General features: G+C 40.0%; 1 long non-coding RNA gene and 1 pseudogene across 1 annotated transcript; one reads left to right on the top strand and one right to left on the bottom strand.

Annotated features, from left to right (window-relative positions):
• Nucleotides 1–6,706: 6,706 nt before the first annotated feature.
• Nucleotides 6,707–50,952, top strand: LOC123602387. Its single transcript, XR_006714470.1, has 3 exons — nucleotides 6,707–6,825; nucleotides 45,417–45,524; nucleotides 49,708–50,952. It is a non-coding gene; the product is annotated as an uncharacterized LOC123602387 (long non-coding RNA).
• On the bottom strand, nucleotides 18,117–18,172 carry LOC123602869 (annotated as a pseudogene).
• Nucleotides 50,953–57,377: the final 6,425 nt, after the last annotated feature.

Raw genomic sequence — 57,377 nt, 5'->3', positions numbered from 1 at the left:
GCTCACAGTACATCGGAGCGGAACAAAAGGACCAAGAGTTTCCAGGGCTTAGTAGGATTTACAAGCAATTACTGGAGTTCTGAAGGCAGCTTCTTACCCAAGAACACCCAGTGGCAGAGGGAACTCCCAGGGCCTTGTTCTTCTCCACCATTGCGGGAGGAAGGGGAAAGGGCAGCGCTTCCCACAAATCACCCTTCCCCGCAGGCTCCTCAGCCTGCACCGCCGGCACCTGCAAGTTGAATGTTCGCTGTGTAATTTTCCCACACTTCAAGTTCCACCTGAAGGCTCCTAGAAATTCTGGAAACGGAAGTGTTTGAAAGTCGGTCCCTTTCCCACAATCCACATTCAGGTGTTGTTGTGTGGTCTTTTTTGTTTGTTTGCCTGTTTGTTGTTGGCTGCCCGGTAAGTGGGACCCAGCGGCTTCAGCCAGGGAGACGGCGATACTAAAAGTTAAACGCACAAGCTCCGCAGGCAGACGGACCTAAAGCCTACTATTTTCTCAGTCTGTTTGCTAATTAGGGGACGTTAGGTGAATAAACGTGTTCCAGAGCCGTAATTTCCCCATCTGCAAAATGGGAAGAGTGACTTACTCTGAACTTCTGTGAGGATTAAGTGAGGTAATGTTACGTACATACATAACGTACTGGCTCACATAACCCGTCAGCCTATTTGAACACAAAATTTGGAAGATTTACCCACATGCTGGACATCTATGAGACTCCTTATCTTTGGGACTGCCCCTGTAAAACTTTAACATACAGGAAATTACAGAATGTGAGTTCTCTGAGCCGAAACAAAAGATACGAAAAGAGAAAAACAAAGGAAGAACTGAGTGTTCAAGTTCACCCCTCTCTCAAGTTACCCCTTTCTGGTTTTTTTTTTAATTTTTAAAAATGTTTATTTATTTTTGAGAGAAAGAGAGAGACAGAGCATGAGAGGGGGAGGGAAAGAGAGAGAGGGAGACACAGAATCCAACGCAGGCTCCAGGCTCTGAACTGTCAGCACAGAACCTGACGCAGGGCTCAAACTCGTGAACCCTGAGATCAAGAGCTGAGCTGAAGTGGGACGCCCAACTGACTGAGCCACCTAGGTGCCCCTCAAGTTATTCCTTTCAAGAGGTAAGTGTGTGAGGGAGCAGAGAAAGACCCGAAGTATCCTTAACGGATGTATCTCTCATTCCATGTAAGGAAGAGAACATTGTGAGTAAGGAATAAGTCCCCTTCGCAAACAATATTGTACAGAAGTTGTTAGATGATTATCACTGAAATCAAACATATTTTTCTACATCATTGTGTCTTTTGTAAATGTTATTTCTAATGGAAACATTCCAACATGTTTCCAGTGATTTATGTAGCTATTGCCCTATTATTGGACATTTCATTTTTTCCACTGTTTTGCTATGATAAATAACATTTTTCTAACTAACTTACATATAAATCCTTGTCTGAATTTCTGATCATTTCCTCAGGATAAATTTATATGAGTGAAATTACTAGATCAAAAATGATTTTAGGATTCTCATTACATTTGGGCAAAAACGAAAATACAAGTTATATTCCTAATAACAGTAAATGAAATTCCTAGTCTCAGGAGCTCCTGGCCAGAACTAAATATTATTTTCTTTAAAAAAACACTATTATTTTATTTGAAATAAGCAGGTATCTTATTGCCATTTAAATCTGTACTTGATTCAGTAATTTTTTCCATAAGTTGATTAGCCATGAGCAATTTATCTTTTATGAATATCTGTCCATGCCCTTTACCCAAATTTTTAAGTGCTGGAGTTTTAGTTTGTTTCTTAACACCTTGTAAGAGTTTTGAATGCATGAACCAGAATTTTGACAAGTGGAGAAATGAGGATGAGGCAGTGATATCAAGTTTGCTATAATTGCAAATTCTAGGTGATGGAAATTTTATGAGCAGACATATACTTACAGGAGATCTCAAGTAATGTACGACTGTAGCAGATAGTTTATTCAGATAAGTATGTGTATGAAAATGTACCAAGAATTAAGATTTTTTAAACTTTGCAACTATAGTGTGGACCTTTTTAAATGCCAGAATAAGAAAGTGGGGCTTCATTCAGTGATCGATGGGAAAACACGAGTGCTTCTCCTATGACCTGAGTCAGTGTTTTTTAACTCTGGCTGCATATTAAAACTAAAAATGCCAATGCTTGGGCCCCACCCTGGACCAGTTAAATCAGAGTCTCTCGACTTGCGTTGGTAAACAAAGTCTGAGAACAAATCCTTTGAGATATCGTACGGAAAAGAAACTCATCTGATGGCGGTAGTAGGGAGGAAAAAGGAAGAGAAGGGAATGAAGAGGGAAGAGGGAATGAAGAGGGAAGAGGGAAGGTGGGGGGGGAGGGAGAGAAAAAATAGAAAGAACTGGAATGGGCTAGAACAGAAAAGAACAGAACGGAACACAGGGAGGCTGAAGGAAGGAGAAGTTGTTAGATTATCACAGAGGCTTAGGAAGGGATCAATAAGGGATTGACATAAGATAGGGTGATGGCAGAGGGACGGAATGGAGGAAACAGGGCAAGAAATAATGCACGTGACACACTGATTTAGTCAGAAGCCAAGAGAGATGAAAAGTATGAGGAAAGTTTGATGTTTGAAGGAGACAAAATGTGAAATTGAGTGATCACAAGGGCTTCCATGGAGCATTAACAAGAGAGTCATATATCAATTTCCAGGCAACAGTGAAAAACAAAATAAGGATGCAGGCAAAGGAGAAGGGAAAAAATCTAAGGCAACAAATAGGCATAGTACCGCACAATGTCTAGTACACAGAAAGTGCTTACTATATGTTTTTTCAAAGGACAAATATATAAAGGGGAGCAGAGGACAGAATATTTTCTAGGGTCTCCTTTCAAGGAACGGAAAAGGAAGACCCAGAACTGGAGATAAAAATGCAATGATCAGAGGACCCAAATACATAATTGTAAGTCAAAGAGACTGTAGGGGATAGAGTATCGATACGATGGAAGTTGAAGAGAGACTATTAGAAGTTACATATCGCTGGGACAGCAGCTCTACTAGGAAAGTAGGCTAAACCATTTTTAAATGGTTGCAGAAAGAAGTGAGAAAACCAAGGTAGGGGGGAAAGAGTGAGTGTCAACCATTCCTGATAAAGAATGGAAGAACTTAGGGTACAAAGATAACTTGTATTTGCTGGGACTCATTATTATTATTTTTTAAAGGATAGGGAGATATAACAATATCTGTGTCAAAGGAATAGGTGTTGCTAGATAGGGACAGGGAAAAGAACAGAGGGAGGAGAGTTGAATTGCTATAACAAAGCCCAGGAGAAGGCAGAAGGGAATAAAATAATGAGAAGTAGAAGCATGGTCGTCAGAGAGGAGGAGAGCTAAGGCGGGGGATGTTTAGAAGCACAGGGAGACACCAAAGTTAACGAGAAGAGACCTGGGAGAGTCAGGAATGCCTGAGGTTAAACTCCTCACTAAAAACACAGGATGGGTTATTGGCTGAGAATGCTGGTGTAGAGCAAGTTCGAAATGTGTGTAGAGTCGCAGAAAGAAACTCATGAAGAAGTCCAACTCTTTCCAGGCAGCAGTGAAGATAAAATGAAGGCTGATAGTAAGAGAGACATCGGGCATTCGGGCAGCAGGGTTTTGAAACACGTATGTGTAACACCCTGCATTTGAGATAAGAAAGACAAAATTTAAAAGGCTACCCTGGTCCATTAGTGGTCTTCTTGCTAATGATCCCAAAGCTTAGCAGTTTCAAATGTCACACTATTTTGGCCCGGCTCAACTAGACGTTCCACTCAAGTGTCTAAGAGGCTGCAATAGAGGTATTGACTGGGCTGTAGTCATCTCAAAGCTTGACTGGGGAAAGTTTTACTCCTAAACTTCTGTGGTTGTTTGCAGGATTTAGCTGCTCCCTGGCTGTTTTAATGCCCTCTGTTCTTCACTGGGTGCTGGCCAAAGACTGCCCTCATTTCCTTATCATGCTGGTCTCAAACGCTGTGAGTTTGTTTCATCAAAGCGTGCAGTCTAAGAAGACAATAGAAGAGATTTAGGCAGCAAGACAGAAGTCACAAGCTTTTGCTGTCTAGCCATGGAAGTGACATTCCATGAAATTTCTCTTACTCCATTGACTAAAACGAGTCACTAGGTCCAGCCCACACTCCAAGATAGGCACTAGACCAGGGTGTGGATACAGGAGGCAAGATCCACTTGGGGCCATCCTAGTGTCTGGTTATTAGGTTAGGATTATACTAAATATGACTTTGTAAGTATTTTTAAAACTATCCAAGTTGATTTCTTAAATAGCTTCTAATTCTGTTTTTTTTTTTTTTTTGTTTTGTTTTTTTTAATTATGCTTCTGCTAAGAATTTAAAGCAAATTAAGTCTCTGGGGATACACACACACACACACACACATATATATATATATATATATATATATATATATATATATCTTTGAAACTAGGCTGGCATAGGTGTAAATATCAGGAGGGAAGAAAGATGGATAAATAGGAAGGGAGAAAAAGCAAGGAAGCAAGGAAAAGAAACAATTAAAATTGAGCCACTATGTGAAGATGGGATTTAGAGTCTGATGCTGTTACCACTGTAAGACTCAGGTAGTCGCTATGTGAATGGAGACTCAGGAAGTCGTGAATGTTGGAGCTCTTGGATATCATCTGGGTGGTCAGGATGGATGCTAGTGTTGTTGACTATAATGATAACATGCATGGAAAGTCTACTTTTCCCAGGCACTGTAGTAAGTGTTTCATATAACAATTATGGTGATGATGAAGATGATGATAATGATCATGATGGTGATGGGGGAGGGGGGAGGGTGGTAGTGGTGATGCCATTCATCAATCAATTCATTTGTTCCAGGCTCTGCACTAAATACTTTACATACATGTCTTGATTCACCCTCATAATAACACTATGGTAATATTATGTCCACTTCACATACCAGAAATTAGGAATTCTAAAGTTTAAGTAACCTGCCCGAGGTCACAAAGCTAACAAGCAGCACAGAAATAATAGTAATCTGGAAAGGGGTAATATGGAACCTGTTTGTGGTTTTAACTGCTTTGCTACAAAGCTCAAATTGTTGGAAATTGGGTGGGAAGCCTGAAGTCAGTAAGGAAGCAAGCGTGTGAACCTAGAAGGGTATAATTTTTAAAAATGTTTAATGTTCATTTATTTTTGAGAGAGAGAAAGACAGAGTGTGAGTGGGGTAGGAGCAGAGAGAGAGGGAGACACAGCATCTGAAGCAGGCTCTAGGTTCTGAGCTGTCAGCACAGAGCCGGGCGCAGGACTCAAACTCATGAACCAAAAGATCATGACCTGAATTGAAGTTGGATGCTTAACTGACTGAGCCACCTAGGCACTCTAGAAGGGTATAATTTTAAAGAGATGATATGGGAAAGATGAGTACATTGTGGAAGATTAAGAGAGGCAAAGCTCTGATGGTCTGATAAATGATTGTATTAGTTTTTAAAAAGAAGAGGAAGAGAAAGATGATGGCGAATAAGAAACAAAGGAAAATGGTGACATTATTTTTTTTTTATTCATTTAATCCAATTTTAACAGCTTAGGAAGGATGGGAAAATACAAGATTTTATCAGGAGGGAGAGAAAAAATTTTGCAGGCCATTGTAAATTAGGGATGGAGGTTACAGTGTTACAATATTCCAGAAAATGCCTTTTGTGAGATTTTTCATGGTGATAATTTGATCATGAGCTCGCGAGGTCCCTAAGAGGACTCTTTGCCCAAGAACTTAACAGGTCTTGGTTAAATTTTTAGAAATAAGAACAACATAACAAAAAGACCATACCGGGTTTTGCTCTCATGATGCTTATCATCTGAAGTTTAGGGTGACCTTTCAAACCTGGGTATTTTAAATGACCTGTAATAATTTGCTGGGATAATCAGCATAGACTTACACTGTTGTGAACAAACTATAATTTTTGCTCATCCTCCTAATGAAGAAAATAGTCAATAAGCAGACAAAAATAAATAAGTATGTAATTACAAGTTTCTGAGTCCTTTAATAGAAACAAAATTTACTTGGGGTGCCTGGGTGGCGCAGTCGGTTAAGCGTCCGACTTCAGCCAGGTCACGATCTCACGGTCCGTGAGTTCGAGCCCCGCGTCAGGCTCTGGGCTGATGGCTCAGAGCCTGGAGCCTGTTTCCTATTCTGTGTCTCCCTTTCTTGCTGCCCCTCCCCCGTTCATGCTCTGTCTCTCTCTGTCCCAAAAATAAATAAACGTTGAAAAAAAAAATTAAAAAAAAAAAAAAAAAAAGAAACAAAATTTACTTGCATAGGGTGATCAGGGAAGGATTCTTTTTGGAGGTCACATTAAACTACTATCTAAAGGATAAAAGGGAAATATTCATGTGAAGAGGGAATAGCATCACGTTTTCATACGACCTGATCTGGGAAAGAACCCTGCCTGTCCAAGGAACTGAAAGGGTGCTATGTGTCTGACGGCCCCAATGAGGGAAAGGCATGAGAAAGGCTGGACATAAAGAGACAACCAGTAGGTCAAACAGGATTTTTATTTTAAGTGCAATAGGAAGTCATTGAGATGGTTAACTAATCTAATGAGATAATCCAATTTATGTTAACATGTGTGGGTGGGGGCTGGGAGCTGTCTTGTGAAAGTATTTAGCAGGGGGGCAAAAGTGGCAGCAAAGACTGAGACAAATGGACAGAATCTATGTACGACCTAGAGATAAAACAATCAGCTATGCTGATGGCCAAATGTAAGGAGTGTGGTGACCACTTCTGAGCTGGAGAAGACTTTCAGACAAAAAGCCATCAAAATATGAAAGGTAAGAGCAATTGATTCCAGTTTTTAAGACTTAACTCAGTCCCTCTCCTCTTTTCCTTGAAAACGTCCACATTATCAGAGTTCTTTAGTGGAAAGCAAGAGAAATGGATTCAGAATGGCTTGGGTAAAAGCGATAGATGGAAAAGCTAATGGGGATTCAGAGTCAAGGAGAAGTTGGGAGATCCAGGTTTGGAAATAAGCAGAAACCAAGGTACCTGACGAGGCAGGAAAGACAAGTGACTAATTCGGGCCACCATTTTCAGTGTTTCTGAACCTCTGTGCAAGAAATTGAATCCAGGAAGGGAGTATCTGACTGGCTCAGTTTGTGTCATCTGCCCCTTCTTTCACCAGACTATAACCAAATGGAAAAGTTAATTTCTTATATGAAGTGCAGAAAGCAGTCATTAGGCAGCCAGACCAACATCTGACATGTGCACAGGGAGCTATTGAGAGAAGACACTTAAAACTGGATATGGAGAGGGGCACCTGAGTGGCTCAGTTGGTTAAGCGTCTGACATCGGCTCAGGTCACCATCTCATGGTTGGTGAGTTCGAGCCCTGCATCAGAGCTCTGCACTGACAGTGTGGAGCCTGCTTGGGATTCTCTCTCTCCCTCTCTCTCTCTGCCTCTCTCTCTCAATAAATAAATAAATTAATAAACTTAAAAAAAAACTGGATATGGAAAAAGGGGAACCCTCATGCACTGTTGATGGGAATGCAAACAGGTGCAGTCACTGTGGAAAACAGGATGGAGGTTCTTCAAAAAGTTAAAAGTAGAATTACCATATGGTCCAGTAATTCCCCTACTGGGTGTTTATCCAAAGAAAATGAAAACACTAATTCAAAAAGATATATATGCACCCCTAAGTTTATTGCAGCATTATTTGCAATAGACAAGATATGGAAGCAATCCAAGTGTTCATCAATAGAATTATTGAACAAAATTGCACAGAATTGTTGAATCCCTACAGTGTATACCCAAAACTAACAGAACACTGTATTTTAACTATGCTGGAATTTTAGAAATAAATTAATTTTTTTTTTTTTAATTTTTTTTTTCAACGTTTATTTATTTTTGGGACAGAGAGAGACACAGCATGAATGGGGGAAGGGCAGAGAGAGAGGGAGACACAGAATTGGAAACAGGCTCCAGGCTCTGAGCCATCAGCCCAGAGCCCGACGCGGGGCTCGAACTCACGGACCGCGAGATCGTGACCTGGCTGAAGTCGGACGCTTAACCGACTGCGCCACCCAGGCGCCCCTGAAATAAATTAATTTTTAAAAACCTGAAATACCCCCCCCCCAAAAAAAACCTGAAATACCCAATGGTCCAGGAGTAATCAGGCATCCACTCAGCCACTTGGGAAAATCTGAGATGGAGGGAGGGGGTGGGTAGTAAAACGGTTCCTGAATTATACTCAGGAAGGTAACAAGTACAGGGCCAAACTCCTGCTTTCCTGGATGGAAAGGAAAAGAGTCATTTCTACAAACCACTTTCCCCCACCCTGATATAAAAATAGCATAATTGCTCGCATTTTTATCAGCCATATTTAATTTCCTTTTTGGTCTGCATTTGGTGATAATCCAGGGGAATTAGTGAACCTGGGTCCTCTTCACTACACTGGGCTGATTTAGCTAATGATCTGTTAATGAGTTGTTAATCACTTATTCAAATTGGGAGGGTTGGGTGACTGAGCAGGTGTTAAACCTGGAGGAAGAATCTGCAGCAGAAAACCCTTCAATTTTCATTTCACCGGGAGCAGGCTCTACCTTGCTCTCCCTTCACTTTTGTGGCGTGTGTGTGCGTGTGTGTGTGTGTGTGTGTGTGTGTGTGTGTGTGTGTTTCTCCCGCATTCTGGCAAGGTCTTGAACAAATTTGGCTCTTGATGTGCCCTGAAGGGCTGATAGCCAGGGTGTCCGGGTCTTGAATGTCCTATCTTGGTTGCTGATGCAGCTAGGAATGCTAGTTTAGTGGCATTTTGGCTACACCAATTGGAAAGCCACTGAGCTTCAGAAAACTAATAATTGATTCATCTCTCAGTAAGTGTTCTGGCAGCAACAAACTATAAAATTCTAAATAACCGTATGGAACTATACAGTATATGAAGATACTGTCACAGGCATGATGGCGTTTCATCATAAATAGCAGCCCTGTGACATGAGGTGAGGAAGCATTTCCCACACGATATGATGATGAGGAAGGTTAAGAACCTGTTTCCAAGGTCACCTAACTTGAAAGTAACAGAACTGGATTTTAATTCCAGGTGTGACTGACTCCAAATCTTATTTACTGAACCATGTTGCCTCTTCTAGAATCGAGTAAACAACTTAAAAGATATGGAATTGATATCATATGCTTCACGCATGAAACACGTATCCTGCTCCTACACTGGTGTTATTAAATGACCGACAGGAGAAAACGTCCTTCAGAACCACATGGAGAATTGGTTACCATTCTTAGTCTCCATTCCAGATCTTCCAGATTTGAGAGTAGGTCCCATGCATCTGTATTTTACACACTCCCCAAGCAGTGTTTGTGCACACTAACGTTTGGGAATTTTAGTCCCTCGCTGATCGCTTTACCCATTACCATAGCCAACACATTTAATAAGATTAATGACCTAGTCTCTCAGACTAGAGTATATTAGAAGCATACATTAGAAGATGGAATGGAAAGGAAAATGAAAGGCTTTTTGAGGTGAGCACACATATCAGGAGGGGTGATATTTGACAAACTCCTACTGAGAAATAAGAAAGAAACGCTAAAATGTAAGCACAGCCCTGTATTTGTGACAGTAAAGTACAATAATGGAAGTTAATTATGACCATCCTGTCTCAAAGGCAAAACAAAAAACAAAAAACAAAAAAAAAAGTTTAAATCATATTCAGTATCTTTTCTCTGTGAATACCAGGAAAGACACCATAAATGTTTAAAAATTTTTGTGCCAGAACTGTAAACAAAAACTTATTTTGATACTTGTAGAGTTGACATTTAACTTTAAGAGTTCCCTGAAGTAAGGGGGTGCCTGAGTGGCTCAGTTGGTTAAGCCTCCGACTTCAGATCATGATCTCATGGCTCTGTGAGTTCAAGCCCCGCATGGGGCTCTGTGCTGACAGGTCAGGGCCTGGAGCCTGTTTCAGATTCTGTGTCTCCCTCTCTTTCTGTCCTTCCCCTACTCATGCTCTGTCTCTCTCTCAAAAACAAACATTTTTAAAAAAAAGAGTTCCCTGAAGAAGAACATTTTACTCTAAGTTAAAATACCAGATTTCACTTCTTACCCTAACAACTAATTTTGTAACATGGGCAAGCGTTTTCACCTCTATTTTCTTAACTTCAGCTTTCTCACAACCGTGAAATGCCCTAAGTTTTGAGGATAAAATCAAACTGGCTGTGAAAGCCCTGTGTATATGGAAAAGCATTGTATAGATGTTAGGTATTATAAGCATCTGAAAAATCCCCATACCGTCTTTACTCCTGCATGGTTCCAGATTAATAAGGCATCATTGTATTCTACTAGTTAGCTAGAGCAGGGATGCAGGAAGGACTTATCTCTTAAATAAATATAAATATGAGTCCAGTGAAACAATTTATCAGAATATTTATGTTCCTAGTTTCTGTTCCTAGTTCAAACGAGTGACCATAGGCAAAGAATCCGTTCACTTAATATAAGCTTTCTTATCTTCAGAAGGGGATTGGAAGTCCTACTGATTGTATATCAAAAAGCATGTCATAAGAGTAGTGGAGAATCTCTTGGAAAATGGAATTTTCTGGACATTCTTAGTCTCTAAATGCAAACTAGGCGTATTATAAGGCATGGAACAGCATTTTCGTTGAAGTGTCTGATCGCCAGAGCTGGTAGGTAACCCAGAAACCACACATGATTACTTCTTTTATCATTGAACATAGAAATTCTAAAGCAATCATTCCATTGACAAGTTTTACGGAAAAATTTCAGAGTTGGGTTAATTTGGGGAGATTCAAATAAGAATGATTACTTGCTGCTGTTATTGGTTATTTGTCTGCTTTTCTCTTTGGTTTTGTGATGTGTGTGTGCATGTGCGTGTGCATGTGTGTGTGTGTGCATGTGTGTGTGTGTTGTGCTTTTCCTGAGTCAATATTTCCTCAAATCAATGGCCTGAAAGGAATCTAAATAAGGCAGAGTTTTTCAAAGATGAGCAATATATTTAAACCTATTTTTCTGCTGAGATCTATGTTTTCTCATTTTCTAGAGAAAAAGGAATGTTTGAGACCTACTGACCAGAAAGTTTTGTTTAAAAAAAAAAAAACAGAAATTTTTAAATCAAAGGAAATATGGGCAAAGCTGTCACTCCAACAAGATGTGCTAGTTTTTCTTTTTTTTTTTCTTAACTCCTTGTTGGCAGATAAAATCGAAGGGAACAAAAGATCCACATTTTCCAGAACATACTAGGAGTTTACAAATGCCTGCCTGATACTCACTTGCCAGGTAATTTACTTTAGGGTTTTAAGATACCAACTAGTTGTGTTTTGTTTTTTCCCCAGAACCAGGAGGGAAATTCTATTTTATTTTGTAATCATACCAGCCCATAATACTCACATGAAATCATCTTGAGAATTTCTTTAATATACTACTAGTTTGAGTATTTTATCCCGGTCAACGAAACAAAATTTGCTGTTTCATTTCTTTTCAGGATCGTTGATTCTTATTTAAGACGTAAGACCCAAAATCCAACATGATTCACCTAAACTCCCAAACCAAGACAGCTTAAAACATGTAAAGAGGCTTTGTTCAAGGTCATTTAGATTTCCTCTAAATTGGGGGAAATTCTGCCAATCCCCATCCTTTAAAGATAAATGCGTTCATTATACTACTTGGAGAAAGGGATGTGATAAAATAAATGGAAGTTATTAAAGAAAAAGGGATGGGCTGCAGTTGAGACAACTGTTTGTTTTGCCACAACCAAATTCATTTCCAGAAAGAAAAGTCCTTATCAATTTCTAGGGAATGGTTTGTTCTGTCACCGTGGATGCAGTGTTAGTGTTCTTTACGGCTCTCTCAGAGCCAGTGCAGTGACACCCATGTAAATAAAGGAGAAGAGAAGGCTTAATCATGCCTGTCACTGGCCAGTTATTAACATTTTCCAACAAGGGCATTAGAAGACAAATTCTGAGAGGTCAATTTGTATTTCAAGAGTGGAGCCAAGAGAAAGAACGCTTACTTGAGAACAGCGTGCTTATGGCAAGAGCAGGTGTGTGAAGTCCACTTCAATTTGGCAAGCCTTTATTAAGTAAGCATCTTTTAGGTCACAGATATCATCATTCAAGGAGTTTATTGTCTAGTAGAGAAAACTGTTAAGGAAACACATAAATGCAACAAACATTTGTCAAAGCAATTTTAATAGACATATATACAAGATACAAAGGAGAGATTGATTAACACTTTCTGAAAAATTAAATTCAGGGAAAGCCTTGAGTTGGAGGCATGGCTGTAAGGGAGACAAAAATGTCTGACACCAGAGGTGGAAGAAAAGCTCCAGGTAGGGATCATACATGAACAAAAGCTTGGACGTGTCCAATACCATGGCAAATTCTAGAAAACATGGTTCCATATGAATGGAGCCTAATGTTCCTGGGGGAAGAAGAGATTTGGGAGACAAGCAGAACTATATGAAACAACTTCACATTGGGAAGCCATTGAATGAGTATTTTGAATAACAATTAGATGATTAGGAAGCTTTTTAGAGATTGGGTTAAATGTGATCAAGATTGGAGACCTGGAGATGCTAAGAAAATTGGGAAGATCTAAGAGTGAGAGATGTGATGTTCTAAATCAAGGTGGTAGAGGTAAAATCAAATATAAAAATGGTGATGTAGGTCAGAGAAAGTTTATTCTAGAGTTTCTGGGTCTTGGTGTTGTTTTGATATAGGATACGTGACTTATTGGATGTAGGCATGATACCCAGCTATTTCAAAGTGACCACTAGTTCAAATCTATCATGCCCTTCTGTCTGTCCTCCACTGTATCGTCATAACAAGTTCTGTGTCATCCCCTACTCCTTTCTCAGTCTGCCATACCAGGCCATTTTTCTATGCCCTCTGGAACCGTCAATCCTGCTGTCTTTGTGGTATATGTGGATGTTCACTCGAAAATCCATTCTGAAGTATGGGTACCGTGGTTGAGTTCATTTTGTCATTATTTGTGCACTTTTTAAATACTTTCCTCAAATGGTAGATAATTATTTTCTCACATCTGTTTTAATTCTAGAAAAAGAAGAGCTCGTGCTGTCCTTCTGGTTCTCTGTGACTTCTTACTGCTCTTCCTGTTAAATTTAAACCATCTCCTTTGAGGTTTCTGCCCTCTGACTACACCATTCTCTAAATAGCATGATCTGTTGTTTTCCAATTTGTCCCTCTTCAGTCTTTAAATAGTCAGCCCCATGAATTTTCAGTCATTAAAAATTCTTCCCCACTCTCTTTGTAGCCAACCCAAACTCTCAAAACTCTCAAAATGGGAGCATCAACTCTCATTACTTCAAATTCTATAAGGATAATTCATTGAACAACCTTGGTTCACATCCTTAGGTTCTTCACCTCCAAACGACCCATTCTAACCCTTTCAAGTTTATTCCTTGAACTTGGTTATACATAGATTGCTTCACATTCCAAAATCTCTATCAGTCACCCTCTCTTCTAAACAAAACTTTTTTCTTCCGCCTTGTTTACCAAAATTTTCTTGCTTTAACCTTCCAGGTGCCTCCACTCACTCTTCCCTTCTAATCTTTAGAATCCAGAATCCATCTCTTAAATAACACTGTCGATAAAGCATAACATCATTTCCCCCTCAGTGTTGTGCCTCATCCTCCTTTCAAACCTCCAATATTGAATGAACCTGGACAAATATATCTTCCATGCCTGCACCTGAGTTGCTGAGCACAGATTGATTTATTGATTGATTTATTCATTCATTCATTCATTCATTCATTTATTTCTTTGAATTTTTTTTTTTTTTTGAGAGAGAGAGAGAGAAAGAGAGAGAACAAGCCTGGGAGTGGCAGAGAGAGAGGGAGAGACAAATCCCAAGTAGGCTACACTCTGTCAATGTAGAGCCCCACATGGGGCTCGAACTCACACACTGTGAGATCATGATCTGAGCTAAAACCAAGAGTCAGATGTTTAACCAACTGAGCCACCCAGGCCCCTCTGAGCACATATTTAAAAACAAAAGAAAACAAAGCACCCAAAAAGACAGGCTGGCTCTAGTATAACTCCATTGTCTTCAAACTAAGATGAGTATACTATATTGACTGGCAAGTCTACTGTTTCTCTAGTCCACTCCCTCTCTCCCTCTTGCTACCCCTGCTTTAAAGAGAAATAGAAGTAGGGCACCTGGGTGGCTCAGTCGGTTGGGTATCCTCCTCTTAATTTATGCTCAGGTCATGAGCTCATTATCATGAGATGGAGGTCCAGGTGGGGCTCTGTGCTGGGCATGGAGCCTGCTTACGATTCTCTCTCTCTCTCTCTCTCTCTCTCTCTCTCTAAAAAAACAAAACAAAACAAAAACCCACTCTTTAAAAAACAGAAAAATAGAAGTTATCATCTAGAAACTTTTTTCATATTCCCCTTCCCAGGCATAAAAATCTTCCATTGTTTATACTCTCCCTCTCTTCCTCTTCTGTTACAACAAAGGGCTTGTTCCTGCAAAATGTACTTTCCATTCCACTTATTATGACTTTTTGAGGAATTTAACACTGCTTTAACCCTTCTTTCTGTAATGGTTAAATGTCCCCTTCAATTAGATTCTTCCACAAACTTTTAATTAAGCTAATTTGATCTCAACAAAGAGAAACAAAGTAACATAAAACAAAACCCTCCCTTGACCCCCAACAATTACCTCCAGCTAAATTGTTATCTTTATCTTCCTCTTGACAAACCTATCAAAGAGATGTCTGTATCCTCAATTGTCAAGCCACTTCCATTTGACTCTAATGGTAACACCCAACCCTTCACTGAAACAGCTTTTGCGAGGAAAACCAGTGACCTTCAAATTGTTAATCTAAAGAGTAATTCTCAGTCATCTTAATTGACAGTGGCTTTCATATCTGAAACACCATCTTCTTGAACGCCTGTGAAACCAGTGCTGGATTTTCACTATAGCTGCTTATTTCTGTCTCCTGTGTATACTAAGCCTACTCTCCCAGGACAGAAAATGTTGCAGTTGCCAAGACTGTCATAGTCCTACTTCTTTTAAGCTGTTTTGTATCTCTAGCCAAGAAATCAGCAAGAAGTTAATATCAGCAGAAAGTTAATATTTCAGGATTTGTGGACCATATATTCTGTTGTAACTATTCAATTCTGTTTTTGTAAAGTGAAAGCAGACATAGACAATATGTAAATTAATAGGTGTGGCTGTGTTCTAATAAAACTGTATTTACAAAATCAGCCAGTAGAATGGATTTGTCCCATGGAATTTGCCAGTCTTCTGGTCTAGATAATCTCTTCCATATCCATGGTTTTAACTGCTAGTTAGAGATGAATCAAAAACTTGTATGTCCATGACCTCCCCTCAAAGTTCCAAATGACTTTTGACATTTGCACTGAACTTCTGACTCAACAAGCGTTCTTATGATTAAAACTAAAGTCCTTTCAATGGTCCACAAATACTAAAAATATGGACCCACACTCATTAATTTTAAATATGATGCCTATTATTCTCCCACTCCACTCCAGTCATATGGCTTCTTTGCTGTTCCTTGGATATGAGCATGCCCAGCAGGCTTCTGCTCCAGGGTCTTGGTCCTGGCTATTCCTTCTATTTGAATACTCCACTCCTGGATATCCACATGACTGGCTAATTCACCTCCTTCGCGTCTTTGCTGAAGTGTTACTTTCTCAATGAAGACTACAGCAAACGTGGTATTTAAAATAACATCTTCCACATTTTGACGGTTTCAATCTCCCTTTAGCTGCCCTACTTCTCTTTCCATAGCATTCACTTTCCGAAACACTGTATGCTTTACTTATTTATTGCATTAGTTTCATATAAGTTGCTTCCTCTTACAAGAATATAAACTACTGGAAGGTGGTGATGGTTTGTCTGTCTTATTCTGATTTATCCCAAGAGCATAGAGAAGTGCCTGAAACCTAGTCCAACTCAATAAATACAAGAAGAAAAAATAAATAAATGAAAATATCTAAAGCTGTACTCATAGTGCTTAAAATTAATCTTTAAATAAAACCAAAATCTTAGCTTCCATGTGCTATCTAACGCTCTATCCAGTCTTGTTACAATTGACCTTCTTTCAGTTTCTAAACTGCACCATGATCCCTCACTCCCTAGAGCCTTTGATGTTCCCTCTGCTTGGAATGCCATTTCACTTTGCCCAACTAACATCTACATCTCTTGTAGCCCCAACTCAATCAATACTCTCTTCAAACTTCCTTGACTTTCCTAAGTCAACTAACATTATATGTTTTCAAGGTGCACACTTATTTTGGGGACTTCTTTATTATTGTATATTTCCCCCACAGAGATTATAAACTCCACGAGGACAAAAATGTTATCTCTCTCTCTCTATCTCTGTCTCCATCTCTCTCTCTCTCTCTCTCACACACACACACACACACACACACAATCTAAGCAGTTACACAGTGGTTAGCACTTACAGTGTGAGGGGGAAAAGGAGAAAGCAAATGCTGGGTTTTACTCTTGAATGAGATGAGTGATGTTATCTACAACTAAGTTAAGGAGAATAGACAAGATAAAGCATTTGAGTTTTAATTTGTCAAGTTAGAGATGGTTATACACTGGATAATTTCTTTTTTGGCTATGTAGCATTGGAACTTGGGAGAGGCCAAGGCCATGAATAGAGACTTGAGAATCATCATCGTATTGGATTGGATGAGATTCCCTGATCACACTGGACTGAGTGAGAAAAAAGTCGGGGAATAGGACCCTGATGAGTTCCCTTCTGTAGGAACGGCAGACGCGGATGCCTCAACCAGAGGACTGAGAAGTAGAAGAAGAGGAGACAGAGCAGAGGATGTTAGCAAGGTAATGGTGAAAGGAAATGTACTAGGCGAAGGAAGGATATGTCAATATTGTGAAATGGTACAAATTATTTTAATAACGCCTCCCAAATGCAAGAGATAGTTCAGTAAAATAGTATAAAGGGGGGCGCCTGGGTGGCGCAGTTGGTTGGGCGTCCGACTTCAGCCAGGTCACGATCTCGCGGTCCGTGAGTTCGAGCCCCGCGTCGGGCTCTGGGCTGATGGCTCAGAGCCTGGAGCCTGTTTCCGATTCTGTGTCTCCCTCTCTCTCTGCCCCTCCCCCGTTCATGCTCTGTCTCTCTCTGTCCCAAAAATAAATAAACGTTGAAAAAAAATTAAAAAAAAAAATAGTATAAAGGATGGTAAGAACAACACTGACCATTTATTGAAAATGTCACCATGCATCTGGTACTCAGCTGGAAATATTGTCCTGAGCCTTGGGAGGGAAGTATTTTCTTCCTATGTTTTTCAGATGAGGACAAGAAGGGATTAAAAGTTTAGGTAGCTGTCTTTCACACACTAATCACACAGTAATAAATGGAGTGCTGAGAACTCAAACCCAGATCTCTATAACACCAGTAGCTATGTTTTTAACACTTAAAACAGGTTTTCCCAAATATCACGTATCTCTCTGTCTCCGTTACTATTTTTGCCTAAAACGTTCCACCATCTACCATGTTTATCATTATTTCTCTAATATTTTTCATCCAATTTTTTTTTTACTGTGGATTAGACTCATGTCCGAGGGTTTTATTTTGCATAAAGAAGAACACTTACCAATTATACTTTATTAAATGCTCAATTAATTACATGCATATCTAATAAACATTAAACAAGTTTATTCAGAAATGGATGGATATATATTGTTAATAAAGTTTTCTTAAACAAGTTAAGCCATATTTACAAATTTAGTATATCTAAGTCTTTTAAATATTTCAAACACCTTAAAGAGCAGTACAACACAAATAGAGTTACTATCTATAGTATCTGGAGAAAGTGCTATACTCAATCTGAAGCCCATTTTAAATTGTTGGTACCATGCATTTGGTTCATTTTGTCATTGTACACTTGTTTTTATACTTGCTTATAGTTATAGTCAGATGATACCATCCTAAGGCTATTCTCAAACTTACTCAGATATTTTCCGAAAGTCATAGTTATTTTCGACAAAAAGGATAAATGATAGCATCTCAGACCAGTCAAGGTTACAGGTTCTGGGTTATAAACTAATGGATTCTTGGCCAGGTGCAACATGTAGCTGTTTTTTCCTCTCCACAGAAATCTCTAGTAAAAGGCAACAGATTTATATGATCTGAAGAGAACCAGAGTTTGTAGTTGCTTTTTCTGAATGTAACCCAAACTTGAGCTACATAACATCAGATTCAGCTTCCTTTTTATGTCTTAACTTCACTAGGTATATTGATAAAGCTGTTGGGGCCCATGCCTTTTAGTTAGTTTTAAATATTTTGCCAACTGGGACCTTTACCTAGAATAATATTCTCTTAGAGTCATGTTTACCTGGCATTATGTGGCTGTCTTGTTACTGTATTATATTTAACTGCCATTATTCACCATCACAACACGTTTGCCAATTTTGCTATCATTGTTAAAAATAAAATAAGCCTTACAAGCATCTTTTTTAAATTAGCAGTGTCAGTTGGAGGTATATGTCCTAGGATAAACAGAATCAATTGCATACTTAGTCTGCTTTGAAGGAGCATAGGGGGTATTATCTTGAAACAAACTAAACTTTGGCAGTAAATGGTAATTTGGTTATTTACCACCAAACCCTTTTCAAACTGATAAGCTACCAGGATAAGTATGATCAGTTTTATGGATAAGTTTTTTTAATGAGTACAGTTCCCAATTTGTCTAGAACTCTCTGGATTACTTCAAGTATTCTGTATCTACCAAAATCTATTTACACAGAAAAAAGCAAACAAGTATCTATGCTTTGCAACTATGTATTTTGAAGAACATATAAAATGCCCGCATACAATAGCATTTGTTCAGTAATTAAACCGCTAAAATTAAAATTTCTCTGTTTTACCTTCTTTTGTGTGAAAACTTCCTAACTTTTCAAAACTTTTGTAATTAACCATAACTTTCATCCGCTTTAATATTCAAATGACTATAACCTTCCCAGTAGAGCTCCTTTGAGCCAACTTCTTTGTTCTTTATTACTGCCCTTGACAGTCTTAAAAATGTCCTTGCCTTCTGTCAATAATAGTCATTTCTAGCACTATGCTGATTTTTTTCTTGACTCAAATTATTTTCCTTGGAAGTCTTAGTTCTTTTTTAGTGGAGAATATTGGAGACCAAATCTGAAATGAACTAGAAATGCTAGACATGAACATGACTGTTGGTATGGGCAAAAGTGTTGTGGCTACTGTTTGTCCACGTCTTGACTCAGAGGTGAAAAAAAACTATATTTCCTTTTAGGAATCATTCATTACCTTTATTTATCTCTTATTTCCTCAATTTAACATGAAGTGTTGATGTTCCCTACTTCTGTAAAGGCTATGATTTTCATCACTACTAAGTCTTTCTACAGTCGAAACATATAGTTTCAATTAATTTACTTTTAAAAAGGAAACTTTAGGGTGCCTGGGTGGCTCAGTCAGTTGAGTGTGTGACTCTTGATTTCAGCTCAAGTCATGACCCCAAGGCTGTGGGATGGAGTCCAACAGCAGGCTCCACGCTGAGCAAAGCTTGCTTGAGGTTCTCTCTCTCCCTCTGCTCCTCTCCCCCACTCGTGCTCTCTGTCTCTCTCTCTCAATAAAAAAGAAAGAAAGAAAGAAAGACAGAAAGAGAGAGAGAAAGAAAGAAAGAAAGAAAGAAAAGAAAGAAAAAGGAAACTTTATGTCAGTACTTTAAATCACTACCAGTATAATCTGCCCTATGTTAAAAAAAAATCCTAAAAATAAGAGCCCAGCAATGCACCCTGGCAGCACACGCGCACGATGCACACACACACACACACACACACACACACTCTCTCTCTCAATCAAAATTACAGTGGGGACAATAATGTTTTGAGGATCTTTGAGGACCCACTTTCCAGCGAAACAATCATAATTGCTTAAAATTATTTTAGAAACAACCATTTAAAGTCTCTGGAAATTGTAAGGTTATGCAGCAAATGAGGAATCATTTATTCAAGACAGTCTACTAAATTTTGGTAAGAACAGTGAGATTTTCTGCCACTTGAACCATAACATGTTACTCGGCTCCCCCCAGCCCAGCTGAGCATGATGGAAGCCCCACTTAATGGAGATATGGCCAAGAAGATAGAGCTGTCCATCAGCTTCCCATCAAGCACCATAGTACTTCCTGGGAGGGGCAGGTAATGGGCATTTGTCATTCCTCCCAGCTGCATGTTGCAGAAGCTACTTTCCAGGTAAGCATAGCTGAGAGAGGTCAGTAACTCCCTTTCTTCATGCATGCCCCACTGATAGAGTGGAAGTAAGACCACCTGAGAACACTGGAACCCTGTCCCTCCTCACCCCAGCTTGCTTATGAGAAGATCCTATACAGGAGAGAAAAGCCAAGAAGACCCAGAAGCTATTGCTGGCACCCATCTCTTTGAGTGTAAAACAGAATATCTCTATGAGAGAAGCAGGTCACTGTCCCCATTTCACTTCTACATCAGTGGCTTAAAGATTTTGCCCAGGAAGAGAGTCAGGTAAAAAAAAAAAACAGAGAATTATTCTCAAAGGAACAAATAGTTATTTGAAACAGAGTACTGATAGGGGAATTCGAGCCTCAAAAACGGTTGAGATTTTGATGGCAAGCAATTAAGAAAAGGTTGGTAGCTTCATGAGAGCAATAAGAGAAATTGTGGTCCAGCTAGTTTACCAGAGAGAACCAGGGAAAGAAAAAGCTATGAAGACATCTCCCAAAGTTAGAACTAACCTCAAAGATTGACTTCAAAAGCTATTCCTTCTCAGGGTTCCAAACTGAATTGAATAAGACAGTGAAACAATTTATGCCCTTGGGTATTGTCAAAACCAATAGAACAATTAACTAGCAATTAGGGCGGTTTAAAGCTGGATGTAATGCCAACAGAAGCAGAAAGCTTATAATGGAAAGACACTGAGGGGGCCCTGCTAAAACCACTGTCATCACAAGGTGACTGTGTGCATGCCCAAGGCAGTGCCCTCTGTGGAGTGGCCGCAGAGACCTCACACTGGGGGAGAAACGTACTTCAATAAAATAGTCAGCGGAGCCAGGTCACTGAGAAAATAAACAAGCAAACAATGAGCAACAGAAAGCTCTGTGAGAGAGGATAATTATCTAGAGTTGCTAAATTATCGAAAATGTTAAGTTTTCGACAAAATAACTACAAGACATGCAAACATATAGGAAAGTGTAACTGTAATTAAAAAAAAAAAGCAGGCAACAAAAATTGCCTTTGATTCAGAAAGGGACTCAGAGATTGGACTTGATAAAGACTTAAAATCAGTAAACTTGAAGATACATTAATAGACCATATGCAGTCTGAAACATTGAGAGAAAAAGAAAAGTTGACAAAGCCACAAAGAAATGTATGTTACTAGTAAGTGCAACAAGATATTTGTAATGGCATTAGCAGAAGTAGAGAAGATGGGTGCAGGAAAAAAATATTGAATATATATTTCAAAAAACAATGGCAGAACACATCTCAAGTTTGATTAAAGTTGTTGATCTACACATCCAAGAAGCTCAAGAAGATTAAGGCAGAATAAATGCAAAGAGATCCACACCCCAATGCTTAATAGCAAAAATATTGAAACAAAAAGAAATCTTTAAAACAGCAAGAAAAAAAAATCTTGCCATGCACAGGAGACCATCAATAAGATTAAGGTCTTACTTCCTGTCAGAAGCAGTGGAGGCCAGGAGGCAGTTAATGACATATTCAAAGTGCTGTCACTAAGAACCAGAAAAACAATCCTTAAAAAGAAAAACAAAGTAAAAACTTTCCCAGCTAAACAAAATTTGAAAGAGTATATTGCAAGCACACCCATTTTATAAGAAATACAAAGTTTTTAAGGCTGACAGCATCATTTTACTACGAAGGACATACCCAAGAAAATAATTTGAACACACATAAAAAACCCACAAATGTGACCACAAATTCACCTATGTTCACACATTTGATAACTCAGATGACATGGACCAATTCTTAGAAAGATACAACCTGTCAAAGCACACACAAGAAGAAACAGACAATCTGAATAGGCCAATATCTATTTAAAATTTTGAAAAAATAATCCATAACAGAAATGTCCAAAACAGAAAGTAGCAAATTCTGATGGGTTCATGGTTAATTCTGTCACAAATTTAAGAAAGTCGTTATACCAATTCTCTATGATCTCTTTCAGAGGACAGGAGCAGAAGGAACGTTTCCTAATTCATTCTATGAGGCCAGCATTACCCCAATCCCAAAATCAGACAAAGACATTATAATAAATAAAACTATATACTAATATCTCTCATAAATATAGATATGAAATTCTTAGTAAAATACTAGCAAATAAAAACCAACAATGTATAAAAAGAATTATATACCATAACCAAATGGGATTTATCTCAGGCATGCAAGGCTGGTTCAACATTCAAAAATCAATGTATAAAATCCATTAGATTAACAAGCTGAAAAAAAATCACATGATTTTATCAATAGTTGTGGAAAAAGCATTCCACAAAATCCAACACCTATTTATGGTAAAAACTCTTAGTAAACTAGAAATTGTGAGAAATTTCCTCAACTTCATGAAGAACATCTATATAAAGATAGCTATAAAAAGACTATAGCTATCAACATACTTAATAGTGAAAAACTCAAAGCTTTCCTTCTAAGACTAGGTAAAATGCAAGGATGTCCCACTACACCACTCCTTTCCAACATCATACTGGAAGTCCTAGCTAATGCAATAAGAGAAGAAGAAAATAAACAGTATACAGATTGGGAAGAAAGAAATAAAACTGTTTTTGTTTGCAGAATACATATTCATCTATGTATAAAATCCAATTGAATCAACAAAAAAGCCTGCTGGAACCAATAAGCAATTATATTAGGTTGCAGGACTCAAGTTTAATATACAAAAGTCAATCACTTTCCTATAAACCAGCAATGGACAAGTGGAACTTTAAATTAAAAACATAATACTATTTATGTTAGCACCCCCCTATGAGATAACTTAGGTAAAAATCTAGCAATATGGTACATTGTCAATGAGGAAGATAGCAAAAGTATGATAAACAAAATCAAGGAATAACTAAATAAATGGAGAGATATTTGATGTCATGAAGAGGAAGACTCAATATGATCCAGCTGTCAATTCTTCCCAACTTCTTCTATAGATTCAGTGCAATCCCAGTCAAAATGTTGTGAATATCAACAAGATGATTCTAAAATTTATGTGGAGAGACAAAAGACCCAGAATAGTCAATGCAATATTGATGTAGAAGAACAAAGTAGAAAGACTCACACTCTCTGACTTCAAGACTTATTTTATTTTTTTATTATGAAATTTATTGTCAAATTGGTTTCCATACAACACCCAGTGCTCATCCCAACAGGTGCCCTCCTCAATGCCCATCGCCCACCCCCCCCCCACCCCCTATCAACCCTCAGTTAAACGGGCACCCTCTTGCACCGTTGGTGGGAATGCAAACTGTTGCATCCGCTCTGGAAAACAGTGTGGAGGTTCCTCAAAAAATTAAAAACAGACCTACCCAATGACCCAGCAGTAGCACTGCTAGGAATTTACCCAAAGGATACAGGAGTGCTGATGCATAGGGGCACTTGTACCCCAATGTTTGCAGCAGCACTCTCAACAATAGCCAAATTATGCAAAGAGCCTAAATGTCCATCAACTGACGAATGGATAAAGAAATTGTGGTTTATATACACAATGGAGTAATACGTGGCAATGAGAAAGAATGAAATATGGCCTTTTGTAGCAACATGGATGGAACTGGAGAGTGTGATGCTAAGTGAAATAAGTCATACAGAGAAGGACAGATTCCATACGTGTTCACTCCTATGTGGACCCTGAGAAACTTAACAGAAGACCATGGGGGAGGGGAAGAAAAAAAAAGATGGAGAGGGAGAGAGCCAAACCATAAGAGACTCTTAAAAACTTCAAGACTTATTTTATTTTATTTTATTTTCAATATATGAAATCTATTGTCACATTGGTTTCCATACAACACCCAAGGCTCATCCCAACAGGTGCCCTCCTCAGTGCCCATCACCCACCCTCCCCTCCCTCCCACCCCCCATCAACCCTCAGTTTGTTCTCAGTTTTTGAGAGTCTCTTATGCTTTGGCTCTGTCCCACTCTAACCTCTTTTTTTTCTTTTTTTTTCCTTTTTTTTTTCCTTTTTTCCCCCCTTCCCCTCCCCCATGGTTCAAGACTTATTTTAAAGCTACAGTTATCAAGACACTGTGGTACTGGCAAAAGAATAGAGAGCCCAGAAATAAACTCACATAAATATAGTCAACTGATCTTTGACAAAGGAGCAAAGGCAATACGAGAGAGTAAGATAATCTTTTCAACAAACAATGCTGAGAAATCTGGACATTTACTTGAAAAAAAAAAGAATCTAGACATAGACCTTACATTCTTCACAAAAAAAATTAATTCAAAATGGATCCCAGATCTAAACGTAAAGTATAATACTATGAAACATCTAGAAGATAACACAGGAGAAAATCTAGATGACCTTGGGTATGACAATGACTTTTTAGATAAAAACACCGAAGGCACCATTCATGAAAGAAATAATTGATAAGCTAGACTTCATTAAAATTAAAAACTTCTCTGTGAAAGATAATGTTAAGAGAATGAGAAGACCAGCCAAGGGCTGGAAGAAAGTATTTGCAAAGGACACATCTGATGAAAGACTATTATCCAAAATCTACAGAGAAGTCTTAAAACTTAACTATAAGAAAGCAAGCAACCCAAATAAAAAGTGGAAAGATATTAACAATTAACAGACACCCCACCAAAGAAGATATACAGATGACAAATAAGAAAAGATGCTCTACATCATATGTCATCAGGAAATGCAAATTAAAACAACCACACTTGGGGCGCCTGGGTGGCGCAGTCGGTTAAGCGTCCGACTTCAGCCAGGTCACGATCTCGCGGTCCGTGAGTTCGAGCCCCGCATCAGGCTCTGGGCTGATGGCTCAGAGCCTGGAGCCTGTTTCCGATTCTGTGTCTCCCTCTCTCTCTGCCCCTCCCCCGTTCATGCTCTGTCTCTCTCTGTCCCAAAAATAAATAAACGTTGAAAAAAAAAAATTTAAAACAACCACACTAAATGATAGTGAAGATGTGATACAAGAACTCTCATTCATTGCTGTGGAAATGCCAAATGGTTCCCTACTTTGGAAGACAATTTGGCAGTTTCTTATAAAACTAGCCTGACTCTTCATATGATCCAGGAATTGTGCTCCTCGATATTTACCTAAAAAAGCTCAAGATTTCTGTTGACACAAAAATACACATACCAATATTTACAACAGCTTTATTCATAATTATGAAAACTTGAAAGCAACCAAAATGTCCTTCAGTAGGTGAATGGATAAACTGTGTCACATTAAGACAATGGAATAGTATCCAGCACGAGAAAGAAATGAGCTGTTAAGTCATAAAAAGACACGAAGGAATCTTAAATGAATATTACTTAGTGAATGAAGCCAACCTCAGGAGGCTACATATTGTATGATTCTAACTACATGTCATTCTGGAAAAAGCAAAATTAGGGAGACAATAAACAGTTCAGTGGTTGCTGGGGTTGGTGTGTGAATGGGTAGGAAATAGACAGAATACAGAGGATACTTAGGCCAGTAAAAATACTCTGTATGATGTTATAATAACGGATGTACGTTATTATACATTTGTCCAAATCCATGGAATACACAATGCCAAGAGTGAACCCTAAAGTAAACTATAGACTTTGAGTGATTATAATGTGTCTGTGTAGGTTCATCCTTGGTAAAAAGAAATATACCATTCTGGAGAGCGATGTTGATAATGGGGGATGCTATTCATGAAAAGGAACTTAAAAGGATATTATTAAGAAACTGAAGGGGCAACCCACAGAAAGAGAGAAAAATTTACAAATTATGCATGTTCCAAGGGTCTAGTATCCAGAATAAATAATTCTTACAATTCAATAATAAAAAGACAACTCAACTGAAAATGGGAAAAAAAAAAAAAGATCTGAATGGATAGATCTACAAAGAAGATATACAAATAGCTAATAAGCACACACAAAAAAACATCAACATAATTTGCCCCTATGGAAATGAAAATCAAAACCATCATGAAATACCACTTCATCACTTCTTTTATAATCAAAAATAGAGATAATAAAAAGTGTTGTCAGGGTGATGGCTGCCCAGCTCTGTGTAAATACCAAAATTCATTGGATTGTGCACTTAAAATGGATGAACTTTGTTATGTGAATTCTATTTCAATAAAGCTGTTTTTTTAAAAAACACCCACCTGGGTGGCTCTGACGATTGAGCATCAGACTTCAGCTCAAAGCGTGATCTCACACTTCATGGGTGAGAGCCTCACGTTAGGCTTTGGGCTGACAAAATATAAACATTACAAATATTGACAAAAATAAACATTAAAAAATGCTTGGGGAGTGTAATTTTTATGAGAATGTAGGGTTTTTTTTGTTGTTGTTGTTGTTGTTGTTTATGTGTTTTTGAGGTAGAGAGTGCCAGTGGGGGCAGGGAAGGGGACAGAGGATCCCAAGCAAGCTCCACGCTGACAGCAGTGAGCCCGATGTCGGGCTTGGACCCAGGAACCCTGAGACCATGACCTGAGCCGAAGTCCTGATGCCCAACTGATTGAGCCACCCAGGTGTCCCTTATGAGAATGTAGTTTTATAAGAATATGGATAAGAGATCTTCAACTCAGCCTGGAGGTCTAGGATTTGGGGGAAGACAGCCTCTGGGCCACAGTTCTTGAATTTTAAAAGGAGTCATCTGGCCAACCAGAGAAAGAGAGAGAAAAGGCCTGGAGTGGGGGTGGGGGGTGGGGGGACAAGTGTAAAGAAAGAGAGAGATCATGTTGTGGTAGAGTATTCCATAGGAAAACTACAAATTCAGAGGTAACATGAACTCAGATGAAGCTTGCAAAGTAAGCAAAGGTCATAATACAGAGGGCTTTTTAATGCCAAGTTAAGATGTTGTAACTTAATTCTATGCCCGTTGTAAAACCATTGATGGACTTTTGATAAAAGACATAATGATGATGATGATGATGATGATGATGATGACAATGAAATTTGCATCTTCTGCACTGGGCAGTTGGATTCTTCAAGAAAAAAAGAAGCAGAATGGGAAGGATGAAACTGAAGGTGGTGACCACAGCTGAGATATAGACAAGAAATGATGACAGCAGGACATAGACCAAGGGGGATGGAGTTGAAGAGCAGTAGAGGAGGAAGCAGGTTGGAGGAAGACTGAGGAGGTTAACAAAAGGTGTTATGTCTGCTAGGTTTGTGATATTACTTGCAAGGGGAAAGTAAGAAGAGAGAAGAATCCAGGCCCAGGCCCAAATTGCCAACAGGATCATCCAGTAATATCTGAACCAACAAGTGAGCTAGGGAACAGAGGAGGAAGACTGTGTTTCGAAAATGCTGTGCGATGTTTGCTCTTGAAAATCAGTTATGTGCCTTTTTCATCTAGTAGATCCAACATATACTACACTGCAAAGCAAATAGCTGATGGGACATATTGCAATAGATCCAGATCCCCAAACCGAGTGTGCAAGAGCTCAAGTTCCTGCTGAGCCAATTCCCCTAAAGCCAAAAAGGAAATAGCCAGTGTTTGGGGCAAATGTGAGAAATAGCTGAACACTCTACTGGTTTCTAAGCCTGCCTGGTGCTTCTATAAAATGAGGTCCCTGCCAGAGTTCATGGGGACACTACTGGGGAGGGGAGGATGCTATTGGGGTGGAAAAATAGGAATGCTTTGCAGAATTTTGATTTAGAGCCTCAGCTGTAAATGCCCGTTGTTTCACTAACTTCATTTTGCTAATGCAAGAACAGCTTTTGCAGTAATAACATATTTCAGTGTGAATGTCTTTTTAATAATCCTTAATTTGAGTCCTAATTCCCTTGATAGCCACTTTGAGGAGACAACCGCATTCCAAAAGTAACATCGCATGAGCGCATTTGAGAAAAGACTAGCCATATGTGCACACACACACAAAATCATAAAGCGGGTACACGTATTTTAATTCATTATCATATTTCTTAAATGTCATCAAAGGAAGACCCCGAGCCCTGTAATAAGCAACCGTTCAGAATTTCATGGGCATCAGCAATTAACAGCCCGTACCTTATCACCAGTCAGAATTTGTGCAGGACGGAGATAGAAGACAGAGATGCTGTGATAAAAAGAGCAATAGCAGAGAAAGACAAAAGAGATGAATAGAGAAAAAAGCACAACTTCTAATGTAACCACAGAAGCCAGGGCAAGTGCACAGCTATGGGGACAGCTGAATATATTTTATCATGGGATTTGATATAATTTAGCAACATTTTTTTTTTTTTATCCAGTGGAGAGAGCCAACAAGCTAAGTCGGATCAATGAGTTGACACTGATGGGTCCAGAGTAACAAAGCTGCCAAGAAAACATTAATGCCAACAAAGAAATATGTGTGTGCCCTCACCTCTCCCCTCCTGAGCCCTTGGTAGAATACATTTATTTTTGTGTTAAAGAAAATTGCTCACAGTAGCACCCCTACTCCTGATCCATTCCCAGCTGTTCTATTCTTCCCACCTGCAGTCATTCTTAACTCTTGCTCTGAGAACAGTTTCATGAGACCAGCTTTGAAATTTGGACCAGGAGTCTCAGAGAGGCTTAGACACCATAAAAGAAATACCAGCAATGCCATATGTTTATACAACATACATCACCTAGCCTGCCTGGAGGGAAGAATTAATTAACAAAGGGGAAACCAAATATCAGATTCATTATTCTTCCACCTCCACAGTCCAGACCAAGTCAAGTCTCCTTGTTATCAGGGTTTTTTGTTTGGTTATCATCCTACATTCCTCCTTTATTGTACTTATCAAAATGTTCTTGAATAATTAATTGTGTAAGTATTTTTTGTTGTCTGTTTCCCTGACTGTGAACTCCAGGAGAATAGGGACTGTGTTTGTTCACCAATCCCTTCCCCGAAGCTCATGAACACTCAGTAAATATGTGTTTAGTGGTTGAAGGAGGAAGCTAGGAAGAGGGAGGAAGGAAAAAGGCAAAAGGAGAACAGGTAAGACAAAAAGAAATGTCAACTCTTGGTTACTCATGAGCTGAGTATATAGCTAAACATTTCGCAGGCATTTTGGTTCTATATGTTTAATAAGCATTTGGGCCATGTGACCCCACCAGAGTTTTACTCATACGTAAGAGGTCTTACAATTTATGATCCAGGTTGCATTTGCCACAAGATATGCCTGCTACTGGCCTGCCATTTCTTTGTCCATTACTATGAACAGAGAAGGCAAGATCAGCTCTACAATTTATGAAATTTCTGTCTCAAGACCCAACAACGCACACATATTTGAACAGAAAGAAAAGCACAGCAGAGTGATCCAAAAGAAAAAATTACAGTAAGCATAATTTCATTTGATCACAACTCTCTACCTTTGCATTGGATAGTTCCATCATTTATGCACCACTTCAAAAGTAGCCCCAATCACAAGAAGTCTTAAACATCATGAAACAATCATCTACAAGTAGCAAAATAATTGTTCATTATTTCTGGTGATGCTATAAGTACAAAACACAACACACGACACACACACACACACACACACACACGCACGCACACATACGCACACATACAGATACCCCTGGTGGTGGCACCCTAAAGGTAACCTGTCTTTAAAATTTTCCAAAGGACATAGGTTCTACAGCACTAAGCAATAGAACTTTGTGGAATCGTGATGTTCTTTATTGATGCCATCTCCAATAGGGTAGATTCTAGCCACATGTGCCTATTGAATACTTGAAATGTGGTTGATGAGACTACAAAATTATATCTTTAATTTTATTTAATTTTAATCCATTTATAGAAATTTTAATAGCCATATATGGTTACTGGCTACTGTGTAAGACAACTCATGGTAACACCCAAACAACTTGGCTGATGAGGAAGTCTGGCCTTGACCTCATACTCTTTGACTTTCTAATTCCAAAAATAGTCTGAATAGGTACTTCTAGCAATATCTGACTATCCTTCAATTGATCAGCCAATAACTGGAGATACATTAAACTGTGCAAGTAAATATTAACCCTCCCTTTCCATAATTTGAATTGAAATGTCTATTTCCGGAGTGACCTCTTTGGATTATATACAACAGAGAAGGGGGCATTGTCTCTAAAATGTTGGAATGCACATGCCTTATATGAAAGAAGACATGTAACTAGGGACGCCTGGGTGGCTCAATCGGTTAAGCGTACAACTTTGGCTCAGGTCATGATCTCGCTGTTTGTGAGTTCAAGTCCTACATTGGGTTCTGTGCTAACAGCTCAGAGCCTGGAGTCTGCTTCAGAGTCTGTGTCTCCCCTCCCATGCTCATGCTGTCTCTCTCTGTCTCTCAAAAATAAATAAACATTAAGAAGGAGAAGAAGAAGAAGGAGAAGGAGAAGGAGAAGAAGAAGACATGTAACTCTATGCCCTGGTGCATCTAGGTAGTTCCAAATGTGGAAGACGATCGTGGGCAGGAAAGATCAGTGGAAATCTGAGAGGCTCAAACTGAGAGAAATAGAGTGGTTAGTTCACAGTCTGAATCTTACAAAGGCAGGAGATAGAAGTAGAGTGGATGTTTATTCTAACAAGGGCTCAGGAGAGGTTACCTAACTGTATACCAGTGAAAATCAGTCTGAATGCCACCTTAGCACTGTAGACTCTCAATACTCGTCCTGGATCATAAAGCACATAGAAACAAATTTCCGCCAAATAACTGTTCCTAAGGGTGCAAATAAACTTTAGGAATTATCTGAAGATTTTGGCTGTCAATGTTTCCTCTCTTTCTCATTCCCCTCCCCTAGTCTTTTACTTAATTAGTAATAGGGGCCCCTGGGTGGCTCAGCGGTTAAGCATCCCACTTTGGCTCAGGTCATGATCTTACGGTTCATGGGGTCGAGCCCCACATTGGGCTCTTTGCTGACAGCTCAGAGCCTGGAGTCTGCTTTGGATTCTGTGTTATCCTCTCTCTGGCCCTCCCCTGCTCACACTCTGTCTTTCTCTCTTTCACTCAAAAGATAAATAAACATTAAAAAATATATATCAGTAATCAATTTTTGGCTATCTACTATGTTCCAGGCTCTGTATGGAGCATTAGGGGCTCACCACTGAACTAGACCGAGACCTAACCTTTAAAAAGCCACCTTAGGTTGGAGAAACAAACAAGTAAACAGTATTAAGTTGCCCTAAAAAATAAAAAACTCACCGAAAAACTAACATCAAAAATTTTTGAGCTTCCGCTAAATGAAAGCTGGAATAAACACACGGTATTTGCACATATTCCGGGCCCAGACACCACTACCACCAAGCTCACTGCCCTTACATGTACACAGGCACACACACACACACACACACACACACAATAACTTTTTCATACTCTACAAAGCCCAGAAAAATGACAGGGTGGACTTGTTTTCTTTTTTTCTTTTTGTTTTGTCTTTATAGAAAATATTCATATCATAATTTTTGCCTGCCTTTACTTTTCCAGGATGCCAAAGGTAACAGTATTCAAAATTTCCAAAACTTTTAATTAATTTATTTTGACTTTGCTACATATTTCACGTTACTAAGGATACCAGGTGTTGGTCAGTGGGATGACATAGAAACCAGGTGAAGATGCTGATGCCACCATCCAGGCTGGCAAGCTCTGTAGCCACATGCATTCAAGAAAAGCTCTAGCTTGGGCGCTAGTGTTGGATTGTTTACACCTATTTGGAGAAGGGGGATGTCGCCCTGACACACTTTTGTTCCAGAGGGATCCGTTGATTTTATGATTGAGCTGACTTTAAAATGTGAAACAGATTGGCTTTGCTGGCAAACTCAGAGCACAGGTGTGTTTATTTCTTCATAAAACAATGGTGCTCCTATACAAAGCCCCAGGACCCCAGATGGACCCCCTATTTCTCTCCACACAACCTCATCACCTGAATCACAGATGGAACCTACTTAACTCATTCCTTATGCCTTCTACTCCTCTCTTAGGCTCACTTAATTACCCTGAGCTATTGCTGAGTTATTTTTCAAGGACATATCTTTAAAATTATACCTCTTAGTTTACCAACGGGCGTACATTTAAAAAAAAAATAATCTGATGCCTGATATGAATGAATATCTCTCTTCAGTAGTGAAAGTGCCATCTGTTCTTTAGAGTTTCAATTTCATGGAAATACTGTCTTTGCTTTGGTTGCCCTTGCTCCCACCCACCACGTTATCCTCTTATAATACTCCCCTCCCCCAAGATACCATCTCAGGATCCATCAAAAGCATTACACTTTGTCAAGTTTTCCCATGTTGAATTAAAACAACCAGAATACTGAGTTTCCTTTTTATGTCCCTTTATTTATGACTCAGTATTCCTAACTCAACCTCTGCTATTGACCTTGGGTCACAGAGAAGAATATAACAAGGGGCTATTGTTTCAAATAACACACAATAAATAAAGGAGATGCGTAAGCAGTTTTAATACATGGCCGTGCGTATGATAATATAAGTATGATAACAAAGCTAGGATTCGATCACAGAAAGAAGAGCCAGCCCGTACGAAGGGCAAAAAACTCCCCAGAGGAGACTCTCCTTTTGTAGAGTTTGATAGGAGCCAACCATATATAAAAGCAGGAGGAGATTATTTGAGGTCAGAAGCAGGCAATTATTCCAGGTTTAACGGATACATGATTGGGTGTTTATAACTAGAGGTAGGTATAAGAAACTAAACATTTATTGAGCATTTGTTCTATGATAGGCATTTAGTATGAATCTGAATACATTGTTTTATTTATTCCTACTGCCACCTAGAACCAGAGATAGTTTTCCCATCTTACAAGGGAAGGGACTGAAGCTTAGAGAGTGTAAGTAAACTACCTAAAGCCACAGAGCAAGAATAGGGACATAATTTAATACCATATGCAAAGTCTGTCTAGTCCTTCCACTATCTTTTGTAGGATCTTCTCAGCTGATCTTCCTTCATGAGAAGCAGATTTGGCCAAGTTCATAGGCAAACATTATCTTGTGCTCTCTGCACCCTCCCCCCCCCGCCACCCCCAGAGTTCTATTCCTGTTATCAGATAACAGAACATCAAGTACAATTTCGTTCAGGGAGTGATGAATCCACAGGTAAGCTCTGGGAGTTCAGCATGCTTGGATACCTTTCTGGTGGGATGTCATCTCCACTGGAGGTCTCTGTTTCCCTCAACCCTTATTCCAAACTTTTAGAGAAACTGCTGGCAAGGTTATGCTAAGGATAAAGTTAAACTCTGCCTGACTTTCTTCAGGCTCTAGGCTCTGGAAGTCAGTCCAAAGTCAAGAAAGCCAACAGTGCTTTTCCTGGTCATTAGGTTTATCAACTCTCTGTATCTAGTATACGCTCCATTAAAGGAGCTGTGTGACATCTACAAGAGAAACAAAACAACAGTCAGGATGACAGTAGCAGCAGCTCTTAAAATAATAGAACCACTTCCTTAGGGGGGAAAACCTTAAAAGTTAAGTTACTTTCTCATTTAGTTATCTCTACCCATTATTCACACCAATGTACACTTAGCAGGGGAAACGCAAGGCAGCCCTTTACTGCAGTGAATGGATTCTAACTTTATACAGGATGCCAATTTTCTGACATCTGTGGAGCTGCTCTCAGAACTTGTTCTTCCTGGGAATTAGACTGATGTCTCTTGGCCATGGCTGGTTAGCTCTGATGGTTAGGGCACTATGCTAATAAGGCCAGGCTCATGGGTTTGATGCCAGTGACATCCAGTCAACCATGCCTATCCCTTTCCATTCATTCCACAGCCATTTATGGAATGTTTACTAGGTGCCAGATCATGTGGAAGGCAATAAACAAAGTGAAAAGGGGGCTACTCTTATTCTGAAGGAACTCACAGTTTAATGGAAAGACAATGGCACAGGCAGAATAAGTCATCAGTGGGCAAATGACCAAAGTGCTCTGACAGCAGACAGAGAAGCAATCCCAGAGCCTTGGCAGTTGTCAGGATATGGTAGCATCCTAGGAGGATAAATGAACTGTACAGTGAAGAAACAGTGGGCCTCACCAGACTTTCAGGTCATGCACGCACGTACAGAGATGTTTGTTGCTAAATATGATGCAGCCTGCCTGTGAAAAATGAATGAATAACATATTGGAAGAGCTGTGACTAATTCCACCTAAAATCGGCACCCAGTGGGTAGACCTCAGCCCCTGGAGTGAAAAGTCCCAAGATAGATTTCAGCCTAGGCCAGAAGCTCCTCTTCCAAATAACTATCAGAGTTAGTGAGGTTAATAAGGGCCAGTGAAGGTCTCCAACCTGATCCCTAGGAACGCTCTAGCCATAGAAACATACGTCCTTGCACCCATAACCATGAAGGAAAACAGCCAGGAGTATCTATCTGACCAATGTCTCTAAAATGGGAAAATGTGAATGGATCAATGCAAATCAACCACTCCTGAAGAAAGAAATCTCAAATTATATATCACACAAGTTTTAGATATACACGCAATGCAGTAGTACAGTATTAATCTTACCACGGTGCTCTGGCAAAATTACTCTGCTGCATTTCCAATATTTGGAATGAGGGTGTTTTTCACATTTAAAATAGAAGGGCACTGAATCATGTAGCATAGGGATGACTTCTGCAAGGCTCTGTCATAATTCAGGAGTAAGGGCAGAAATAATAGAGTAACAAAGAGTAGTATGAGTAAGGAAACAATAGCCCTGCCCTTGGCTGTCAGCTAATCTCTCTAGAATGGGGGAATGGAAGGATCCTGGGGTCTGGACCCAGACAGTCTTTGGCTCTGATCCTACCTCTGCCAATGATTGACCATGTAACCTAGTACAAGTTCACGGAATGTCCCCTGGCCTCAGTTCTTTATTTGTACAATAAAAGAATAATTGCACTGCCACGGGATGGCTGTGAGTTTTAAATAAGATATTGGATGCAAAGTACTTCAGATGACACATAGTAGAAATCAAAATATGCCAGTGGCCTTCTCTCATTTTGCTTGCATCTGAAAAATGTGTGCCACCTCCCAGATATGCAAAGCTCTGAGGTCCTGAGTGATAGATCTTCTAGAAATCCAAAGTCATTATTTGCGCTGTCACTTTATTCTGATATTTGAAAGATCTCTTTAGAACAGCCCCAACACGTGACTGGGATACAATTAGGGATTTGCATTATTTTGCTCCTGCTAACCTCTGGTCCTCCAAAACATAAGAGGGTTGAGCTAACTGACACATTATATGTTATAGAAACAGGCAGCTCACATTCAGGTTGAAGATTAAACTAGCCTGCCTATTGCCAGAGCTTTGTTTATCACCTCTGCATGTTAACTGTTGCCATTTAGCAAGCCTGGGTGCTGTAATTATTACCTGAAGCAAATAATATAGTCAGCACTTTATAAGAAATGCAAACTCCTCACCCTTCCTTTGGTTCTCAGAGCAATACCATTAATTATGATAAATTCTTCTGATATTTCTGTGACTGTGGTAGGTAATTTCTTAGGTATTCCTCTGCAATTTGACATCAATCATTGTCCACTTAGCATAAATTAGGGCCAAGACTCCGTGGCTGAATTTCACCGCTTATTATGCCTCATTCAGGGGAGCTAATTCCTTCTTAAATATGTATGAAAAAATTTAAAGGTAATTTTTTTTAGCATTGAATGTTTTCAGGGCTACAGTTCTGTTGTTCCCCAGGCACAAAACTCATGCAAGGATTGTTAGAAGCCATCCTGTCTTTCTGCCCTATGAGGAGGATAAAGTTCCTAGTAGAGTCCTGGAACTTCCAGATTCTGGGTTTTTGAATTTTGTACACAATGTTCAATTAACACATCCCACTACTTTGTCTAATTGTCTCTTGCCTTCCTCTTCTCCACAACTCATTTAATAAACTTGACAAAGTAGATTCTCATTAATTGAAAATCTGCAAAAGTGCTGGGCTATTGATTGCTTCTTTTCAGTGCATTTAAATCCTCAGAATAGATACCACCCAGGACGGAGGGTCAGAATAGTAGTATCTCCACATAGCAAGGTCACATGACATTAGGACACCACGAAGAACTTCCTGAGGAATTTGATCCCTCCTTTCTTTCCTCTCTTCCCATGGATTCAAACATGTGAAGTTGTCCCTGGAAAAAGTGGCTGACAGCTCTCCAGAGTAGCATGTCCATGTGAAGGAACCTCCCTGCTTATTGAATCTGCACTTAAAGTTAGGGAAATCTTATGATTTCTATGATACAGGAATTTATCAGTAAACATTCATATAGCGATGTTCTAGAACTCAGCAAGGCACTACTGACACTAAACAAACGTGGGTATGGCCCACTGACTGTTGGGTGGGTGGGACTTGTTTTCCTGGAATGGAATATAGCAGTGACAATTCCCACGGCTCAGTTGTCTGGCATTTGAAATAGCTTCTCCCATTCCCATAGATGTGGAATGAATCATAGGTCTGGAGAAATAAGTGAGGATTCACGAGGAAGGTGAAATTTGAGTTGCAGCCTGAAGAATCCCCTGGGACAGGTAGGTGGGGTGGGTGTTATAATAATCATACTGGCATGAGAAGCAGTAAGTGGTTAAGAAGAGTGACATCCTTCATGAACCAAGGAGAAGGTTGGCGGTTGGCCTGCTGTGCAATAAAGGTCTGAGTGGAGAGTGTAATGTCAGATGGGTTTGCTGAAGCCAACCTTACAGTGTTCATGCTCTTTCAGATCTAGGACCTTGGCACAGAACAAATATTGCAGCTTACGGGAGAGGGGGTAGGAACTTCTCTCTACTAAATAAAGAAGATATTCTTGTAACCACTGTATAGACATCCCTCACAACTACAGAGTACAAAAAACACTATTTGACAAGACAAAACAAAACAAAACAAAAAAATGGTTAGACCCAAGACACTGAAACTCAACGTTTCATTTTTATAGATGAGGCTGGGTCTTGTGTCTTTCGGTGACTTACCATCACATAGTCTGTCAGTGACTGCAAAGTGTTTCCTCTCGGACTGCGGGGCCCTTTATTTTTGCTCTCCTTAACGACCCTCAACTCACTCCAGCTTGTTCTGCCCCTTTAGAGAAAAAACTTCCTAATGATCATTCACAAAGGCTGTCCCTCCACTAAAATCCTCTTCCATCCCAGATTAAGATTCCAAGGTCTAGCTCCAATGTCACCTCTCTGAAGAGACTCTGCTGATTCTGGAGACCAGTCATGGTGCCGCCCCTTTCCTGAACTCACAGTCTTCCACCTGGAACTCTGATGGCTCTGGTTCTACGCAAGTCTTGTTCCTAGCCACTTAGATGCTTATCATATCTTTGAAATTATAAATCTCTCCAGGATGAGAATCTTGGGTTGTTCATCTTGGTATCCCCTCTTGGCTTAGCACTTAACGAATTTGGTGAATTATTGTACCAAGTGTATTTACATCAACCAGTAGCTATCAAACACAATGTGCCCGAGCCATGAGTAAAAGTCTAAGATATAGCTGAGGATGATGCCTCAGAAATGTATTTCAGAGCATTTCCCGACCTTCATCATCATCATTATCATCATCATCATCATCATCATCACCGTTATTGCCCACGGTGTGCTAGGCGCTCATTGTGACTTAGAACACTACAAATGTATGGGCATTCTGCCCATAAGTGGAGCTACCAGTTGGGACAAGATATCCTCCCCTCTAAACTCACTCTGTGAAATGTTGGCAGGTCTGATGGATTTGCCAAGCTAGCCGGCTTGGTGGGAACTGAAACAATTTGTCAAACTCCAAGGGTTTGTGAGCATGAACGTGTATGGGAAAGGAAACTTAATGTTGCCTGGAATGTGAATCCAGAACTTTTAGCCAAGGCCAGACAAACCAGAAAGGAAATATCCCAAGGACACTGAAGTGGGCAACACAAGCCCCTGTGCAATTGACTCTGGTTAAAGGTTGACAGCAGGGAAGATTGACATCCTTGATTTCTAAGCAGTGAGAGTGCCAGGCTCCTGCAGAAAGGGGGTTCAGCCTCAAATTAAAGCAGCTATTTATAGGGATGGAAGGGGAATTGAATTCCCAAACCACTACTCTCGCCCTTGGCCTCTACTGATGCTCAAGTGTTTGGAGGGGATTGTGTGCTGAGTCAACAAGCACAGGGAGTCAGAGAGTTGCATGTAATAGTGATTTGAGATACCTGTTGCTAAATAGGCATGGTCTCAGGTCTCTATCTTTAAGGAGCCTGGCCTCCGAATCAGGGGCTGTGATGGTGTTTAGAATCACAAAGTCTGAGTGACTGTGGAAATGCACTGGGAGGGAAAGGAAATTGGAATTGATCTATGTGATCTAGAGCGGGGTTTGAGGATAGGGATGGGTTGAGTATGGCGGGGGAGATGCGGGAGTCCTGGAATGCCTACAAGCCACTATCTGTCCACTGTAGGCACCTAATAAAAGTGGTCTATTCCCAGACTGGTTGCCAGCTCTGTATCATCCAGCATTGTGACTTTAATTCATCAAACTCTGTGCCTAATCTTCTTCAGAGTATTACTGTGGTTAGACAGGCCAGGATGTTTCATTAACATGTCTCTATCAAACCCTGTCAGCAAAACTAATAATAGATACTGTTTATCAGCTATTTATTTCAATGAACATTGCTCTAAACTTTCCACATGTGTTCGTTTTACCCTCGCAAAAAGGCCAAGAGGTGGAAAATACTATCATTCTCCGTTTTACTGATGAAAAAACCTTAGAGACAGAGAAGAGAGAGAACCCAGTTGAGGCCACGCAGTTGGCAAGTGGGGGATCCTAATTCAGGCAGTCTACTCCAGACCAAACACTCTTCAGCTGTATGGGACATGGTTGCTGGAGCCTGGACTGCCAGAGATGCCTTAACCCCGGAGAAAGATGTGTTCACAGTAGGCTCCCCAAGATGGAGACTGGTCAACTTAGTCACAGAAATCTAATCTGATATAATCAACCCTTTGGTCTTCATGCCAAGGGCAGACTTCTCTTGTCTCTCCCCCTCCTCTGCCCACCCTGCTGACTGTGGCAGATGATAGACCTGACACTTGGGAAGGCAGGATAGACCACTGGCTTCTGCCTTTTTGCTCAGTTTCCCTTGACTCTGCAGGGGATTGGGTGAGGGAACGGGAAGAAAAGAGGAGTCATAAACTTATAAGCATCGAAAAGTTCTCCTCTCACTCATCTGTCTTAAGGTGGCAGATGTTTAAGCCAATTCTCTGGACTCTGCATGTTTCCCTGGGTTCCGAGCGCTCCTCCTGCTGGGCTCCTACACTGTAAATCCCAGGATGCAGACCATGCATTCTATTCCCCCAGCTGCTGCTTCCTGCTAAGCCCAGGTAACTTCACCGGTCCACTCCACACAGACTTTTTCTTTGGAATCCATACCCTTTTAGAGTTTTAAACAGCCCCAGATTAACTCTCAATCTGCGGAGCCAACAGTATAGTCCATGACCCCATGTGGCACCTGCAGCAACTCACTAGCCCTCCTCTTCTATCCTCCAGATTATCTAAGTGTGAGTCAGATATTAGCCCACCACACCTGCCAAAGACACACTGGCGCCTTCTCAAGGTCTCTAAATGGAGACTGACAGGAGGTTTCATGGCATTTCCATGGTTCCCTCAAAAAATTGTCTTCACCAAAAATTCTCAAATAGTAGACTCCTTTGAAATGACTCTGTGGGTGAAGGGAATTCAAGAGGCATAACACGTTTTCAGAGAGATCCTACTTTGCGTGTGCCTTATAGTGCACTGGCATCTTACTTTGGAATTTCTGTCATTATCTCAGTGCTTCAGTCAAAAGTTCCAACTCAACATCATTTCTTGAGCACTTGTGTTGTTTCAAGCACTATCAAAAGCATTCTAGGTGTATTACCTAAATTAAGTTTAAAAATAATTATAGAGGGGCGCCCGGGTGGTTCAGTCGGTTAAGCATCCAACTTCAGCTCAGGTCATGATCTCCCAGTTGGTGAGCTCAAGCCCCACATCGGGGTCTGTGCTGACAGCTCAGAGCCTGGAGCCTGCTTTGGATTCTGTGTCCCTCTCTCTCTCTCTCTCTGCTCCTTCCCCAGCTCACACTCTGTCTGTCTCCCTCTCTCAAAAATAAATGAACATTAAAAAAAATTTTAGAACGTAAGAAATATCAATATCCACATTTTGAAGAGACTGCAACCTAGATTCCAAATACAGTTCAGTACAAAGTATGAACTCTTGGCCATTTTAAACAAAGGATCTGTACTTCTAAGTTGTCTACAACTCAACCATTTTACTCTGAAGCTCTTTCCAGTCTGACTCTCATCCCTCCCAACCTCATTAAAATGACTTTTTTGAAAGCCCTTGAGCACTTGTTGCCAGATCTTAGTACCTGATATAGTTGAGCACTTCTATCGTCTTGAAATACTTTATTCTCTACGATTCCACACACTCTTCTGATTTGTTTCCCACTTCACTGGTACCTCTCTGCTTAGTTGTTTGCTTGCTACTTCTCCATGTAGCTTTTACATGTTGACCTAGATCTTTGTTATGAACCCTCTTCCCTTCTTTATTTACATTCTTACCCTAGGTGCTCAGCATGATGCTTTTAAATATCATGTCTATGTTGATAACTCCAATGTATAAATCTCCATCCTGATATCTACAAGTACATTTTTCACTTGGGCATCTTAATAGGTATATTTAGCAGAATTGTTCCAATATAGAACTTTTGATAACCTACTCAAATATGTTCTTCCTGCCCTCCGTCCAGATTTTCTTATCAAAAAATAGCATTATGGGGCACCTGGGTGGCTCAATTGGTTAAGCATCTGACTCTTGATTTCAGCTCAGGTCATGATCTTACAGTTCATGGGATTGAGCCCCATGCCTCATGCTGTCAGCGCACAGGCTACTTGGGATTCTCTCGCTCCCTCTCTCTCTCTCTCTGTCCCTCCCTCACTCATGCTCTCTCTCTCTCTCAAAAATAAATAAACTTTAAAAATTAGCATCACAGTGCAGCAACCCAAATACCACTGTTACACCATCCATAAATACCCAGTGCCCTTATTCTCTACCTTTCTTCCATCATCAAATCCCATTGATTTTACTTTTTTAAGTATATTTCAGTCCTCTGTAACTTCATCATTGCTTTAGTCCAAACCACCATCTCTTTCCTCCAGATTGCTATGATATATTCCAGCTAATCTTCTTGATCTCATTTTATGTTATTACATCATTACATGGGAGGCAAGGTGACTGCTTAGAACTCTACATCAGATCACATCATCACTCTTTGGACTGAAGCTTCTCAACGCTATCTCGTTTTAATAAAATCCAAACTTGGTTCCATGGCCAACTTTTTTTTCCTTTCCCTCTCGAATTTCTTCTCTTCACTAATCATGCTTCAGCTGCAATGCCTACCCTTTATTTCTGAGCATGCCAAACCCTTTGCCGTCTCTGGAAATTTACATTTGCTGTAACACAAAGTATTATTTATCCATGTGTTTGTTTGTTGGTCTCCCCTGCTGGTAACCAAACATCAAGGGAATATAGAACTTGTCTATCTTTTTGCTTGCTATATTCATGGGACCTCTCATACAGTAAGCACCCAAATGTTTCTGATTGACTGGGTGAATAAGATGAATGAAGGAATGAAGGGATGAAAGGCTGAATCATGATATGTTGATAGATTGAATACTCCATAAAGTAGGCAACCTATCAAATCCCTGAATAAAATCTAACAAATGAATATGCTACGAAATATTAAACAAAAAATGGATCCTGTTTTCCACTGGACCCCAACTTTCCTACAGATAACAGAGTCCCTTTGGCAGTTGAAATCACAACACTCTCTTTCTAGGTAGGGTTAAGAGTGAAGGCTCAAAGAGGGAAACTCTGGACATCTGATGAGCCTGAGGCAGGCAGGGAGAATGGCAGTTAGAGGAAAATGACCTTTCCATCAGAAAAAAAAGTCTCCAGTCAGCCTTCAGGATCCTGAATGATCGCAGCACTGGAGGCTCCACTTGGAAGATTTTAATCTGAGAAAAATGGTTTAATACATAACATGCTGTGGGGATATTTGTCTGGGAGCAGATTGAGCTTAAGTCAAATACTCTGCATTTACAAATCCAACTGATTAATAAACAGCCAGAGAATTTTGCTCCTTCTCTACAATACACTCAGGAAAATGGATGGGTTTTATTATTCTACTTATTATTTTTTATCAGCAAAAGTAAAAAAAAAAAAGTGTTTTCACCCATCCCTCCTAAGCTGTAAAATGAGAGAGGCAGTATGATTATATATTGCTCGAAAGAGATGCAATTATAGAGAATTATAAATCATATTCTTTTGTTTGGTTGGCATTTTTTGTTTATTTGTGTCTAATGCAAAGAGCAGGAGATTTACCATAATTTGCGTTCTATAACCTGCAGTACATGTGACAGGAGAAAAAAAAAATCTATTAGCAGAAATGTGTTTTGCCTTTCTGGGCCGAAAGCAAAATAGCACCAGGTTGAAATATTCATCCATTTCTCCTGCCAGGGTTTATTCCTTTTAGTGACAGTCGTCTACCCTTAAAAAACAAACAGACACTTCTACTCTTAAGAAACAGACACGTCTACCCTCAAAAAACAAACAGGCAAAGAAAAACTCTTAGGGATTTTCTCAAAAAGATATTGGTCAAAATACAAAGCTTTGTCTCCGGGTCTGGTCTTTGCGGCTCATTAATAACTATAGTGATACACTTCTTTTTTTTTTTTTTTTTTCAACGTTTATTTATTTTTGGGACAGAGAGAGACAGAGCATGAACGGGGGAGGGGCAGAGAGAGAGGGAGACACAGAATCGGAAACAGGCTCCAGGCTCCGAGCCATCAGCCCAGAGCCCGACGCGGGGCTCGAACTCACGGACCGCGAGATCGTGACCTGGCTGAAGTCGGACGCCCAACCGACTGCGCCACCCAGGCGCCCCAATAGTGATACACTTCTTACTGAGGAGAAAAAAGATTATTTCTCTTAGGTTTTGTTTGTAAAACAAATGTGAATGACCAAGTGTGTTTTGCACAGATTCTGACAGGAGGAAAATATGACTGGGAAATACATCTGCAGCATTATATGTACCCAAGGTAAGAATACGATATAGGAAAGAATTCTTCAACTGGGTTTTCATATGCTCTGCATTCTGAGGCCACATTTTATGGCAGTGTTTAAGCCTGTAAGAGAATAATGCTTGAATATATGAGCAGGTTTTGTGATCATTTTCTCTGTATTATTTTCTCTGCATCCATTCAGGGCAAGTCAAGAGGATATACATTTAAATGTTAGTATAAAATCTTTAAACTAGACAATTGGAAAGTCGTTTAAGCTCTGAGGATAATAAGATATGAGACTGTGTTCCTAAGACAGTCTGGATATTATAATCCATTCCAAATAATTTTAGTTTTGTGTTATATATTCAATGACATACTCCAGGGCAGATATAAAACAAGTAAACCCACATGTCTCTTTGTGTGTGATCTATACATTTACACACAAAGTTGCCCTGAGATACTCTCTCACACACACACACACACACACACACACACACATAATTAGTAAAGATGCTTATAATAAAAGGTCAAAATGAGATAGAGATATTTGACTTTTTATGCCTTTTTATTTAGAGCACTTTCAAGTTCACTGGAAAATTAAGGGAAAGGTACAGAGAATTTCCATATGTCTCAGCCCCCCCCCCACATTCATAGCCTCCCCTATGTCAACATCCCCCACCAGGATGGTACATTTCACTGTAAGTGATGAACCTACACCGACACATCACAATCACCCGAAGTCTGTAGTTTACATTACAGCTCCTTCTCGGTGTTGTATGTTCTATGGGTTGGACAAATGTACAGTGACAGGCATGCACCATTACAGTATTCCACAGAGTATTTTCACCACCTGAACCATCTTCTGGGCTCTGCCCATTCATTCTCCTCCCATTCCTCACAACCCCTGGCAACCACTAGTCTTTCTGATGTGTCCCCAGTTTAGTATTTTCCAGATTGTCATATAGTTGGAATCATACAGTCTTATAGACTTTGCAGATTGGTTTCTTTCATTTGGTAATATGCATTTGACTCTCCTCCGTGTCTTAGCATGGCTTAATAGCTCAGTTCTTTTTGTGATGAATAATATCCCATTGTCTGGATGCCCCACAGTTTACATATCCCCTCACCTACGCAAGGACATCTTGGTTGCCTCCAAGGGTTAACAATTATGAAGAAAGCTGCTACAAACATCTATGTGAATGTCTGGGTGTGGATGGAAGTTTTCAACCCCTTTGGGTAAACACCAGGGAGCATGACTGCTGGATCATACAGTGAACTGCCTAACTGTCTCCCAAAGTGGCTGTACCATTTTTCATTGCAACCAATAATGAATTCAAGTTTCCTTTGCTCTGCATCTGCACTGGCATTGGGTGTTGTCAGTGTTCCAGGCTTTGGCCATTTTTATAGGTGCATGGTGGTATTTCATTGCAGTTTTAATTTTTATCTCCCTGCGGGCATATAATGTGGGGCATCTTTTCATATGCTATTTGCCATTTGTATGCCTTCTTTGGTGAGGTGTCATTTAAGGTCTTTGGCTCTTTTTTAATTGGGTTGTTTGTTTTTTCATTGTCAGGTTTAAGAGTTCATATTTTGGGTAGCAGTCCTTTAGCAGATGTGCCTTCAAATACTTTCTCCCCGTGGTTTGTCCTTTCATTCTCTTCCCATTTTCTTTCACAGAGCAGAAGATTTTACTTTTAATGAAGTCCAGAGTATCAATTATTAATTATGGACCACACCTTTGGTGTTGTACCTAAAAATGCATCCAAGGTCGCGTTTCCTTCTGTATTACATTCTAGGATTTATATAGTTTTATGTTACACCTTTAGTATGACACGTTTGGGGTTAATTTTTGTGAAGGATATAAGGTCTATGTCTAGATTCATTGTTTGGCATGGAGATGGCCAGTTGTTCTGGCATCATTTGTTGAAGAGATTATCTTTGCTCCATCGTATGAAGCATGGAATATCTCTCCGTTCACTTAGTTCTTTGATTCTGCTCATGAGAGTTTTACAGTTTTCCTATATGGATTTTATATACACTATGTTACATACACATCTAAGTATTTCATTTTTTGCAGTGGTAATGTAAACAGTATTCCCGTGTATAGGAAAGTGATTAACTTTTACCTATTAACCTTGAATCTTAGGTTTTAAAATGGATTCTGTTGGATTTTCTGCCTAGTCAACCATGTTATCTGTGAAATAAGAGTTTTATGTCTTCCTTCCCAACCTGTATGTTTTTTTCTCTTCTTTTCCTGCCTTATCACATCAGCTAAAATTTTCAGCTCAAAGTTGGAAAGGAGTGACAAGAAGGGATATGCTCAATGTGAACCTGATCTTAGTGGGAAAGAATACCATTAAGTATCATTCTCACCATTAAGTAAGTTGGGTTTTTTTTGTTTTGTTTTTTGTTGTTGTTGTCGTTGTTGTTTTTGCTATAGGTCTGTTGTTGTTGTTTTGTTTTTTTAGAATCTTTATTAAGTTGAGGAAGGTCCCCTCTATTCCTGGTTTACCGAGAGTTTTCGTCATGAATTGATGTTGGATTTTGTCAAATGCTTTTTCTCCATCTATTGATATGATCATGTGAATTTTCTTTTTTAGCCTGTTGATGAGATGGTTTATATTAATTGATTTTCAAACATTGAAACAGCCTTGCATCTTGCATACTTGGATAAACCTCACCCCATTGCAGTACGTAATTTTACGCATTTTTAAATTCAATTTGCTAATATTTCATTGAGGATTTTTGCATTTATGTTCATGAGATACATTTGTTGTCAGTTTTCTATTCTTATAATGTCTTTGGTTTTAGTATAAGGGTAGTGCTAGTTTTATAGAATGAGTTAGAAATTATCCTCTGTGCCCCCTTCCTCTGGAAGAGATTGTAGATAATCAGTTTAAATTCTTCTTTTAATGTTTGGTAGAATTCACCATTGGGCCAATCTGTGTCTGGAGCAATATTTGAGATTTTTGTGACAAAATGAGTTTTAGTCATGTGTGATATGATAGAAATTTGACAGAATAAAAGCCAGAAAGCATTAGGATTTGTTGGTTCCAGGGAAGCAAATATTAAGCATGATATCCAGCCTGTGATCTAAACTCAGATGTATGCAATAAATAAATGAAGAAAGAAAAAAATAAAAGCAGATACATGCAGAAGTAGAAGGAGGAGTTGTCAGAGAAAGACAAAGGCTAAAAGTTACCTAGGAACTGAAAAGAGTCAGGCAGATCTTTTGCTACAAAAAAAAGCTGAGGATAAATAACTAAGGAAAGTACCAGAAGAATCTGAAGAGGAGTAGCAAACAATGTTTTGGTGCAATCCAACACAATCTTTTTAAATTTTATTCTCTATTGTAGAACTGCACTCATGCTAACTCGGCTCCATGGATCCTAAGGACATCACCTATACCCTGACAGTTTTGAAGGTTAATGAGTTAATTGCCAGTTTGGTATGGGTTTGATTAAATCAGGAGAAGGCTTCATTTTAGTGCATGAGCACATACAGACTCTTATGCACTTTAACTCAAATAACTTTTATTAGTTCCCCATTGCTCAGGTAATCTATTTCTGTGCAACAAACCAACTAAAAACTTCTAAAAAATATACCCATGGAACTTAGGGGTAAGGAATTTGGACACAGAGTAGCAGAAATGGCTTGTACAATGGATGACATGTGGGACCTCGATTTTGAAACATTCAAAGACTTTGGGTGAGTTGTTGGCTGGAGCTTGGAAAGGGTTGGGGGGCTTTCAAGCACGTCTGGCAGTTGATCCTAGCTGATTGCAGGGACCTCAGGTAAACTGTCAACATGGCCTGTCTGAGTGGTCTCTACATATGGGCTAATTTAGACTCTTTCTCAGCCTGGATGCTGAGTTTCAACATGTGCTCCAAGAGAACAAGGTGGAGGTACATTACGTGTTTATGATGCAGCCTCAGAAATCACATAGTATCACTTCTGTAGTGTATTCTTTATTAGTTGTTGCAGTCAAAAAGTTCTTCCCAGCTTCAAAGGAAGAGACATAGACAACACCACTTGATGGGAAGATGTCAAGGTCCTATTGGAAGAAAAGCATGAGGGATACAAGATATTGCATTGCCCATCTTTGGAAAATACAAACAACCACACCAGTAAATCAATACAAAAAATATCACTAAATGTACTAAAAATAGAACACAATAAAATAATTTTGACCTTCAAAAAATTATCAGTATTGAGCTAATAATGGGACAGATTTTAAAACTCTCTCATTCAGCAGCATTTGAAAGACGAATTCCGTAAGTCAGAGTGATCATCTGTATCTGTGGTTCTCTACTTTGGGGACCCCCATCTTATGACATTGTTGGGCTCCTGTTAAGGACCAGACTGCTGAAATACAGGAGTGGCTTCACAGCTTGTTGCTTAAAAAGGCTTAGGATTTGTGTTTATATTCTTCAGATTATGAAAGCAAGAAGATGGGGTATGCAGTTTTCAAAAAAGCCTGAAACTGTGAAGAAAACTGATGGAGAAAGTTTTAAATAACCCGATCTCTTAAAGAGATACTGGATCCATTCATACAGCACAGTAACCTATCTGTCCCACTCCATAGTCTCTGAGGGATCCAGAACCTGGTTGTTCATCTTCATACATACCTTGGGCAATATCAGTATCCCAGGAGACATGACTGCTGATTTGGACCACCTCTTCAGCATCATTGCTTTCTAGTTTCTCAAATATCATCTCCAATGACATTTTCCATTCTACTTAAGCTACTCATTCCCATAGTCTCATTCTAGACCTTGGCATTACTCAAAATTTCTCTATCTCAAAATCGTCTATCCTTTTACTATTCATGGTCTTCAAAGTCATGGAGAATTTTCATCTATTAGCTATCTATTTTCACCTAATTCTTCATCCCTCTCTTTCATCCTTTCTGCAACCATCTCAGATTACTCCCTTATTATCATCTCAGATTGCATGGTCTATCTTTAAAAAAAAATGTTTTAATGTTTATTTATTTTTGAGAGAGAGAGAGTGACATACAGCATAAGCAGGGGAGGGACAGAGAGAGAGGGAGACACAGAGCCCAAAGCACGCTCCAGGCTCTGAGCTGTCAACACAGACTCCGATGCGGGGCTCGAACTCACGAACCATGAGATCATGACCTGAGCCAAAGTCAGTCACTTAACTGACTGACCCACTAAGGCACCCCAATCTTTTTAATAATATTCTTGTCATTGCCCTTAAGCTCTGTTTTCCCTCCTTTTTAACCATTCATTCTCCTTAGGGCTTAGTCTTTTGAAAACCAAAAGCAGGAAGACTCCTTCATTTTGACTTTCCCATAAGTCTTCTTGAGGCCATGCTTTTTTTATTATTATTATCTAAATTCAAGTTAGTTAACATACACTATAGTCTTGGTTTCAAGAGTAGAACCCAATGATTCATCTCTTACATATGACACCGAGTACTCCTCCCAAAAAAGTGCTCTCCTTAATACCCATCACCCATTTAACCCATCCCCCCACCCACCTCCCTTCCAACCTCCCCTCCCCAGCAACCTTCAGTTTCTTCTCTGTATTTAAGAGTCTCTTATGGTTTGCCTCCCTCACTGTTTTTATCTTATTTTTCCTTCCCTTTCCCTATGTTTCTCAGGTTTCACACATGAGTGAAATCATATGATATGTCTTTCTCTGACTGACTTATTTTGCCTAGCATAATACCCTCTAGTTCCATCCACGTTGTTGCAAGTGGCAAGGTTTCATTCTTTCTTCATTGCTGAGTAGTATTCCATTATACAGGCCATGCTCAAATGTGGGAAAAGGGAAAAGAGGAGAAATACCTGGAAGGAAAAACAAACTTGACTAATATTTAGCAAAGAATATCTGGCCACCTGAATAATTTAAAAGTTAATGTTGCTAACTACTGTGAAGGAGAAATTCGTTCACTATCAGAATATGTCATAGTGATCTTAACTGTTCCTTCATCAAGGGCCCAAGGAATAGGGTGAAGGCTTCTGATCATTAAAGCAATGATGCCCATCCTTCTCCCAGCATTTTATACTTAAAGTCGGTAAATCTGGCTCCCATCACCAAGAAATAAAGATGACGTAGTCTCCACTCCTCCTATACAAGTTTCTCAGCATCCTGCTGCCTTTGATTTACTTTTGTTTGGAGGGCTTCCTTAGACAATTGTTTACTTTCCTCTAATTTTGTCTGAAAAATGATGATGGGTACAAGTGAGGGTGATGCAAAGTGAAAGAGGGAAGTGAAAAATCTCCATGAACCCGTCCTTCCCTTAGGATAAACCCTGACTCTGCATTTGTACCCCAGCACCCCTAGCATCTGGAGCCACAAAAATCACCATGCAAGGTGATTGGCGTTGAACAAACCTGACATTCATCCTCTGTTGAGCTTTGGCAAAGAACATTAATTTCTAAGCATAAGTAGTCTTTCTCTGGAAGTTAATGAGAGACAATCATTGTGTTCAAAGATGGAAAAAGAGACAAGGGCAAGAGCTTAAGTTACTATTAAGAATCAGCAGCAAATTCTGAGTCCTGACTTCAAATCCCTTTTCATTTTTCCACCAGATGATCTGATCCACCCATGCCTGCTGACCATCAGCCACAGATCATTGGCTTGTCTTATGGCAAAGTCAGTACACACTGGAACGTGGTTGCCTCATCTGAATGCCCGAGGAAAGTCTACAAGCTTCTCTCTCTTTCAAGTTGCTCTCTTTCTCGTCTGCCTCTTTGCACCAGATCTGCCAGCCTCCAGGAGCTGAGAGGGGCAAGATAGCGACGAGGCCCCATCCTAGTGTATGGTGTGTCAGTTGCTAACATGGGTTCATGGTGGTGGGTCCTTCTGTCTGTATTCAAAATCATAGCAATCCATTTAGGCACCGCTGTTCCTTCCAGGCAAATGTGCAATAACACAGTTGGCCCATTAACATTGCAGCTGCATAGAAGATTAGTCACTTTGCGCTGTGCTGCCTGGTTAAAGCATCCACGACCACTTACGGAATTTGGGAATAGCACTGCTGCAATGAGCTGATGCACTGTTTACAATCATTCTCAATACAGACAACACATCATTCTTGGTTTTCTGTGTGGGTTGGGTGGCTGAAAACATCTCCCACCAAGCTGATACTTCTTATACAGCTCTAGAGTGGGGGAAAAAAAGAGCCTTCCTGATGCTCCTTCTGCTCTCCATTGGGATTCTCCATTGAGGAAAAAGATGGGTTTCATCAACCGTCCCAAGAAAATAGGCTGATAACTTCCTCAATTAAACTGTGGCTTCTTAAATTCAGGGCTTGTGATTGGTTACAATGGATCCTGAAGCCTCTACAGGATAAGAACTACGCATGATTCTCCTGAAGCATTTAACAGCATGGCACATGCTGTTAGCCCCTTTGGTTTTAATTTATCCTGAGAAACGCATCTCTTTTCATGCAAATATTTTGTAGATATTGACGTATGGACATTTTAAAGATTTTAGGATAAATGGAATACAACTTTGCAGAAGCTATTTCCGTTTTCACTCCACGTCTTAAATATAAGGAAGAAAGGCCCTTGGCACAAAGGGTGAGCTTATCTCCAAACGTTCACTGGAGTTGGCTTCTTTGGCCCTCTCTGGGATGTGAAGCGACAACAATGTGAAATAGCTCTCAAGTGCAAAAATAACTAATGGCATCTGAAGGAGTTAGGCCAAAGATGGCAAATACCTCATCCCAGGGTTTCAACTGAAAGCTGACCACACTTACCACATTTCCACTTTGGAACAAAATGAGGGGCGCCTGAGTGGCTCAGTCAGTTAAGCACCCGGCTCATGACTTTGCTCAGGTCATGATCTCATGGTTTGTGAGTTCGAGTCCCACATCAGGATCCATGCCGTCAGCATGAGCATGTCCTGCTTGAGATTCTCTCTCCCTCTCTCTCTCTCTCTCTCTGCCCCTCCCCGATCATGCTCTCTCTCAAAATAAATAACTTAAAAAATAATTAAAAACAAGAAATATAGCACATCAAACTGTAATTAAAATAAAAACTTAAACAAATATATACATAGAACATACTAGAGAGATGGAGGGGGGAAAGTCAGCTTTATTACTGGTAAAACATGCTTAAGAAGTCTTTTTAAATGTGTCACTGCAACTGGGTTTGCTAACGCCTTCCCTAAAATGACAGCCTCACCCCTGTTGCCACAAGACATCACAGACAGCCCTGGAATTAGTCTGCTCAGGCTGCCGTAACAAAATACCACAGGCTGGGTGACTTAAACAACAGACATTTCTTTTCTGACAGTTCTGGAGTCTGGAAGTGCAGGAACAAGGTGTCAGAAGATTTGGTTCCTTCTGGGGTCTCTCTCCTTGGCCATCTTCTCGCTGCACCCTCCTGTGGTCTTTTCTCCGCATGTGTCTATGTCCTAAATCCTCTCTTTTTATAAGGACACCAGTCAGATTGGAGTAGGGCCCACCCTACCGGCCTGATTTTAACTTAATTGCCTCTTTAAAAGCCCTTTCTCCAAATAGGGTCACCTTCTGGGGTACTGGGCTTCGGTAGGCAAGAATTTTGAGGAGGTGAAATTCAGCCTGCAACATCCCTCCAGCAAGTGCAGACGGCTTGCTACAAGGAAAGGCAGAGAGGAGTTTATTTTTCTGGGGGACAGCTCAGCTGATCGTTTCTCAGTCCTGGCTGTACATTAGGGCCAGCCAGGGAACTTTGAAAGCCATCAGTGACCAGAGCTCGACCACAGGTAAACTGAGGTCTAATCTCTGGGACTGGGGCCAAGATATGAGTGGGTTTTGGAAGCCCCACTAGATGATGATGGTGTGCATTCAGCACTGAGATCCACCAGATTCACTCAAAAGAGGCAGAGAGAAAGGAGCAGGATGGGGGCACACACGCAGGTCCTTCTTACAATATTCCCAATTCCACAAGGCGCCTCCCTTCAGAAAGATGAGAGGGGAAGGAAGGAGACTGACCGCCCCCAAAGTATTCCTTTCCCTATGCAGGATGTAGGAGACAGGGAGCCTGGCTTAGCAGAAACACATCAATCATGCCTGGCCTGGGGGGAGGAGTGTTTTGCCCCCCACCACTCCTCCTGACATCTGCAAAGGAGGCGAGGCTCAGTGTCTAAGAACCAGGTCCTGTATTGCCAGCTCAGGCACAACCTTCTCAAACCTTCATCTCCGACCATCTCCCTGGGGCAGCAAATTGTTCCAACCTGCCCTTTGCACGGGACACTGATGGACCGTGGGAAGCTGAGATTTAGTTCTCCATTTCCTGCACCCCTCTGGCTACTGGATCTCAATTCTGGGCAGCTGGTCAACCCATCAGGAATCCACTAAAGCAAATCATTTTGCTTCTCCACAGCAGGCTGACTTCAGTAACCACCAAGAATTCATTACTGCTCTGGTTTGTTTACACTCGCTAGGAACAGACAGTGCCTGTGAATTATTTGGAGACACGCCTTTCCCTATAAATCAGGTTTAATCTATGCTTCAGATACATAGGACAGCATCGGGAGCTTCCTCTTTTTTCCCCCTTTTTTTCTTTAGTCAAATGGGTATGGAGGCACCTCCCTTTACAGGTCATATCCAGTAGGAAAAACAAAACAAACAACAACAACAAATAAATAAATACCTTCGAATTCAGCTGTACGGATCTGAAGCGGTTGGACACCTGGGTTTTAGCCCCAGCACCACTGATAACCATTTATATGAATTTTGGAAAAGTTATTTATCTCATCTCTAAAAGGATGGAAGTATTAGACTCGCCATGATTTACATGATGTGGAATCTCTAGATGAATAATGACAAATGAAGACAGAAGAGAGACACTGGCCATTTTTCATTTAATTAAATTAACTAAATTGTTACTGATCACCTACTACGTGCTGGGACTGTGCTGGCATCAATATAAAGCCATCTAGAGCATGCCTCTGCCAAGAAGTCCACTTTTAAACACACACCTTGGTTAGCATGGTAGAGAATAAGCATCTTTACTGGCCATGGCAGTTATAAGGATGTCTTGATCGATTTCTTTAAAAGAACAAAATATTAAGGTTTGGGCTGCATATATATAAATTTCTTTGGAGAATGTTAGGAGCACCCTTTCCCCAGAGACAAGACAACCAATAGCGAAGATAAAAAAAAAAAAAAAAAAAAGTAAAACAGAAGCCCAAATTGAAAGAACAGCATCAATATTTAATCACAGCAGGCCACGGGCTGTTGAAGCAAAAGGTATTAAATGTAATTGAAACCAAAGTATTCCGATTCCCACTGCGGGGTATGAGGTGGACCAAGGGCCTTTTCTCTGGGTGTCTCTTTCCCACAACCTGCTGGAATATTCCCTAAGTGGATTGTGTCATTAGGAACACATCAAATCAATATCCTAGGAAGGGTTCGTGTGTGCGGGGCCAAAGCATACCTTGGGTAATTTCACCTCATGTAACAGATTGGTCTCTTAGCCATAGAGTAACAGAAGCATTTTCTTTCTACAAAATGGATAGCACAGAAGAATAATCTAGCTAGCATACTAATAAAGGAAAATAAAGGTATCTGGGAAAACTCTTTGAAACCCTCAATGGCTAATTTGGGAATTCCAGACTTTGTTAATGGAGAGACGCAGTGAAGGTATTATTAAACAACTCTAATACACAAGATGTATTACATCAAGGATGCACTCTTATTTTTGTAATTGCCACTTATCTCAAACCTTTTATTCATGATCTCAGAGGACATTTTCAAAAGCTCATACTGTCACTATACCTTGATCAAGGTTAAGTGAGTCTTTCTTTTTCTTATAGAATGATCACCTTCCTGGTCCCTTCTCCCCAACTCTCCGGTTTAATAACTGTGTCTTTTCTGGGTACTGTTATTAACCTGGGGTTTATGATCACCTCTCTGGAACATCAGTTTAATAATATCGCCTATCGTGAACCAGGGACAGAGTATTTACATTCTTTATGATTTGCCTTTTTGGGTGCCAACCTTAATTACAGTCTTAACTATGGTTGTGTGTTTGTGTGTGTGTGTGTGTGTGTGTGTAGGGGGGAGAGAGATGTGGAACTACCAGTTTTCTATACTTGGTCTTTTTGTCTTGTTTTGTTTTGTTTTGTTTTGTTTTGTGTATATACTTGTTCTTTAAAGGTAAGTGGCCATATTCTTGGTCCACCTCTCCAAGTACAAACAATTTATGCATCCATGGGCCACCATCACACCCTTGGCAGAACTGGACACAGAATCAATAAAGAGATACTTTGCAGGTAAAGGGGAGAGGCAAAGTGACCCTCAGTCTTAAGCACAGCCGCATGGTGGGTTGTCCCTTCATTAGACACAGATGCTCTTAGACATAGGCAATGACACTTGTGGGTGATCAGAAGACCCAGAACACATTGCTCTTGAAGCATCAAGTGAACCGGGAGCAGGATTTTATTTTCCCATAAGTTTTCCCTTCACCAGAATTGTGTTCTGATGTGGTATTCAAAATATGCAGCCAAAAACATGTTTTGCAATCTGCTGGACCAAAGCTATTTAAAGATTGTTTTTCCCGAGAAAGAGAAAAATTCTAAGGAAAGGATGCATACCCGTGAGCACAGTTAATTTCAATAAATTGAAATGTGCTCATCACCATCATAACAAACATTGAGATACTAGGCAAGACACATAACTTTTTGGTGCCTCTGTTTTTCCATCTGTAAAATAAAGTGGAAATTACCATTTGTGAAACAATTTGCACATTACGTTGGGAATGTATGTTGTATTTATTTCAAAATCCAACGTATTTTTTTAAATGAGATAAATAACAGTCAACATTTCTATAGTACCGATTTATGAATTTCCTTTCTTTCTCTAATTTTGGAAGGGAATAAAATTCTGCTGAGTCCCCCAGTGCATGCCTGTTTCCACATAGATGCCATGGAAAGCTAACAGTTATAAGATTCCCTTGGAGAAGACAGAGTCTTTAGTGTCCAATAACACCCAGAGTCATCCAGAATATTCTTATGATGTTTTGCAGGCCAATTTTTTCTTTACCCTTTTATTGTTCTTTAGCTAGTAAATTGATATAGGACAGATTAACAAGAGAAAAACAAATTTAATTATGTATGTATGGAAGCCACAAAAAATATGATACCCAAGGAAAAGTCAGGCAATTGGCACGAGGAAAGACACCAAATTTTGCCATCCTGAGCCAGGAGGGATGGAGTCCGGGGCTTCAGAAGGGAAGAGGGTAGTTCGTAGGACAATAAGAACAGATACTTGGTAATTAGATGTTTGCCCTGCCATACAGATAGGTCATTCAGATAAAACTTAGCTCTCTCTCTGAACCAGACCCCCTATCTAAATGCTTTTAATTAGTTCAGGGCAAGGTAAAGTTTTTCTTGAGTTTGCTGGGTCTTGATGGCCTTCAGTTCAAAATAAGCCACACACCGAAGTGGCAGATTTGGGGGTCACATATTCTGTTCTCCTTCAGTGACAGTGAGGCCTACAGACTTTTTACCTACACTTCCTGGGACCTGAGGGGTTGCTGACATCACAGGACAGGCCCCAGGTCTTTTTTTTCCACGAGTAAAAGGCTTATCTGGAATTTAGATATGTGCATGACCTCACCCCCGGGCAAGCTGGTCAGGTGCAAAGAAAAGTGCTCTGGAGTTGTCAGGTAAAATAGGAGCAATGACTTCGTAGGGCAAGATTAGGCAGGAATCTCCAGTTTAGACTTGACTGTAGAGTGGAACTTTCCAGAGGACGATCAGATATTTGCTTGACAAGCAATTCAATAATCTAATTTTATAGAGCCTTTAGGGGTGATGTAATCTAATCCTGTATTGCTACAGATTAGGTTATAAGGGCACAGGGAAGTTAACTTACTTGCCAAGTCACATTGCTAATAAATGAAAAAGGACACATTGATACCAGAAGTTCTGACTCAAATTCCAGTCTTTCTTCTCCATGACGTGGTGCAAGTGGGGGACCCTGAATTCTCTGCCTTGGTCTGGCTTTACGAAAGTCTGTCCAGTCTGCTTGGTATAATTCAGTCAAGCACAACTGAACTATCTCAGAAGAAACATCACAGTACACAATGCCCTGCTAACCCAACCCTGGGCTCACTACTATTATGACATCTTTATTTACGTGCTGATTAACTCCACCAATACTTCCGGGATATACGCTTTGAATCGGTTTTTGACATTGTGATTTATGGGAAATGTATATTTGGTCATTCAGATGACCAAAGTACATTTTCCATATTGACTTAGCTTTTGTCCATGGTTTCTGGCTCACGGGTCCCCAAACCCTTAGAGTTTGCTGAGCAGTAAAAGCAGATGGGAACAACTTTTGTTACAATATTTTGTCTCTTATCCAGTTTCTGAAAAGCTTCAGAGCCAAAAAAGTGAAATGGATGTCTTGTTATTCATAACAAGCCCCTTCCCACAACTGGGTTTATGCTAATGAGATGACTTTTGAAAGCACCTAAGAATAGGGGTTGGTTGCCAGGGGAACCAATCATGAATAGAGGGTTGGAATTTTCAGCTCCCCCCTCCAAGGCACAACTCCAAGGAGGCTAGAGGAGCTGCAGGTTGAATCAATTACCAACAGCCAATGATTTAATCAACCGTGCCTATGTCATGAGACCTCCATAAAATATTTAACCAAAAAAAAAAAAAAAAAAAACAAAAAAAAAAAAAGGAGGGGGTGGATTTTGGAGAGCTTCCAACCTGAAGAATCAGAATGTTTCCACATATGTCACCATGCTGGGCCCCAAACTCCACAAGGGCAGAAACTCCTTTGTTTAGGACCTCACTCTATGTATTTCTTCATCTGGCTATTGATTCACATCCTTCAATATCCTTTGTGATATGTCTGTAATCTAGTGAGTAAATGGGTTTCCTGAGTTCTATGAGCCAAATTAATTGAACCCAAGGTGGGGGTTGTGGAAACCTCTGATTTATCACCAGTCAGTCAGAAACACAGGTTAACAACCTGGGCTTGTGAGTAGCCTCGGAAGTGTACCAGGGATAGTAAGCAGTCTTGTGGACTGACCCCTCAGCCTATATTCTGAGGCGATTGCTGGGTAAGTAGTGTCAGAGTAGGACACCCAGCTGGTGTCCAGAGAGCTGTTGAATGGGTGGGAGAACCTCCTCCATACACCCGCATTATAATTGGTAGCCAGAATCTTGTGCGGTTACTACACTAGACTTGTGGGTACGATGTTGAGAAAGACTTAGCTCCTGGCCCTGAAGAAATTTCAGTGTAATGAAG

This window comes from Leopardus geoffroyi, chromosome D1 (genome assembly GCF_018350155.1).
Source record: "Leopardus geoffroyi isolate Oge1 chromosome D1, O.geoffroyi_Oge1_pat1.0, whole genome shotgun sequence".
NCBI lineage: Eukaryota > Metazoa > Chordata > Mammalia > Carnivora > Felidae > Leopardus > Leopardus geoffroyi.
The sequence above is the reverse complement of the archived record's forward strand: the minus strand, read 5'-3'. Positions and strand labels throughout refer to the sequence as shown.